The sequence below is a fragment of the Nothobranchius furzeri genome, chromosome 2 (genome assembly GCF_043380555.1).
Source record: "Nothobranchius furzeri strain GRZ-AD chromosome 2, NfurGRZ-RIMD1, whole genome shotgun sequence".
NCBI classification, from domain to species: Eukaryota; Metazoa; Chordata; class Actinopteri; order Cyprinodontiformes; family Nothobranchiidae; genus Nothobranchius; species Nothobranchius furzeri.
The window spans coordinates 90,662,058-90,734,146 of NC_091742.1; the positions used below are offsets into that span (position 1 = coordinate 90,662,058).

At 44.8% G+C, this 72,089-nt stretch overlaps 2 protein-coding genes across 4 annotated transcripts; both read left to right on the forward strand.

Moving 5' to 3' along the window:
- The first annotated feature begins 1,343 nt into the window (after positions 1-1,343).
- Positions 1,344-37,734, forward strand: LOC107373341 (zinc finger protein 235). Its single transcript, XM_054737075.2, has 3 exons — positions 1,344-1,543; positions 1,675-1,777; positions 34,857-37,734. The coding sequence occupies exons 2-3, from the start codon at positions 1,768-1,770 to the stop codon at positions 36,629-36,631; spliced, it is 1,785 nt and encodes a 594-aa protein (XP_054593050.2). The 5' UTR covers positions 1,344-1,543; positions 1,675-1,767; the 3' UTR covers positions 36,632-37,734.
- Positions 37,735-53,995: 16,261 nt separating this feature from the next.
- LOC139066149 (uncharacterized) lies at positions 53,996-64,454 on the forward strand. Of its 3 annotated transcripts, XM_070548198.1 has the most exons (3): positions 53,996-54,102; positions 54,234-54,336; positions 60,225-64,454. In XM_070548198.1, exon 3 carries the CDS (start codon positions 62,232-62,234, stop codon positions 64,452-64,454), a length of 2,223 nt encoding a protein of 740 aa, XP_070404299.1. In that variant the 5' UTR covers positions 53,996-54,102; positions 54,234-54,336; positions 60,225-62,231. The 3 variants fall into 3 exon arrangements, with proteins under 3 accessions (XP_070404299.1, XP_070404300.1, XP_070404298.1); XM_070548199.1 differs by lacking the exon at positions 53,996-54,102 and having other exon boundaries at positions 54,113-54,336; XM_070548197.1 differs by lacking the exons at positions 53,996-54,102; positions 54,234-54,336 and having other exon boundaries at positions 58,803-61,770; positions 61,831-64,454.
- Positions 64,455-72,089: the final 7,635 nt, after the last annotated feature.

A 72,089-nucleotide genomic window follows, 5' to 3' on the forward strand; every position in this document is an offset into this window, starting at 1 on the left:
GAGCACTTCATGCTTCCTGCTGCTGACCAACTTTATGGGGATGCAGACTTCACCTTTCAACAGGACTTGGCACCTGCACACAGTGCCAAAACCACCAGCACCTGGTTCAAGGACCATGGTATCCCTGTCCTTGATTGGCCAGCAAACTCGCCTGACCTTAACCCCATAGAAAATCTATGGGGTATTGTGAAGCGGAGGATGCAATACGCTAGACCCAACAATGCAGAGGAGCTGAAGACGACTATCAGAGCAACCTGGGCTCTCATAACACCTGAGCAGTGCCGCAGACTGATCGAGTCCATGCCACGCCGCATTACTGCAGTTATTGAGGCAAAAGGAGCCCCGACTAAGTATTGAGTGCTATACATGCACATTCTTTTCATGTTCATTCTTTTCAGTTGGCCAACATTAGAGAAACAAACATTTTTTCATTGGCCTTTAGAATATTCTAATTTTCTGAGATACCAGATTTGATGTTTTCATTGGTTGTCACCTATAAATATCAAAATTAAACGTAATAAACATCGGAAATACATTGGTCTGTGTGCATTGCATGAATATAATGTACAAGTTTCACGTTTTGAATGGAATTACTGAAATATTTTCAACCTTTTGATGATATTCTAATTTACTGGCCAGCACCTGTATATGCACGAAAAGCCCCACTTTAATCTTTTCAGCACTTTTGGAATTTTAATGATATCTTGAACGGTTCAGGAATTGTGGTAATGAGAAGTGCACATGTCCAATCCCGTCTGCGGCCACAGGTTGGTAATAATGTTGTGGCGTTAACAGAGGTGTGCCGGTGGTCAGGCGGCCGCCTACCTATGCCTAATGGTAAAACCGCCTCTGGGCGGAAGGTTAATATTCTGATGTGTGTTAATTGTTTAATAAGGTTAAGTTATACATACGTCATATTTGTCATTCTGCAGAAAAACCACAACCATGAGCTATTATGTCTATCAGCTGCTATCCTGATTTACTTGTCCTAACCTATGGGCTATAATAAAGATGCCAGGTGCAAAACTACAATTACAACTCGTTTTCTTTATATTCCGAGGGGCTTTAAGTGATGCTCTGGCCAGCATTCCCAGTGTAAAGCGAGTTTCAATCTTGGTCCAATGCTTTTACAGTCCGTTTACAGTGTGCCTTAATACAGTCACCTTTATCTCTGACCAGGATTTCTCTCCACATGATAATCATGCTGATCATGCACCTGATCCTCTCCAATCTTAAGGATATTCCTGATTACCGTAATGACTCTAAAAATAATCTCAGAAGTCTGTTGGGCTGTCGCCTTCAGAAGTCTCATCAGCCAATCATCAGTCTCCATTAGGTCACGTCTTCTGCATCCTCCACCATGCATTATTCGTTTTTTTTTCTATCAGAGCTCAAAGAGTCCAGCAGGTGGCGGTAGTGCACCTTTACGCTGGTCACCGACCACCAGAAGAAGCAGAAACCGGAAAATGCTAGCGGAGCTAGCTTGTTGTTCTGGTGTGTGAGGAGAATATTTGAGGCGGTTAGCTCTACTCTGTGAACTCAGGTGACCAAATGTCCTCTTTTCCAGACTGGATCTGTCCTCAGCTGATCAGAACCAAAGCGTTGGATCTTTAATCTCCTGCGTTGTTCTGAAGCAGCATCTTAATCAGCTCTCCTGCTTTGTTTCTATTGCAGCTGTTAGCTAAACACGGCTAAAGAAAACCTGCTACCACTTCAGGATCTGGGACTGATTCATCGTGTGTTCTTCACCACCTGGACCTGGACAGCATGGACACAGGTACTGGTGGATGAATGAATATATTATGACTGCATGGTGGGACATTACAGTGCCTCTCCCATGAGGTGTTATCATTAAAAAATGTCCGTGTTGTGTTTTAGTCTGCTGCAGCAGCTCGGTCCGAACCTCTGGTTCTTTCTTCACAGAGGAGAGAAGCTCCAGAGCTTTTGAACTATTGAACTAACTTTAATTTTAACACAGCAGGACTTCAAGACGAGGAGGCAGTGATTGAATTTTATTTTTGTTTACTAAAATGATCAAACAAATGGTAAAAGACAACTCAGTTGAAACTAAATAGAATTAAAAACCTGAAATCGAAATAAAATAAAAAAATAATGAAAAATGCTAAACACTTAAAACACTTTGGTTAGTACAGGGGTCGGCAACCTTTTCCCATCAAAGAGCCATTAGTACCTGTTTCCCACAGTAAAGGAAACACTGGGAGCCACAGCAGAGAGCTGCTTTAACCAATGACAACAGGTGACAGCAGCCAATACCGGTCGCTCGTGTACGTCAAAGTCATCTTTCAACAGAAGATAATCAGTAAAATGATTTGTATAAAATGGATCCAGAAGTTGTAGTCAGTCTCTGCCTGCAATATTTTGATATTTTTCACCCTGTTGGTGGTTTTACTGAGCAGGTGCCACTTTGGTCACACGTTTTAAACTGTTCAGAATACAAATCCAGGCTCTGTCGCGTTTGATTGTTGTAATTAAACTTTGTAGATGGGGAAGGTAAGAAAAGGATCCGATCAATTTGTTTTTCCCTCATTTACAGTGACGGACATATGGCTCTGGTGGTAATCAAGTTTAATTTGATCTCTTTGCAACAATTTTCACAAGAAAACAAAAGCAGGGCTTGTGTTGAGTTTGAGTTAGTATTTATTTCCGTCATAACAAATACATATAAAACACTTGAAAAGGAAAATAATTATCTAATAAAGAACATAATAATTATCACAGGTACAAATTCCTCTTGTAAATTAAACAGTTTATTTAGATATAATTTATGAGCGAAAAGGTATAAGCTGAAGTTAGTTATTTAAGCCTACCCATTAATTCATTACAAAAAATCAACATTGTCATAAATATCAAAAGTAAATAAACATATAAACAATACAGTTATTACATGCATCATCCTAATTTCAACAAAATCAATCAAGAGGTATAAACATGAATAAAACAAAATCAATTGAAATCAATCAAGAGGTATAAACATGTGACAAAACTAATTTTGGTGCACTTGGTAATTACGTAAGGCGTTATTTTTGAATATTTTCAACGAGCATGAATTTTTTAATCTATCCTCAAGGCTATTCCATAAACTCACTCCTCTTACTGAGATACATCTTTGCTTTTTTATTGGTTTAATATTCTTTTATTTTTTAAATCCCAGTTCCTCTTAGACTATATCCTCCTTCCCTTAGTTCAAACATCCTTTGGAGATATGGTGGAAGTTGAGCCTGATATACTACAGCCAGTGTATGCAGGTCAACAATATCGTAAAATTTTAGAATTTTTAAATGGATAAAGATAGGATTTGTTGGAGCAAAATAGTTAGCATGGGAAATTATTCGAACTACCTTTTTTTGAAGTAAATATATAGGATAAATATTTGCTCTGTAATTATTTCCCCATATTTCAACACCATAGCTCAGATATGGTAAAATAAATGAGTTATAGAGTATCTGAAGGGATTTAATATTTAAAACAAATCTCATTCTACTCATAAGTCCTATATTTTTAACTTTATATCATCTATATGAGGCTTCCAACTGGATAGTTCCCTTATTTGACCGTTTATTTTGACGGAGAAAGAATGCAGACGAACTGACGTTTTATTCGTTACGCACATCACAGATGTAGCTAAATCACTCAGCAAAAGTTTCCCATCTGAACATCTGAGCTGGACACTGCTCAGCGCAGCTCGCTGTCAGCGCGTACGTAGGGTGCACAGCGAGCTGAAGATGTGGAGAGGCTTGGAGAGCGTCACAGAACCAGAGCGCATGCGGGAAGGTTCCTCCCACTGAAGCGAGTGTTTTCCAAACCCTATCTCTCAAAAAGACCTGTCGACTTAGAAAATGTTCCCTGATTATGAAACTTTGGCTGAATAGCGCTTGTTCCTGTCTCCAATGTGGCGACGCATCAAGGAGCCTATCTGAGGAGAATCCCAGAATCTCACATCCTCTTCAGCTCAGAAAGCGCCTATATGATTACGTACAAGCGTGACGCGTCAACCTTGGACCTGTTCAGGTTTATGCAGACAATCTTTACATTTAGAATTGGCATGCACATATAAAATTAAGGCACTAAAATGTAAAGCATTTTATTTAAAAATCCATTCATTATTTTACAAGCACAGGGAACCTCATCAGATGGATGGAAGAGCCGCATGCAGGGTCCGAAATTAAATGTTTTACTCACCGGCCAAGTTGGCCGGTAGATGATGAAAATCTACCGGCCAAGCATATTTTTTACCGGCCAAAATGGTAAATGATTTAGATCTACCTAAAGCATGTTATTCTATATTATGTTGATTCCAAACAGAGTGACAAAATAATTAAAACATCAATTAATAAGAAAAACAACTCTTTTGTAATTTTTACTATTTATTTATTTATTTTTAGAGATGTTTTTATGAACTCTTTCATTGAAATCTAGTCAGACTCCTTGTTTTCTCTGTCCATGGTCCTTGATCTCTGGAGAACACAGCTGCACCAGGAGGATCTGAAAGTGTGTCAGGGCTAGGGTTGTCACGGTAACCGGTGTAGCGGTAAACCCCGGTAAAAAGTAGACAATAATAATAACAGTCTTGTTTAAAAAAAAAAATTATCTCGGTGGATTACCGTGGCTGCAGTGTAGGTGCGGTGACCCTTGCCAGCCACCGTATCATCTGCTGAAGTTGCCGGCGGCACATGCGCACTTTGTTGTGTACGACCAAAACTTTCTTTAAGCTAAAGCTGAAATAATGGCCAAAGGAGGAGACGGCAGCACTCGGGACATTTATTATCCCTCAAAGAAGACAAAGTCAGAAGTATGGGCATTTATTGGATATTTGAAGAATGCCGAGGGACAGTTGTCTGTGAAAGGCAGCAACGCTACGTGGCCATCATAATGTAGCCATTGTCTCACGACTCCGCCGTCTCCAGTTCGCCACTTTTCACAAAATCTTCTGGTTGCCACTGGTCCTGGTGGTTTTTCTTCCAGTTCGACGAGTTTTCTTTTGGAAGGCTGGCTGACTCCACAGGGGTGGACCGTTAAAGCGCCCGAGCGCCAATGGCGCTAAATTTTCTCGCCGGGCGGTAAATACGTGACGACTTACCGCCCGGGTGGCGCCCAAGCTTTGTCATTTACACACCGGCTTTCACCTACATCATGGCCCCGCCCTGTAGGAAGCTGCCGTTTTCGTTCCGCGCACGTGAACCTGCGCGCCTCTAGCCACGTACTGCACTTGTACGATTCGTGCACGTACTGAAGGCGGGAGGCGCGGAGAATGGCTGTATTTGAGTTGAGTAGCGGCTCGCCTGGAAAACAGACGGAAGCAGTGGCTGAAAGCCGGCGTTTAACGCCGGGGACACACCGGCCGCGGAAGCGCCCGAAGCGAATCGCTCACGAAGTCCGGCCGCTGATCGCCGCTCCTCAGTTCAGATCAGGCGCGCCCCATTCGAGGCGCGCCTCGGCTCAGCTGTAGTTTTTCTTTTAATTACTTGGTGTCCTCCATTTCCTCAGCTCTTTTCCTCTACGTGTGTGTGTGTGTGTGTGTGTGTGTGTGTGTGTGTGAGAGAGAGAGAGAGAGAATGGTGTGAACCAGTTGTTTCTGCCAGTTGAATCTCTTGGATTTCCCTACATGTGTAGCTCGGGGGTGATGATGGATGAAGATATCGCGTTAGCATTCACACTTGTTCAATTTTCAATTTTAATTCTGGATCCTGTTAGCAGCTGAAACACATCCTCACGTGCTTGTGGATATCATATATTGTATATGAAGAATTGACTATAATAATGAGTAAAGGTTATCAGCTGTAGCTTCAGTGTGCTCATAGGAAACGTGACAAAAGAACACAAAACACATTTCTCTTTATGGCCTATATAGTTGTCATCATCAACGTTACATGATTTACAGAATACATGTGAACAACTAACATTTCATGTTTTACCACCGGATGTTTGGATCAAAATATGAACCAATCAGATCTTAGATCAGGTGAGAGCCAGGCGTTTCCCGTCATCCTCTAGGTTTTGCAGCCGAGGGAGAGCAACTGCAGCGCCTTACTCCAAAATCTGCGGCCGCCTTGATCTCACGAGGTTATCGTTGCCTACGTATGCATGACGTCAGAGCAAGTCGGCGTCAATTGGGACACAAATCTAACCGGCATGCACTGCTCGCCGATCACCGATGATCTAATCTGCGCAGAACTGGCTCATCTCGAACACGGCCAATGGCTCGAATACAGCAAAGCGGCGTTGGTGATGTACTGCATTGTGTGCCGGAAGTATGCGACGACAAAATCGTGTTTTGTTGAGGGAACAAAAAAATTCAAACTTGAATACGTTATTATGTTTGTGAATGTGTACAAAATAAAGGTTTATTACATTTAAAACGGTTCAGTTGTTATTTTGACTCGTTTTGGCAGCTGACCAGTGGGGCCGGTAGATTCTTGGTGGGGCCGGTAAATATTCAGAGTTACCGGCCCGGCGGGCCGGTTGGTTTTGAAGTTAATGTCCACCCCTGCTCCAGTTAAAAAGCGCCACATTTCACCGCTAGTTTTAACACAAAGCTAACTGCTAACTTGATAAACTGATTGAATGGGATAGGTGGAAATGACGTTGGATGTGGCGTTCACGTTTCGCGTAAGTTGCATGCAGGCGGGAGGAGTATCAGAAATCCATGGAAGATGACTGAAAAACATAACTACTTTGGTGCAAACATTTACTCGCCATGTGGCAGATAGAGCTAAAAAATTTACTCGCCAAATGGAGCAATTTGCTCGCATTTGGCGAGTGGCAAGTGTTAATTTCGGACCCTGGCGGCTCCAGGGCCGCATGCAGCTCCAGAGCCGCGGGTTGCCGACCCCTGGGTTAGTATGTCATTAAGTTTTCTCTAGGAAAGAGGGATCTAGTTTGTGAGTGGTTGAAATCACCCTGGTTGATAGTTTGACGTCCACAATGAGATGAACTGGGTTTCAGGGGCCTCATTTATCAAGCTTGCTTACGCACAAAACGGGGTCGGAAAACTGCGTAAGCAACTTTCCACACAAACTTTGGGATTAATGAAAGAAAACGTAGCAGAAAAATGTGCACAACTTTAAGCTGACTAAGGCCCTGGCTTACACACATGTTGGACATGGAGAGCACCTGCAGTGCTGCTGCTGAGAAGGATACAATTATGAAATCCTGCAGCATTATCACTTGTACTGCTTTGTTTTCACACAGAACAAGACCCCCCCCCCCCCCCCCCCACACACACACACACACACACACACATAGGCTGAAGCGCAGAATACGAAATGCTGAAAATCAGCAGGGGGGCAGATGGAGACAGAATGTCATGCGTCTGTGCCAGTGTGAGCGCCCTGTCACTGTGACCCGGTTAATGATGCACCCTGGCTACTTGGCCAAGGGAGATCTCCCTTGGGCTGACTGGTTAGTGTGTGTGACTTTCACTCGGGAGTAGGGCTGCACGATATTAGGAAAACCTGCGATATTTGATAACAGTGCTTAATATTGCGATATCGATATTACTCACGATAAATGAACAAATACTAAAGTATGCAGTGTTGATGTCGTCTGGCGTGTGACGTCTGCTCTGGGTTCAAAGCAAACAAAAACTAATGCATGAATTCCATTACAACATAACATTTTTATTGCAAAAATATGCAGCTGCACCTGCTACTGTATTAGCAGCTGCACCTGCTACTGTGTTAGCAGCAAAACAACAAACTGCATGCATGCAGTTTCTCAGTGACTTTAAAACATCACCACCACCATAAAACTTTTTCTGATGCTCCAAATACAGAAAAACATCCCTTACCAGGGTTTTTTCAATAAATAAAAAAATCAGAAAATTACTTTAAATGTTAAATAATAGTTAACATCACTTAAATTGCAACAGCAAATTCTTTCATTGCTACCAGTGTTGCCAACTCAGCGACTTTGTCACTGTTCCTAACGACTTTTTGACCCCCCTCAACGACTTTTTTTCCCAAAAAGCGCCTAGCGACAAACCTAGCGACATTTCTCAGGACCCGTTGCTACTTTCTGTAGAACTTTCTTGTACATATTCCCCACAGATTAGCAACAAAGAAACCATTTGCACTCTGAACCGTTCTTCCGGGAGTAAGGAAAGAGAATGATAATCTGCACATGTGCATGAGAACTGACCAATCATAAATCGTTTTCGGCCGGTCTGATTCGCCGACACGGTACAGTTGCAGAGGCTGAGTCTGCCGATTTACGTCTACTGCTGCTGCAGGCTAACGCTTCTACTAGAGATGGCGCAGGCGTCAACTTGCGATCTCTGGTTCTGCAGCCATCAGACACTTTGTTTTTTCCTGCATTTGGCAAATAAAGTCAACGGGAGTCTCAACTACCGTCCCGTTTACACATGCAGCTCTGTGGCTGATTTGAATTTCCTTCAGTGACACAGGGATGGTTATACCATGAGACACCCGCTCCCTTTTGCTCGGTGCGCCGTTATTATCACGATGGAGAGAATACACAACAGAGGTGTAAAAAAACTGCTTTTTAGGAAAATGTGAGAATGAGGAGAGTAGGAGGTCTGAGTTATATCCTACAACAGAACTGTTTGGATCACCACACCATATCTGTCTTAATGCCACTTTATTGATACTTTTGGAATTTATTGTACATATCAAAGCAATTTGGGCCATTTTAATCATACTAATTAATAACTTTAACACATACCGTAAATCCTCTAATACAGGCCGGTATTCAATTAAAGGCCGGGTCTCCAATTTTGGCCGGTGTCAGAGTCAGCTGAGGTAAATAATGGCCGGTCTCTTATTGTGGCCGGATGGAATGTGGTAACAAGCAAGTACAAGCGTCCCAGCGGCAGGGTTATAGTCCCTAAATCAACCAGCAGGGGGCAGTAGGGGTTCACGCAGACATTTATTAGGCTTTTTCTTCAAGCTTTATAACGCTTCAGACACGATCCTCTATCACGCTCCTACCACACAGAGTCACGGTGTCAGTTAACCATGCTAATTCAACCCGCTCCACAGAACACACATCACCTTCCCTGTTTCTTACATAACACTCACACAACACGCAAATCAGCACATAGGAACTAGCAGAACGATAGGAAACACATATAACACAATACCCAGAATGCACCTGGCTTACAACCCCAGCCAGGTCATTACACTATCAAGTTCAAAGAGAACGTGCTGATTATGCTGCAGAACACTCTGGGGAGCAGCAGTAGGGGGTGTATGAACTACAGTAATCCCTCGTTTATCGCGGTAGATGCGTTCCAGACCTGGCCGCGATAGGTGAAAATCCGCGAAGTAGGGACTCCCAGCATGCCCCTCGCGGGGATTCCCTCCACGTCGCATCTACGTCACAAACCGCGGCTATAAACGGAAGTCGCCTTTACAGCTCAGTCATCGTTTCTTCAGATTCATGATCAGAGTTTCCAACCTACCGATCAATCCAACGAACTATCAGCTCATAGTAAGTTATCTTACTTACTTCTGGAAAGCCCGGCATTTCTGTGTCACTTCGTTGACGCTCGAACGCTCGGGGGTTTCCTAGAGCAGCCGGCGTTTCACCGACGCTCTCACTTCCGCGTCTGTGAAACCACGCTCCCTATTGAATTATCGTATGATCACATTCTCTGTGATCAGCAATGCGCTGTGCCAGACCGTAGGTACTGACACGCGATCGTTCATGTCGGTTCAATTCCTTTAATGTTTTCTGTCTTTTATTTGCGCCTGATGCATTTCGCTGCATGCTGTGGAGCGGGGCGGTGCGCGCATCAACTTGTCCTCCAACGCACTGATCACTGATACGGCCGCCAAACAGCGAGCGCTCCGCTGTTTCTGCGGTCGGTAGATATTTTAGAACTGCAGTTCAAAGGTAACTCATGAGGTGAATATATATGAACCCAGGCAGCAGTTTTTCTTTAGGATTGAGAGGAGATGCAGGAAGATAATAAACAGACAGGACAGAAAAATAGTCAAATAAAAACAAGTTAGTTTTTGTACCTGCTGTTGCAACAAACAGACACCACTGAAGGTCATCAGAAGTGAGGAACAGAAAATGAAATAATTATTTTAATGTTTAGAGCAGCAGGAACTCCGAGAGGCTGCAGGCACATCAGTGAGTTTGCGGCTGCTGCGCGGGGGGGAGGGGGGAGAGGGCTGAAGCAGAAACTACCGTTGTTAAAAGAAATGTGTTTAACTTTGAAAATGTGGGCACAATTTTAATTGTCAAAAACTCCAGCAAACCATTAGTTCATTTTGCTCAAATAGAAATAGAGGCCTGCCTCTAATACTGGCCCTCCTTCCAATAAAGGCCTGGAGCTTGATGAGCTTGAGTCAAATACAGGCCCGGGCCTGTATTAGAGGATTTACGGTAGTTATTTTTTTCCTTCCTTTTAGTCCTATCTCTCTCTCTCTCTCTCTCTCTCTCTCTCTCTCTCTCTCTTTATCTAATCTCTCTCTCTCTATATATATATATTTTAGATGCTATGGTGAAAATGAACGCCAAAGTGGCGTGATGACATCATCAATATGTAAATTAGCATGTGACGTCTTCTGGCGACATCTAGCGACTTTTGGGGGGAACTTCAGCTCCTTTCAGTCAAAAACAGTTGGCAACACTGATTGCTACTGAGCATTTTCTCCACTTATGTGGTTATGATAGAAGGCTGTTGCTGTAACTGGGAAGTGAACTGTGCTGGGCCAAACTAGGAGAATATTAAGATTTTCTGAGGGAAAGAGAAAAACAATTGTCTACCTTTCAGAAGAGGAACTGGCAAAAAACTACATGGAAAATATGTGAAGATGTTTGTTTTTAACCCCAAATTCAACAAGTTTTCCTAGATCTTAAAAAGCAGCTCAGATCTATCTGAAGAACTCAGCATTGACGGCTTCAGCAACGCTGTGCCACTCCGTGCATTTTCTCTTATTTGTTTTGCAAAAGCTCTTCCTTTCATTTCTCCACCTCACCCACAAGTACCTCAACTTCTGCTTGTGAAATAACGCTTCCTTGATCTGCGGTCGTGATCGAAATGCTGCAACAAGCCGGCTTATGTATATGCATGAGGTCCGCAAGGCACTTTGCATTGACTATTTATGGCAGTAAGTGGGCGTAGCGAGGGCGGGATGTGACTAAAAAGCAGCTGAGATCCTTTCTCGTTAGTCTCTGATTTATGAAGCGGAGATTGCGTGCAGCTGTGCGTTCTCCATGTTTGATAGATCACAAACCTACTTCGCGTAAGTACATGTTTTTGCTGAGCTTAAGTACGGTTTTAGTAAGGATTCTACTCAATGTTCGATAAATGAGACCCCAGGTCCTTATACTGAATGGGTTGTCTCCACCAGACTCGGTGGCTGACATGTCAGCAGGTTTCTCCTCACAACGTGATGAAAAGAGAGCTGAGTCGGAAGGCGAAGTTCTTGATTGGTTGATCTATGTTCCCACCCTCATCTATGGTCACGAGCTTGGGTAGTGTCTGATAGAACCAGATCGTGGAAACAATGTCCAGAACTACTTTTCTCCACAGGGTGTCTGGGCTCTCTCTTAGAGATAGGGTTAGAAACACCATCATCTAGGAGGGGCTTGTAGTAGATCTGCTGCTTCTCCACATCGAGAGGAGCCGTTGAGGTGGCTCAGGCATTTGATTAGGATGTCTCCTGGTGAGGTTTTCCGGGCACGTTCACCCAGGAGGATACCTAATGGAAGAGTTGCTGGAGGGACTATGTCTCTCTGCTGGCCAAGGAAGCCCCCCCCCCCCCCCCCCCCCCCCCCCCGAGCTGGCCCAAGTAGGTGGGGAGGGAGACGTCTGAGCCTCCCTGCTTAGGCTGCTGCCCCCGCGGCCGACCCCGGATAAGCGGCCGAAAATGGATAGATTGATTGATATTCCACATTTTAATGAGGGACCCTGGGCTCAGGAACACAAGCCTGAACAGGTTGATCCGCAAAGTAAACCACTGAGTGTTTATAACAGTCAATTAAAGGAACAAATACAAATGAAAGTGCTAAAATCACAGCATGAATGTGTTGTGCAGAGTGATGGGTACCAGAAAGTCTTATTTAGTTTTTGTTTAATTTTTATGGGTTAAATTTCATATCTACACTTTGTGGTGGTGCTACGCTGAGAATTCCTTTTAATCTTCAAACTGTATTTTTTATTTTTGTATATATTTGTAACTAGGGTTGGGCATCGTTTGATTTTGAACGATTCCAATTCCTCGTTTCGATTCCTATCGATTCCGATTCTTTCAAGACATGACATGTTTTACATGAGCCAGCTAATCACAGGTCCTACTTGATGAAATAATCACCCAAGCAAGTGAAAGCGAAGAACTCTCTATTAGCATATTTGTTGATTTAAAGAAGGCTTTTGACACCATTGACCACAGGAGATTATTGAAAAAGATGGAAAATTATGGCCTACTAGGTATAGCGAGGTCCTGGATAGAGAGTTACCTAAAAGACAGACAACAGTATGTAAAAATTAAAGATATAAAATCTGGATTTCGAGAAATAAGTTGTGGAGTTCAATTCAAGTTTATTTATATAGCGCCAAATCACGACAAGAGTCGTCTCAAGGCACTTCACATAATAAACATTCCAATTCACAGTTCATTAAGCCAATCAGAAATAATGTTTCCTATATAAGGAACCCAGCAAATTGCATCAAGTCACTGACTAGTGTCAGTGACTATACAGCAATCCTCATACTAAGCAAGCATGCAGCGACAGAGGAGAGGAAAACTCCCTTTTAACAGGAAGAAACCTCCAGAGAATCCTGGCTCAGTAAAAGCAGCCATCCTCCATGACTCACTGGGGATCGAGAAGACAGAGCAGGCAGGCAGGCACGCACGCACGCACGCACGCACGCACACACACACACACACACACAAACACACACACACACACAAAGACAAGTAATGTGTCTATAGTTATATTGTGATGTCTTAGTAAATATTGTATTTGGTGAAAGATAAACTTTATTTTACTTATTCTAGTGGATCTATAATTAAACGGATAAACTATTATTAGCACATCAAAAGTCAATGAAAACAAAAAGTTATTATCAGGAGAGAGAGAATGTATTAGTGGTTAGCAGCAGTGTGCTAGTCGATGGCCCCCTCCATGAGGCCACCACAGCTCAGCAGAACGTCATTGTAGCTTCTTCTGGGGAGAAAAACACTTACAGAGAAAATAAAGTTAACAGCTGAAATTGCACAAAATAGTACAGTTAAAGAGCAGACTGTAGAATAAAGCAGTAGAGTGTGAAAAGTGGTCAGTGTGTCCTCCAGCAGTCTAAGCCTATAGCAGCATAACTACAGAGATAACTCTGGATAATCTATCCTATTTAGATGTAGGCATGTTGGAGGCAGGGCAAGGGAGAGCCGTCTTTACCGACTGTACACTCCACCTCCCTGTACTCCCCCACTTGTCCAGATTTAGGCTAACATCAGATTTTAACTATAGGCCCTATCAAATAAAAATGTTTTAAGCCTAGTCTTAAAAGTAGACAAAGTGTCTGCCTCACGGACTAAAGCTGGGAGCTGGTTCCACAGGAGAGGAGCCTGATAACTAAAAGATCTGCCTCCCATCCTAAGTTTAGATATTCTGGGAACCACCAGTAGACCTGCAGTCTGAGAGCAAAGTGCTTGGTTAGGAACATATGGAACAATCAGATTACTGATGTATGACGGACCGTGATTATTAAGAGCTTTATATGTGAGAAGAAGGATCTTAAAATCTATTCTGAATTTAACAGGTAGCCAATGTAGGGAAGCTAAGACAGGAGAGATATGATCTCTCTTTTAATTCTCATCAGAACTCTAGCTGCAGCATTTTGGACAAGCTGAAGACTTTTAACTACATTCTGTGGGCTTCCTGAGAGTAATGAATTACAGTAATCCAGTCTTGATGTAATAAATGCATGAACTAGTTTTTCACCATCACTCCTGGAAAGTATGCTTCTAATCTTAGCAATATTCCGAAGGTGGAAAAAGGAAATCCGACAAACTTGTGAAACCTGGGATTTGAATGACATGTCCTGGTCAAAGATAACACCAAGGTTCCTTGCTTTGTTCTCGGAGATTAATGTAATGCCATTCAGGTCAGGCGATTGGCTAAGCCATTTCCTTTTCTGGATTTCTGGTCCAAAGATGAGAACTTCCGTCTTGTCTTGATTTAAAAGCAAGAAGTTTAGAGTCATCCAATTTTTTATGTCCTCAAGACAAGCCTGTAATCTACCCAACCGATTGGGTTCATCAGGGTTAATGGATAAATATTAGGGCTGTAGCGAAGCCTCGATTACGTCAACGGCTCGATTCTAAAAATTTGTCGACGTCAGATCCGGTAGTCGACGCACCGCGCCCACTTGTTGCATTCCCAGGAGTTTGTAAATAGAGGTGGAATCTGCCCGTTTTTCCTCTAGTTTGCTCTCTTCTCCACCTTCACTAACATCTCCGCCAAATACCGAAGACCCGGAACAATGTCCGTCCGCTACTAGATCCCTTTCCTGTTTTGCCCGCCTTCGTCTCCCGGCAACGGACAACAACTTCCGGGGTCAAATGCGCTGCTCCGTCTCTCGCAGATGCAGAAAATCACCGGGAGCGTTTCTCCCTTCATAAAGGAGCTTCTTTCAGACATTAGGAGAGCTGTTTTGGTGGTAGCAGTCTCTCCTCCATGCTGGTCTGTTTGCTGCTGGGTGTTTTTTTTATTTAAACTTGGTAACTTGAACTTAACGTTGGTAAAGCTACTGTTAGCATTTTCGCTAACAGCTTCTTGCGTTACGTTTTGGTTTAGAGTTCATCTTTTTTGTGGTGTAGATCTCCCTTTTATTACATTTAGAGTGTTGTGGGTTTTTGGTTTCGTTTAAGATATCACCTTGAGTTTGGTTTAACTGCCCAGTTTAGAGTTGGACCTTTGGAGATTCTTATATTTGGTCCAGAACCCTGTAATCTTTGCTCAGTGGGACATCCCTACTTATTTGTACTTTTGTTTTAATTCCCCACAAGCAGAATTAGTTTATTATTCCCAATCTGTGGATGGAAAGGTTTATGTTTTTTTGTAGTTGTAAATAAACCTGATCATCATTTTAACTTTTAAATCCCGTTATTGTCCCTTCCTTTTTGCACATGAGCCAAACTCCCCAGGAAGGGTCGTAACACCACTCGCCTCACGCACATAAGTGACCAAAACAAAGCAGTATGGAGACACTGTCTCCAACCACCTCTCAGGCAGCAGCCTGCACTCCCAAGTTCTACACGTCACCAGAACATAACCAACCGCAACACAATAAAAGCAGTGTTCTACAAAATGGAAGGCCTGTATGTTTATTCTCTTACAGTAAGAATTTATCAACATTTTTTGAGGAATTTATTAGAGATTTTTTGGTTTTTATTAACTGTGCAATAGAAAAATAATCATTAGATTAATTGTCTAAATAGTCATTAGAATAGTCGACTATTCGATAAAATAATCGTCAGAATAATCGTTTTAAAAATAATCGTTTACCCCCAGCCCTAATAAATATAACTGAGTATCGTCAGCGTAACAGTGGAAGTTTATCCCATGTAATGATTTTACCAATTGGGAGCATATATATAGTAAAAAGAATTGGTCCAAGCACTGAACCCTGTGGTACTCCGCAAGTAACCCTGGAGTATGAAGAAGATTTGTCATGTACATTTACAAAATGAAATCTGTCAGACAGGTAGGATTTAAACCAGCCTAACGCTGTTCCTTTGATCCCTACAACATGTTCAAGTCTTTCTAAAAGAACATTGTGATCAACTATGTCAAAGGCAGCACTGAGATCTAATGACTAGAACAGACACAAGATTCTTATCTGAGGCCATGAGAATATCATTTGTAACTCTCACTAATGCAGTTTCAGTGCTGTGATGCTCTCTAAAACCAGACTGAAATTCCTCAAACAGAGCATTAGTGTTTAAATGCTGACATACTTGGATGGCCACTATTTTCTCCAGGACTTTGGATAAAAATGGAAGGTTAGATATTGGTCTATAATTCATTGGGTCATCTGGATCCAGAGAAGGCTTCTTAAGTGAAGGTTTGATTACAGCAACCTTAAAATCTTGTGGTACATACCCATTTACTAAGGATAGATTGATTATATCTAGAATGGGGGCAGTAACCAAAGGAAATGCTTCTTTAAATAATTTGGTTGGGATTGGATCCAAAATGCAAGTTGAAGGTTTAGATGAAGCTAATATTTTTGATAACTCTGAAAGCTCAACTGGATCAAAACGGTTCAAGCACAGATGAGGTTCTACAGTCACCTCTGAAGCTGCCTCACTTACTGAGGAAGAAGAAATCGCATTAGGGAGGATGTTAAAGATTTTGTTTCTAATAGAATTAATTTTACTTGTAAAAAATCCCATGAAGTCATTACTGCTGAGGGCTAAGGGAATAGATGGCTCAGAGCTATGATTCTGTGTAAATTTAGCAACTGTACTGAAAAGAAATTTAGGATTATGCTTATTCTCCTCAATTAATGCTGAAAAATAAGCAGTTCTAGTTTGTTGAAGCTTATTTTTATAAAGCACAAGACTATTTTTCCAGGATAGGTAGGCCTCCTCATGGTGCGTATAGCGCCATGTTCTCTCCAATTTCCTAGAGTTTTGTTTTAAGGCTCGTAGATGAGAGTTAAACCAGGGAGCCAACTTCCTGTCCCTAATTACCTTCTTTTTTAAAGGGGCAACATCATCTAATGCCACACGTAAAGAGGAATTAACATGATGAACTAAGGCATCAATTTGTGAGGGGCTAGAACTGAAAATATTGCCCTCTGCTACATGCCTCTGAGATGCTGAGGACAGTAAAGATGGAACAGTTGATTTAAAAGACGCAACTGCGTTGTCAGATAGAGACCGACTATAATGAAATTTACTTTCATGTCTCGAAAACTCAGTTATAAAAAACTCAAAGGTTATCATAAAGTGGTCCGAGAGGACTGGATTATGTGGAAAGATTGTTATTTCTTCACACTCAATGCCATAAGTCAGAACAAGGTCCAATGTATGATGGCAGGAGTGGGTGGAGCTATGTATTCTTTGAGTAGAACCAATTGAGTCTAAGATATTACTAAAGGCTACATTGAGGCAATCATTTTCGATGTCCACATGAATGTTGAAATCCCCCACTACAATGACCTTATCAGTATTTAGCACCAAATCAGATAAAAAATCAGAGATCTGATCCAAAAACTCAGAGTAAGGGCCTGGTGGATGATATAAAACTACAAACAAGAGTGGTTTTACAGTTTTGCTATCTGGATTAGGAAAACTAAGAATAAGATGTTCAAACGAACTGTAACTATTAATCTGTAAGGGACTGATTAATAAGTCCGAATGAAAAATGGTTGCTACTCCTCCTCCTCGCCCTGTACTTCGAGCAATATGATGATTTAAATAATTTGAAGGAGTCGACTCGTTTAAGCTAACATAGTCTTCTTGCTGCAGCCAGGATTCTGTGAGAGAGAGCAAAGAGATCTGATTATCACAAATCAAGTCATTAACTAACAAAGTCTTAGAAAAAATTGATCTAATGTTCAACAATCCACATTTATTTTTTCTAGTTCCACAAGGGTCAGTAATAGGTCCTATATTATTTACTTTATATATAAATAACATATGTAACGTGACAGATTTTTTCAAATTTATAATGTTTGCAGATGATACAAATTTTGTTTGTTCAGTTAAAGATGTAAAAGAACTTTTTAAGAAGGCCAAAAAAGAGTTAAATATCCTCAAATCTTGGTTTGATGTAAATAAACTATCACTGAATATAAAAAAGACTAAATTTATAATTTTTGGAAATAAGAAGGTAAAAATGGGGACTTTAAATTAACAATTTCAGATACTGAAATTGAAAGAGCGTCTGAAATAAAATTTCTTGGTGTTGTGATTGACTCTAACTTATCCTGTGTTGAGGGTCTGCCCTCATGAGGAAATTACAATGCAGTAATTTCTCCAAAAGACTGTGCCAAAAACGCCCTGGAGCGTGAATAAAGAGGCATATAAAAATATCAGCGCCAGCAACAACTTCATTTCCCATGAGCCTTTGCATCCGGAAGCAGCGTGATGGCGTCACCAAAGCGGAGCCGAGCATGGGTTCTGCGCATGTGCTGAGCCATGCAGAGTCCAGCCCGCCAGACAGCAGAGTCTATAACAAGCCAGCGAAACGAAACTTAACTCGTCTTTTGTTCCAGTTCAACTGGCATGGAGATGCACTCGTTTGCTATGGCTCCGGAGCATGTGCGAGGCCTAGCTGCAGAAGTGGACGGAACGCCGAGCCGCGGAAAACCGTCAAATCAACGGAGAATGCCGATTGAACACTGAGGGATGCCTCGCTGTTTCGTTCATTCAAAGTTTTTCTCTCTCTCACTTTCTGTTCCGTTTCTCTCTAATAAGTTCCGAATAAGCGATCAAACCGCGCGATCTGCTTCAAAATAGAACAACGGCTTTCCTATCTTCCGTACCAAAAACGCCATCGGACAACTGAAGTAAGCTCCGTTTCTTTTATTTGTTGATATCTAGGTTTGTTCATGGTGTGGCCACAGCATAAACAGATTATTAGAGATTTTAATTTGCCTTTGAGTGATCTTTTGTTTGTTTATTGGTCTTTGTGAAGCGGTTTTGAAGTTTGTCAAGTTTTGCTGTGCATGAAAGTTTGCTCACATCACTGTGAAAGCTCCCACACACACTGATTTCAGTGTGGTGGGGAGAGGAAAAAAGTCACACACACACACAGCTCACACACACACACATTCTGGTTTTCCGTGTTTGGGGGACACACACATACTTGTTTTTCGTGTTGGTAGGGGATAAGACTAAAACACACACTTATTGGGTCAGATTGTTTTACAGTATCATTTCATTGTTTCATTGTTTGTGTTTGTTTGATCAAATAAGTTGGTTAATATTGATTGGCTAAACGCTTTAGAAGGAGCTGAAGTGATTATATTAGTTAATAAATGTATTGCCAATTAGGGCTGCAACAACGAATCGATAAATTAGATTAAAATCGATTATTAAAAGCGTTGGCAACGAATGGCGTCATCGATTCGTTGTGTCGCACAACTCTTCCCAAGCGCGCCCATCCCCCCCCCCCCCCCCCCCCCCCCCCCCGGCCCGCCCGCCGTTGCAGACCGGACCGGAGCAAGCCAGATCAGCGCCAGGGAGAGCCGGCAGGTGTTTGGAAAGGAAAATGGCAGAAGCAGCGAGACCCAAAAAAGTTAAAACTTCTAAAGTTTGGGAGCATTTTCTGTTAAATCAGGCGAAGACATGCGTTACCTGCAACGTTTGTAAATCAGACTTGGCATGGCACGGCAGTACTACGGTAATGATGCAGCATCTGAAACGGAAGCATGTGGGAATCATCTGCGAGGAGGGAGAGAGCTCTATGTCCGGGTAAGTTAAAAACTTTTCAAAAGTGATTCACCCAAGCCCCGGATTATTACACAGGCTAGACAAGCCCTAAGCTCGTAAAAAAAAGTCTATAAAATCGTAAGCGCGACGCTTATTAAAAAAATGGGGTGGAGGGGAATCTTCCCGTAGACTCGCGCTGCTGCGAACCGGTTCCGCCGTCACATTCCCGCAGAAACCGGTTGATTTGATCACACTGGGGCCAGACTACTAGCATGTGGTTTTACAACCACAATCCTCAGAAGCGAAAACGCTTTTAAAAGGGAGGGAGGAGTCCTAACTGTTGCTGCAGGCGTGTTGTGTGAGAGCGCAGTTATATACTGGTTAATGTATTTGTGGCTATGAGACCCAGGCGCGTAGAGACTGGTGTTGAATGGTGACTGTTATGTGGCAGCGTGAGAAGTTCTCTTCCCGTATGGTTTTAGTGTTTTTAGTTCTTAGAATGGGTTGGCGTCTATCGTTAGATGATGACTGAGTGCCGGCTCAGCTGTGAGAGGTTCTTAAAAAGGTTCAGCGGGATGACGTCACCGTGTTGCGTCGGTGACGGGGATGCTGGGAGATGGAGTGCAGCACCCTCCAGGCCCACGGAGGAGGTCAGGAGGAGGAGTTCATGACAATGTGAGTCTATTTGGGATCATTGGAATGATCAGCAGCATTTCTTGATGTGACTTTATGGCAGTTGCCCAGGGCATCATCACAAGGAGGATGGCATTCATTTACTTTTGTTTATTTGGTATTTTTTCAGTCATTTTTGGAAATAATGATTAATTTTGATTAATTCACAACCTGTTTGATTACATTTAAAAATTAGTCGTTTGACATCCCCAATTATAATAAATGTCTACAGATGAGATCAAACAAGACAGATGAGAATTGCCCTTAAGCTGTTTAACTTGGACCAAGCATTTTAGGTCACAGATAGGTGTAGCTTAGGGTCTCTGTCTATACACCTCATCCTCCCTTGCTCATCCCCTTCCAAAGTATTCTGCAGGCTTCATTTCTGGTTTTTCATTTTTTGAAAAATGAGGCAGAAAGAGGTGTTGTCTGGCGAACCGCATGGTACACATGGAAGGGGCTGGGTGGAGTCAACACTTTCTCACTTGCTGTGCTAAAAGTTCATGTTGTGTCATAATAGGCTGACTTTATTCTTTATGATCTCCAGGGCAAAACAACAAACACTGAGCAGCTTGTTATTGTCAAGCAAATCATGCACACCTCAACATGCAGCTGTCATCACAAATAGCATCTTGAATATGCTGGTGACTGACATGAGGCCTCTCTCAATGGTGGAGGATGATGGTTTTATCGCCATGGTCCATACCTTGAATCCTGATTATACCCTCCCATCCAGGACCCATTTCACCAAACTCATGGAGAGAAAATATGTGGACACATTGCAAAAGATTATGACTGTAATTAAATCAACAAGCAGCAAGCTTGCTCTTACAGCTGATGTCTGGACCAGCATTGCCACTGAAGCGTACCTTGGAATTACATGTCACTACATCACAGAAGACTGGGAAATGCAGTCAATCTGCCTCACCACCAAACCACTGCAGGACATACACACTGCATCCAACATTGCAGAGTGGTTAGAGGAGGCAGTAACCCGATTTGACATTCCTCTCAACAAAATCATTGCTCTAGTGCATGATAATGGTGCCAATGTTGTGGCTGCAGCAAACATCCTGGAGGAGAAACATGGGTGGTCCTCTGTCAGTTGTACTGGCCATACATTACAACTTGTGATAAACTCTGCTTTGAAGAATCAAGCTATCGATAAAGCTGTTAGGGCGGCAAGATGTCTGGTTGAACACTTTAAGAGAAGTGAGCTTGCCACCACAAAGCTTAAAGAAAAACAGAAACAAATGGCCACACCTGAGCACAACCTAGTCCAAGATGTAAGCACACGGTGGAACAGCACATTTTATATGATCACCAGACTGCTTGAACAAAGGTGGCCCGTGACAGCAACACTGTCTGACAGCTCGGTCACACACAAGGACAAAAAGTATCTGGACCTGAAACCAGACCAGTGGAGCTTGCTTGAGGAGCTTTCGGAGGCTCTTAAGCCTTTTGAATGTGCCACTGTCTTTATGAGCGGGCAGACATACACCACTATATCTGCTATACCTCCACTGGTGAAGGGGCTGTTGAGGTCCACTCTGAGTGCAGATTTTCAGTCAGCTGCACTGCAGGCTTTCAAGCTTACGACTGTGGAGCAGCTGCAAGAGCGATGGAAGTTTGAAACATCTTTTTCAGACACTGCACCAAACACAGTAGTTCTTGCAGCAGCCCTTGACCCAAGGTTCAGGAGACTGAAGTTTCTGTCACCACAGGAAATCTTTGATGTCCAGGGCAAAATCCAAGCAATGGCATTTAAAGAGAGAAGGGAGGTGGATATGCAGCAGCGAAGCAGTAGCAGGACCACATCTACCAGTGATGCAGCTTCTAAATCAACACCAGGAACTCTTCTTGACTCACTCCTTGACTCTGATGGTGATGAAGACAGTCCAGGGCAAGTGGAAACTAGTGATGATGAGAATGTTCGAGTGAGGAATGAGGTCAACAGTTACTTTGGAGAAAAGAACCTTGCAAAAGAAGAAAGTCCATTGAAGTGGTGGAAAGAGAACCAAGACATATATCCCATGTTGGCCAGGCTAGCAAGGTCCTACTTGTCCATCCCAGGGACCTCAACTCCATCTGAGCGTCTGTTTTCTGCTGCTGGCAATATAGCCTCAAAGAAGCGAGCCAGTCTGAGTCAGGAGCATGTTGATATGCTAACATTTTTGCATTGCAATGCAACTTATTTGAAGCTGTAAGACAATTTAGGTGATAGCATGTTGTTTTTCTGTTATTGAACTGTTTTCTAATAATGTTATGTGTTTAATAAAGTGAAGGAAGGAGAGAAATAACGTTTCCCTAGCAGTTTTTTAAAATTTCCGCATGTAATCCGATTAATCGATTAATCGTGTCGAGACCCCATCCGATTAATCGATTATCCAAATAATCGTTTGTTGCAGCCCTATTGCCAATTAAGATTTTGTCTCAGGTGATTTGTTTGTGTTGATATAAAAATTAACTGCAGCTCGTAAACGAATCTAACTAACTTTAAGACAGACTGATAAGAGGTTTGGATTCATTTTCCCTTGTTAAAAAGGGTGGTGCCCCGATGCATATCTCCGGATATCCTAATTATGTAATAAAATCTGTAAATTTTTCCATATTTACGAATTTTATTGAAGAATCCAAAAAGTAAGTAAAAGCTTACAAATTATTCGTTTGCCCAACAATCACAACACCTGGAAGCATCATTTAAATTATATAAAAGGAAAAATTGCCAAATCTTTGGGTCTATTATATAAGCTGAAGGACATACTAAGCCATAAGGCCTTACGTCTAATATACTGTTCACTAATGCAATCATACATGGCATATTGTATCTATTTGTATGACATGTTATTGTACACATTATCTTAAGATGACTGACTGAATAAATTGATCATTCATTCATTCGTTCATATTGTCCCAATATAATTCAGTAATCTACAGATGAGTAAAATAACATGTTGCCAGCTTTACTGCTGTGTGTATTTATAGATATAACATCGGAAAATATTTAACCGATTGCCAATGCTAACTTGCTAGCTCGGATCATTGTTTTCTATCCAGGATGACAAACGGTGTTGTGCCGAAAAAGCGACTGGCTGCCAAAAAAAAGATTAGCCACTGTGGGATTGCGCACGGTTAGGGTAATTGCATTTCTTGTCGAAATTCCCCAGGATTTTGCCTTAAAACTTGGAATATCTAGCAATATGGACATTCAGAAAGCAGAAATAACCTCGTCCGGTACTTAAACAGATGTTTATTGCGGATATTAGTTTTTTCCAGTTCGGAAGTTGTTTTAAATGTTGCTATTTGTCTTAAACGTTCACAATGAGGATATATTGATCCTTTTTGCAATATTTGCGATTGAAAGATGGTTTGTGGTAAGAACTGACCTTCTTTATGTTACAGCCTTGATACAAAAAACTAAATAAACAGTGTAAAATGGCGCACTGTATTGAATGTAAACGTTGTATAAATGGAAATAAACAATTCTCCAGCGATTTGATTTTTTTCCCTTCTTTTCTTTAGTCCACTTGACATGGAGCCAGAGCCACAGTTAACTAGTTTGGGGCACATTTTTACTTGAAAAATAGTATTTAAACTGATCAAACTTTGGCTTTACAATGAAACTGTGTAGGTTACTATACATTACTTTGCTCTAGTTAAAATTAACAAGATAAAAGCACTTCAACACATAAAATTTAGATAGTCAATTGCCAAATAGTGACTATACCCTCCTGTTTACCTAAAAGAAATGCCTCACAATATCTTTAAATTCTTTATTGATGATTTTAATTGTAGACAACAAAAATGGCATTTTACTTGCCAAAAAGTGATTGAATCGCTCAGTTTTTCATGGAGGCTAAAATTGACCAAATAAGGGTTTTATGTATTATCTGTTGATGTTATTATACTCATACTGTCTACTGTATCATCATAAACACCCCAAAAATGGCAAAAAATGATCATTTCTCTTGCCAAAAATTGATTACAGTGTCCTGGTCATCTGTAATGGGTTAAATTGAAATGTAGCGTGGGCAGATCTACATACTAGGATTTAACACTGTTTGCTATCAGTTTGGTTAGATCCTGAGAAAAGGGTATGAACTTATATTATGCATAAATATCTAGGATATATTAATACAATTGATAGAAGTTCATACACTAACTGTCTTGGTCTATATTTTAATCGAAAGATTGATTTTTAATTTAAGATAATTAAATTTAATAGCAAAAGTTATTTATTAAACAGAAGACTTAATGGATTCTTTGCTTATTCAATAACCAAATGTACACCTGTTTTTCATTTCAAAGAAGAGTCAGGTTTAAAAAGTTAAGAATTTATTACTAACAATTTTAACGATGACAATTTGAAATTACAATTTAAAAAATAACAATTTGTAACTGACAATTTGTAACAGCTTTGATATTAAACTTGTTATTAAAAGCAAACCTGTGTCTGGATGGAAAACTAAAATGAAATGCGAGGTTGGATGCGTGGATGATCTCAGAAGATTTCTTTCAGAGAGAGAAACGCGTTCTGGGTGAAAACTTGTTTTTGCAGCTAAATTAATTGTTTCTTAGAGAAAACAGCATCAGACGCCATCTGTCGGACAGTGTCTACCTCACCCAGTTCAGGAGACCCTCTGTGGATCCGAGATGTCAGGTGGAAAGGGTTTCCTCCGAGCACGAGGTGGGTAGAAGGACCTTAGTGCGACTCAAATCGGTCCTGAGATGTCTCCGGGTCACAACGACTGATGAAACTATTTCTCGTCTCGTCTTCCTCCGCTTATCCGGGTCCGGGTCGCGGGGGCAGCATCCCAACTAGGGAGCTCCAGGCCGTCCTCTCCCCGGCCTTGTCCACCAGCTCCTCCGGCAGGACCCCAAGGCGTTCCCGGACCAGATTGGAGATGTAACTTCTCCAACGTGTCCTGGGTCGACCCGGGGGCCTTCTGCCGGCAGGACATGCCCGAAACACCTCCCCAGGGAGGCGTCCAGGAGGCATCCTGACCAGATGCCCAAACCACCTCAACTGGCTCCTTTCGATCCGGAGGAGCAGCGGTTCTACTCCGAGTCCCTCCCGAATGTCCGAGCTCCTCACCCTATCTCTAAGGCTGAGCCCGGCCACCCTACGGAGGAAACTCATTTCGGCCGCTTGTATCCGCGATCTCGTTCTTTCGGTCATTACCCAAAGCTCATGACCATAGGTGAGGATTGGGACGTAGATCGACCGGTAAATCGAGAGCCTGGCTTTCTGGCTCAGCTCCCTCTTCCCCACGACAGATCGGCTCAGCGTCCGCATCACTGCAGACGCCGAACCAATCCGCCTGTCGATCTCCCGATCCCTCCTACCCTCACTCGTGAACAAGACCCCGAGATACTTAAACTCCTCCACTTGAGGTAGGATCTCTCCCCCGACCCGGAGGTGGCAAGCCACCCTTTTCCGGTCGAGAACCATGGTCTCAGATTTGGAGGTGCTGATCCTCATCCCAGCCGCTTCACATTCGGCCGCGAACCTACCCAGCAAGAGCTGAAGGTCAGAGCTGGATGAAGCTAGGAGGACCACATCATCCGCAAAAAGCAGAGACGAGATTCTCCTGCCACCAAACTCGACACACTCCACACCACGGCTGCGTCTAGAAATTCTGTCCATAAATGTGATGAACAGAACCGGTGACAAAGGGCAGCCCTGGCGGAGTCCAACCCTCACTGGGAACAGGTCCGACTTACTACCGGCTATGCGGACCAAACTCACGCTCCTCTGGTAAAGGGACTGAATGGCCCTTAACAGAAAGCCACCCACCCCATACTCCTGGAGCGTCCCCCACAGGGTGCCCCTGGGGACACGGTCATAAGCCTTCTCCAAATCCACAAAGCACATGTGGATTGGTTGGGCAAACTCCCATGCCCCCTCCATCACCCTTGCAAGGGTATAGAGCTGGTCCACAGTTCCACGGCCAGGACGAAAACCACATTGCTCCTCCTCTATCTGAGATTCAACTATCGATCGGACCCTCCTCTCCAGTACCTTGGAGTAGACCTTTCCAGGGAGGCTGAGGAGTGTGATCCCCCTATAGTTGGAACACACCCTCAGGTCACCCTTCTTAAAGATGGGGACCACCACCCCGGTCTGCCACTCCCTAGGAACTGCCCCCGATGACCACGCAATGTTGTAGAGACGTGTCAACCATGACAGCCCTACAACATCCATAGCCTTGAGATACCCAGGACGAACCTCATCCGCCCCCGGGGCTCCGCCGCTGTGTAGTTGTTTGACTACCTCAGCAACTTCTGCCCCCGAGATCGGACAGTCCATCCCCAGGCCTCCCAGCTCTGGTTCCTCCTCGGAATGCGCATTGGTGGGATTGAGGAGCTCCTCAAAGTATTCCTTCCACCGTCCGACTATAGCCTCAGTTGACGTCAGCAGCTCCCCATCCCCACTGTAAACAGTGTGAGCGAGTTGCTGCCTTCCTCTCCTGAGGCGCCGGACAGTTTGCCAGAACCTCTTTGGAGCCGATCGATAGTCTTTCTCCATGGCCTCACCAAACTCCTCCCACGCCCGAGATTTTGCCTCGGCAACTGCCACTGCTGCACCCCGCTTGGCTATCCGGTACCTGTCTGCTGCCTCCGGAGACCCACAGACCAGCCACGCCCTGTAGGCCTCCTTCTTCAGCCTGACGGCTCCCCGAACCTCTGGTGTCCACCAGCGGGTACGGGGGTTGCCACCACGACTGGCACCGGCCACCTTACGACCACAGCTAGCAACAGCCGCCTCGACAATCGCAGAGTGGAACAAGGCCCACTCGGACTCAATGTCCCCCACTGCTCTCGGGACGTGGTCAAAGCTCTGCCGGAGGTGGGAGTTGAAGACCGTCTTGACAGGTTCTTCTGCCAGGCGTTCCCAGCAGACCCTCACTATGCGTTTGGGTCTGCCAGGTCTACGCGGCATGTTCCCTTGCCATCTGATCCAACTCACCACCAGGTGGTGATCAGTTGACAGCTCCGCCCCTCTCTTCACTCGGGTGTCCAAAACATACGGTCGCAGGTCAGATGATACGACTACAAAATCTATCATCGACCTGTGACCTAGGCTGCCCTGGTACCAAGTGTACCGGTGGGCATCCTTATGTTCGAACATGGTGTTCGTTATGGCCAAACTGCGGCTTGCACAGAAGTCCAATAACAAAACACCGCTCGAGTTCTGATCAGGTGGGCCGTTCCTCCCAATCACACCCCTCCAGGTCAAGCTGTCATTGCCCACGTGAGCATTGAAGTCCCCCAGCAGGACAATGGAGTCCCCTGATGGAGCACTATCTAGCACTCGTCCCAGGGACTCCAAAAAGGGTGGGTACTCTGAACTGATATTTGGCCCATACGCACAAACAACAGTCAGGACCCGTTCCCCGACCCGAAGGCGCAAGGAAGCTACCCTCTTGTCCCCCGGGGTAAACCCCAACACACAGGCAGAGAGTCTCGGGGCTAACAAAAAGCCAACCCCAGCCCTCCGCCTCTCACCCGGAGCAACTCCAGCAAAGTAGAGTGTCCAACCCCTCTCCAGGTCTCGGGTTCCAGAGCCAATGCAATGTGTCGAGGTGAGTCCGACTATATCTAGCCGGTACCGCTCAACCTCTGCCACAAGCTCCGGCTCCTTCCCCGCCAGCGAGGTGACGTTCCATGTCCCAAAAACTAGTTTCCTTGTCCGGGGATTGGACCGCCAAGGCTCCCGCCTTGGTCTGCCACCCGATTCACATTGCACCGGACCCTTCATGTTCCTCCTGTGGGTGGTGGGTCCACAGTTGGACGAGCCCATGTATCCGGTTCGGGCTGGGCCCGGCCGGGCCCCATGGGCGAAAGCCCGGCCACCAGGCGCTCGCTCACGGGCCCCAACCCCAGGCCTGGCTCCAGGGTGGGACCCCGGTAACCCTCCGGGCCGGGTACTCCGACTCTTCGTTTTCACCGCCATGAAAGATCCTTCGAACCGTTCTTTGTCTCACCCTTCACCTAAGACCAATTTGTCATGGGAGACCCTACCAGGGGCACTAAGTGCCCCAGGCAACATAGCTCCTAGGATCATTAGGGCACTCAAACTCCTCCACCACGATAAGGTGACGGTTCAAGGAGGAAACTATTTGCGTCTCAAAATCAATAACTCTGAAGGAGTTTTGCGTCAACTGGTTACAGGTGCATTTATTCGGAGCGATTCTTTCGGCGTGACAGAACGCTTAGTGAGGATTCAGGTGGCCGTCCCTCGTCCTCTGGTTGGTTCAAGAACTGGACTTGAGCTGCTGAGATTTTAGTTTTAACAAAACCTCAGAACATGCCCTCTCAGTGTCAGAAAGCTTTTTGTTATGGAGCAAAGACGTGTGAGAGCAAGTTAACTTTTACCCTGGATTCAGTCCTGCATGAGGTGTACACGTGCCAATGACCTTCTGGTTACTGATCACACATTACTGATTATCATAAATAATAATTATTATTAACGCAAAGAATAATACATCTTTTCAGTAATTAAATACATTAATACTGAACCATGATGATTATTTATGATGATTATTATATGATTGTAATAAACAGTAAAAACAGTTTATTAAAATTATTATTCTAAAATCTTTAAGTGTCCTTCATCTTGGGACGGAACAGCAGACAGATAAAATATGATGTTTATCAGACTTCACGGCTCCTTCACAGATGGATAATCTGTGGAACAAAAGTTACAGCTTGACCCAGCTGGGGAAGTGTGACCTTTGGGTCACAAATATGAGGCCATTCTTGTCGCTACAAGATGTAGGTTATTATTTTAGATCAAACCTATGTTAGTTAATAATACTTGTAACTCAGGGCAGCGCAAATGGGAGGAGCAAATAATCTGCTTGTTTTGTTTTTTATAATCGTTCAAAACTCAGATCGTAATCGTGATTAAAATTCGATTAATTGAGCATCCCTAGGTCAGATTGTTTCCACACCATGCCACAAAGCTCTCCACCAGCTCTCTGTACTCAGCTTCCTGTCCATCTCTAATACACCCGACAACTGCAGAGTCATCTGAGTATTTCTGTAGATGACAGGTCTCTGATTTGTACTGGAAGTCTGAGGTGTACAGGGTGAAAAGAAATGGTGAGAGTACAGTCCCCTGTGGTGCTCCAATGTTACTGATCGCCTGGTTTGATGTGCAGTTCTTCAGCTTCACAAACTGTGGTCTGTTTGTCAGGTAGTCTTTAATCCCGGTGATAGTTGAGGCCCCCACCTATGTCTTCTGGAGTTTCTGGCAAAGTACATCAGGCTGGATTGTGTTAAATGCACTGGAGAAATCAAAGAACATGACCCTGACAGTGCTGCCTGCTTTGTCCAGATGACAGTGGATTGGTTGAAGCAGCTGGATGATGGCATCTTAAACTCCAACTCCATGGCGACAAGCAAACTGCAGCGGGTCCTGATACGTTCTAGTTTGCTTATTCAGGTGGACCAACAGGAGTCTCTCCAGGACCTTCATGATGTGGAATGTCAGGGCAACCGGTCTGTAGTCGTCATTGACAAATGGGAGAGTTTTCTTTAAAACTGGAACAAGGCAGGATGTCTTCCACAGGACTGGAACCTTCTCCTGGGCCAGGCTGAGGTTGAAGAGGTGCTTTAGAATCCCACAGAGCTGCTCTGCACAGGCCTTCAGTACCCTGGGGCTGACACCATCTGGACCTGCAGCCTTGTTCCTGTTCAGTCTCTCCAGCCACCTCTTCACCTGACTTCTAGAGACAGATAGGTGGGAGGGGGAGGTAAATGGGGCAGCAGCATATCCTGACTTGGTTGAAGACAGATTTATAGAACCAGAAGAGTCCATGACTGCATTAGAGGACAAAAGAGCTGGAGTGTGACAGGAAAATGTTGGATCAAAGGAGGATGGGATATCTGATTGGCTGGGGACAGGCCTGAACTGAACCTATTGAAGAACTTGTTCAGTTCATTGGCTGTGTCCAGGCTGCCATCTGTCCAATCCTTCCTCTGCTTGAAGCCTGTGATCTTTTTCATCCCTGACCAGACATCTCTGATATTGTTCCTCTGTAGTTTGTTCTCCAGCTTCTTCCTGTATGCCTCCTTGCTGTCTCTGATCTTGATCTTCAGTTGCTTCTGTATACTCCTCAATAATTCCCTGTCTCCCTCCGTGAAGGCTCTTTTTTTTCTCATTTAGCAGATTCTTCAGTTTACTGGTGATCCAGGGTTTGTTATTAATTCAATTCAATTCAATTTTATTTATATAGCGCCAAATCACGACAAGAGAGCACTTCACATAATAAATATTCCAATTCAGGTCAGTTCATTAAGCCAATCAGAAATAATGTTTCCTATATAAGGAACCCAGCAAATTGCATCAAGTCACTCACTAGTGTCAGTGACTTTACAGCAATCATCATACTAAGCAAGCATAAAGCGACAGTGGAGAGGAAAACTCCCTTTTAACCGGAAGAAACCTGAGAATCCTGGCTCAGTATAAGCAGCCATCCTCCACTACTCACTGGGGATCGAGAAGACAGAGCAGCACACACACACACACACACACACACACACACACACACACACACACACACACACACACACACACTTATTAGCGAAGCATCTCACCGTTCTGGTTGGTATGATGTTGTCCACACAGAAGTTTATATAGTCAGTGACACATCCAGTCATGGCATTGATGTCCTCTTCATATCCTTGGCAGAGAGCCATCCAATCAGTGGTCTCAAAACAACTCTGCAGGGCTTCTTCAGCATCCTGTGACCATTTTCTCACAGTTCTTCTTGTCACAGGTTGCCTCTGAACAAGTGGTTTGTATTCTGAGCAGAGAAAATCAAGATTGTGATCTGATTGTCCCAGAGAAGGTCTTGTTTTGGACATGTGTGCATTGTTTACATGTGTGCATTGTTTACATTTGCATAACACAAATCCAATGTGTTGTTTTCTCTGGTGGAGCAGCTGACAAACTGTTGAAATGTTGGAAGTATAGCAGAGAGCGAGGCATGATTAAAATCTCCAGATACAGCCACAAATGCATTGGGGTGCTGGGTTTGTACCTTAGCGACAACGGAACTGATGGCGTCATTACATGCATTTTCAGCCATGGCTGAAGGTGTAATATAAACGGTTGCCAAGACAACACTGGTGAACTCTTAGCAAATAATATGGGCGACAACTTACTGCCAAGAGTTCAACATCTGGGCTGCAGAGACAACATTTCACTGAAACATGACATGGGTGGCACCATCTGTTGTTGACAAGCACTGCCACTCCACCTCCTTTTCTTTTCCCGCTCCTCTTCAGATCTCTGTCTGCTCGTACAGTCAGGAATCCTGGCAGAGAGATGCTGGAATCACTGATATGGTCCTGCAGCCACGTCTCAGTGAAACACATAACACTACACTGCCGATACTCTGGCTGAGTCCTTGAAAGGGCTTGGAGTTCATCCATCTTGTTGGCCAGTGATCTCACATTGCCCGTTATGATCGATGGAAGAGATGGTTTGAATTTCCTCTTTCTCTGTCTCAGTTTTTCTCCCGCTCTGCACCCACGCTTCTTGCGTTTTAGCTCATTTGGGATTTGTGGCTTCAGTTGAGGTATTATTTCAGCCTTCCCAATGTTAATCAGCTACTCCCGATTGTAAACCAGCTTGTTGCCATGGTTACTGTAGCAGAGCTGCGTAGGGAATACTGGCTGTTGAGAGAAAGAGAAGCTGTCAAGAAGCACCAGCACAATTGTGTGGATTGCAGGAAGTGGAGAGGAAACCCGCAAGTCCCCAGAATGGCAGATTTGCCCCCTTCCAGTTTGCGGTTGTTCTTTCCTGCCTTCTATTCAACAGGAGTTGACTGCTTCGGCCCTATGTTTGTAAAGGTGGGACGACGTACTGAAAAGAGGTGGGGGATCCTATAGAAGTGCCTTACTACACGTGCTATCCATCTAGACCTCCTACCAAACATGGACACGGATTCCTTCTTAATGTCCCTCCGACTGTCATAGCTCGAAGAGGAAAGCCTTACGAGATCCTGTCAGACCAAGGCACTAATTTCAGAGGAGGGAGTAAGGAGCTTCACGAAGCTTTCCGTGCCATGGAACCAGTTAAGGACCAACTCGCTGCTCAACAGATCCGCTTCTCCATCTGCGTCAGTGCGGAGACACGCAACGTCCTTGCGGAGCTGCTGGAGAGCTCCGCAAGGGTGGACGGAGTCGAGCTCTCTTTTCTAAACATCCGTCAGTGGAGACGAACAACGCAAGCTTGTGATTGGTCAGGACACAGCTGTTGTCTACAGTGCCGCCATTGCACCCTCAAAAACATAAAGAGAGCCGAGGATACAAGCGGCAGACACGGAGAAGCTTGAAGAATGCCTTGCGAAAAAACTCTAAAATATGTACGTTTAATTCCCCGTGACTGGAGGAGTGAAAAGATGCGCAGCAAGCGTTTTATTTATGGACGGAAATGACAGGAAACGTGGGTTTAGAGTTGGCGAGCGCATGAAGAGGTGGAGGAGAAGGAGAGACAAATTTGTCTGTGTTAAAAAGTCTCTTATATACAAAAAACACAATATAAACACACTATCTTGGACCGATACATGACAGGATACCACAGAACAGCGCTACGCCCTCTGTTGTCTTGCCGGGCAATTGCTTTGCAACACTCCCCAGTTGACGGAGAAGTATGAGAGCAAAACGCTTCCGTCAATCCGTGCGTGTCTGTCCCTTGCGGAGCTGACGGAGAAGCATGAACCAGGCCTTGGACCTCCTGCTCTGGATTCTGAGAAGTGTAGCGTTATGAATATGCCATTTCTGCCCTTAACAGCTGCCCTTTGACACAGTGACAGTGTGCATAAATTGCCAAGGTCTTGCGCTTGCTTTTGATGTTTACATTCCAGCAAAGAAGAAGACAGAAGAAGGACGAAGAACTTTTTTCATTAGTTAATAAAAGATCTTTATTTCTAATAAAGCTAATCAAAACAACTGTTGGTCAATAATAATCAGGTGACTGATCTGTGAAATCACAATGTTATGATTTATGTGTTTAATGAATAACAGGACTTTGGACTAACTGAGCTAGACACCCTGACACATTGTTCACTCATCCAATCAGAACTTCCTTTCTGATGCGTGGCAGAGCTCTGTGGTGTTTAGTTAATTTGTCCACTCCGATTGGCTAAGATTCATAAACAACTGAGCTTAATAAAACAGAACAACGCCATTTTAGATCGGTTCCACCGCAAGTTTCAACGTAGTTCCAACGTGAGTTCAACCAGCTCTCAAATCCATCTGATGTCCAACATCGCTAAGTGAAGTACAGGCTGGCCAGCTGTATTTTCTTCTTTTAAGCTGAGAACTGTCAAGCTGGAAAACTGTCGTTATATCAACAAGACGACGGTTCCTTCAGAATAAAAGCTGAACTCTATGACCCAATAAAGGGGGGTCTCTACGTGACGCTGAAATCTGCCCTTGTACCGGGAGGATATCCATAGACTGGTTTGTCGTGCTGCCGACGCTCTTTCACCAATTTCGGCACCAAGGAGGGTCAGGGACCTGGCATCCGGATCTAACACGGAGGTCTCCGCGTTCGGTACGTAGATCGGCATAGATTGCGTCTCATGTCTTCCTCCTGAAATCCATTGTTGGTCAGTTAGGGCAACAACACCTCGCACTCAGACTCGCCTCCACCAGATGGAGATTCTGAACTGACACACACACCAACACGTCAGCTCACATTCATCTGCATCCATCATTAGAGAGTTAGTCCTGGTGATTGTTTCGAATGATTATAAAATAAATAATCTTAAACGTCCCATCTCTCTTTTCTTGTCTCTAACTCAATACAAGGTGTTTGAATAAAATTCCCTGTGGTAAAAACAACCTCTTCTGATTCTAAGTGCCCGGTCCAAAGATTAAACTCTGGACCTTAAAGTGTAAGAATATAACAACTATATTCCGCTACAGAAGTCAGCATTCACACCTCTGGCATCTTGGTTCCGTTGGACCCAGTCAGCTTGTTCCACAGAACTGAGTGCGGAGCAGGGGGGGCATTGGAGGCAGGGCAGATGCCCACACACACACCCAGAGTCAGGGGCGGAATTGCAGAGAGTGGGGACCAGTGTGGGCTGCGGGTCGAAGGTTTACACACACACTAAGAGGAGCTGAGCTCAGGCCTGTGTGCAGGAGTGGAATGGCAGGTGGTCAAGTGTTTACACAGAGGGAGACTATCTCAGGCTTGATTTATTTTATCAACAAGCCTGAGACTAGTCTCGCTTCAACAGAAAGCCTGTTAATTGTGTTAATAAGCGAAGGGCATTTAATTTGCTTTAACGACATATTTACGCAGATAGGACTTTACAGTCGCCCAGAACATTTTATTGAGGATGTTTTTCCGAAACCAGGTCTGTATGACCGACGTCACCTCGTCTTTAGAGGCACCTGCAGCTGCAGCCGCTGATATCAGAAACGGGGATCCGCGCTGCAACCTGAGCAATTAATCCATTCCACATATTTCCAGTAGAGAACATTTGCTGAAAGATTTGTGCAATAATCAGATTTTATTTTACTTCCACAAAATGCTAATTTTACATGAGATATTACGAGAACCGGGGAAGGCTTGCCATCAAATTAGAAATCCGTCCCTTGTTAATTACAAGTCAGGCTGGGCAGCTCACTGGCTGCTTCCAGGCCAGCGACATTCAAGAGCTACCGGTAGCTCACGACCAACATGCTGGAGACCCCTGCAATAACACAACTCTCATATGTGTGAATTTAAAGTTACAGCAGTCGGTATTTCACGTTATGCGTTTCTGTTTCCTACAGATGTTCAACAGATGGTGCAGGTTAAAGAAGATCCTGAAGAACAGAGTGCTGGTGTGGAACAGCAGGACCCAGAACATCTCCACATAAAGGAGGAAAAGGAGGAACTCTGGACCAGTCTTAAGGGAGAGCATCTCTGTTTGAAGGAGGAGACTGATTCTGCCTGGTTTCATTTCACTGCTGTTTCTATAAAGAGTGAGGATGATGAAGAGAAACGTCTGTTTTCACAGCTTCATCAGCAGCAAATAGAAGACAAAGATGTCCCAACCAGCAGCTCATCTGACCAGATGACAGCAGAAACTGGTGGAGGAGCAGGAACTAGCAGGAACCCAGATCTGAACCCTCATGAACAAACATCTGATTCTTCAGAGACTGAAGTTAGTGGAGATGATATGAATCTAGACTCTGGGATGTCAGACTCTGGGTCTGAAACTGGAGACGAAGGCCATGACTGGAATGAGAAAAGGTCTTCTGAGTCAGGTGTTAAGACTGTCAACATATCCCTTAGCTGCCTTGAGTGCTGTGAACGATTTCATGACAAGCAGTCTCTCCAGAAACACGTGAGAGTAACCAGTCATTCAGCAATCAGGTCTTCCAGCTCTTTGGGTAATAAGAAATCGGTTGGACTTAAGCAACCTGTAGACCCATATAGGGATGTCCAGAAAGAACTAAAATCATTTAGTTGTGGTGACTGTGGAAAAATATTTAGTACAAAATCAAGTTATAACAGACACCAGAGAATCCACACAGGACATAAACCATTTGCTTGTGAGTTCTGTGGAGAAAGGTATGGACAAAAGAAAAATTTATTCAATCACATGAAAGTCCACACAGGACATAAACCTTTTGTCTGTGAGCTCTGTGGACAAACATTTAAACATAAGTCGAATTTAAACGATCACACGAGAGTCCACACAGGACATAAGCCATTTGTCTGTGAGCTCTGTGGAAAAAGATTTACCCATAAGTCGAATTTAAACGATCACATGAGAGTCCATACAGGACAGAAACCATTTGTCTGTGAGCTCTGTGGAAAAAGATTTACCCAAAAGGCTAATTTAAACACTCACATAAGAGTCCACACAGGACATAAACCATTTGTCTGTGAGCTCTGTGGAAAAAGATTTACCCAAAAGTCAAATTTAAATGATCACATGAGAGTCCACACAGGTCAGAAGCCTTTTTTCTGTGAGCTCTGTGGAAAAAGATTTACCCATAAATCAAATTTAAACAGTCACTTGAGAGTCCACACAGGACATAAACCATTTGTGTGTGAGCTCTGTGGAAAAAGATTTAAACATAAGTCAACTTTCATCTGTCACATGAGAGTCCACACAGGACAGAAGCCTTTTGCCTGTGAGTTCTGTGGAGAGAGATTTGAACACAAGTTGGATTTAAACACTCACATGAGAGTCCACACAGTACAGAAGCCTTTAATCTGTGAGTGCTGTGGAAGAAGATTTAAACATAAGTCAGCTTTAGACCGTCACATGAGAGTCCACACAGGACAGAAGCCTTTTGCCTGTGAGCTCTGTGGACAAAGATTTACCCAAAAGTCGAATTTAAACACTCACATGAGAGTCCACACAGGGCATGAACCATTTGTCTGTGAGCGCTGTGGACAAAGATTTAAACATAAGTCAGCTTTCAACCGTCACATGAGAGTCCACACAGGACAGAAGCCTTTTGGCTGTGAGCTCTGTGGAAAAAGATTTACCCAAAAGTCGAATTTAAACACTCACATGAGAGTCCACACAGGACATAAACCATTTGCTTGAGTTCTGTGGAGAAAGATTTGGACAAAAGAGAAATTTATTCAAGCACATGAGTGTCCACACAGGATAGAAACCTTCTGTTTGTGAGCTCTGTGGAAAAATTTAAAGTGACTGTGTGTATTTTCCCTGGCAATGGGGGGCAGTGCATACATAAATGATTGCAAGCAAGTTGTTTTTTTGTGTTTGAGTAAGACTTTACCAATGTATGGCTATTAGGGTCAAAAACCTCTGCACTATTCAAACATGTCTTGTCAGTTTACAGCAACAGATTCCAAATGCAAAAAGCACGCTTGAAATGAACTCTAGACCAGGGGTGTCAAACATGCGGCCCGCGGGCCGGATCCGGCCCGCAAGCGGGTTAAATCCAGCCCGCGAGATGGTTGTGTAAACTTTATTTTCATACTTTACAATGTAGAGTGAAAATAAACTTATCTTAGTGAGCAAGTTTTCTCTGTAATGAGTATAAATAAAACCAAGCTGCGCGCAAGGCCCACACAAGAACTTGAATCACATCCTGAAGTTGGCCGCCACTCAGGATGTGACTTCTGATATTGATGTGCTGGTGAAAGCTAAAAGATGTTAGGTAAAATTAGTCAAATATACTTTAAGTGCTACATGAAAGTGATCTAGCCATGTGATCTGTAAGCTCTTTGAATCACTAAGGAATGCTTTTTTTATTGATTGATTTTTTATTTTATTTATTTCAAATTTTCAAGTACACTTCAGGTGTTGTACTTGTACTATTTTGGATACACTGTCCTCAGGCTCCAGCCTTGTTTTATATTGATTGTATTAAAACAAAGAAAACAATCTGAAGTTGTTTTTAATTTACCGGTCTGGCCCACTTGGGACTAGATTTCTCGCAATGTGGCCCCTGGGCTAAAATGAGTTTGACACCCCTGCTCTAGACCTTTTATCTGCTCATTGTAATAGAGATGAGGGAATAACACACACCTGGCCATGGAACAGCTGAGATGCCAAATGTCCCATTTCTTTTGGTCCCTTAACAAGTGGGAGGCACATATGCTAACTGTTGTAATTCCTACACCGTTCACCTGATTTGGATGTAAATAACCTCAAATAAAAGCTGACAGTCTGCAGTTAATGCACATCTTGTTCGTTTCATTTGATATCCATTGATCCATTGTGGTGGTGTATAGAGCCAAAAATGTTACCATTGTGTTGATGTCCCAATATTTATGGACCTGACTGTATCTTATGTAGAAAATAAGTTCAACTTAAAATGCCAGGAGATTAGTGATGTGAACTCCGGCTCTTTTAATAGAACCGATTCTCACAGCTCGGCTCGTCATCGTCGTCTTCCTCCGCTTATCCGGGTCCGGGTCACGGGGGCAGCATCCCAACTAGGGAGCTCCAGACCGTCCTCTCCCCGGCCACTTCCACCAGCTCCTCCAGCAGGACCCCAAGGCTTTCCCGGACCAGATTGGAGATGTAACCTCTTCAACTTGTCCTGGGTCGACCCGGGGGCCTTCTGCCAGCAGGACATGCCTGAAACTCCTCCCCAGGGAGGCGTGCAGGAGGCATCCTAACCAGATGCCCAAACCACCTCAACTGACTCCTTACGATCTGGAGGAGCAGCGGTTCTGCTCTGAGTCCCTCCCTAACGTCCGAGCTCCTCACCCTATCTTTAAAGCCTAGCTCAGCCACCCTACGGAGGAAACTCATTTCGGCCGCTTGTATCCGCGATCTTGTTCTTTCGGTCATTACCCAAAGCTCATGACCATAGGTGAGGTTTGGGACGTAGATCGACCGGTAAATCAAGAGCCTGGCTTTCTGGCTCAGTTCCCTCTTCACCACGACAGATCGGCTCAGCGTCCGCATCACTGCAGACGCCGAACCAATCCGCCTGTCAATCTCCCGATCCGTCCTACCCTCACTCTTGAACAAGACCCCGAGATACTTAAACTCCTCCACTTGAGGTAGGGCCTCTCTCCCGACCCGGAGATGGCAAGCCACCCTTTTCCGGTCGAGAACCATGGTCTCAGATTTGGAGGTGCTGATCCTTGTCCCAGCCGCTTCACACTCGGCCACGAACCTACCCAGCAAGAGCTGAAGGTCAGAGCTGGATGACGCTAGGAGGACCACATCATCCGCAAAAGCAGAGACGAGATTCTCCTGCCACCAAACTCGACACACTCCACACCACGGCCGTGCCTAGAAATTCTGTCCATCCAATCCAATCCAATCCAGTTTATTTATAAAGCACTTTACAAGACCCAGCACAGGAACAAAGTGCTGTACAGAAAGTACATTAAAACAATTGACTAGAAAGAAAACAGCAAAGATAAATAAAACACATGATACATAAAATTAAACTAGCCCTATATTAAAAATAAAAACTTGATAAAACTTGATAAAACCGCATTTGAATCACCTAAAACAGCTAAAATAAAATAAAAAATAGAAACCAACATCTCACAAGGTATTAAAAGCCAGGGTAAAGAGGTGTGTTTTCAGGAGTGCCTTAAAAGCAGATAAGGAACTGGCCTGTCTTATCTCTAAAGGAAGTTCGTTCCACAGTTTTGGGGCTGCAACAGCAAAAGCACGATCTCCTCTAAATTTACGCTCAGTCCTGGGTACAATCAGGAGCAGCTGATCAGCAGACCTGAGAGAGCGGGAGGGAGTGTAAGGCTGTATCAGATCAGAGAGATAAGAGGGGGCAAGGCCATGAAGACCTTTAAAAGCAAATAAAAGAATTTTAAAATGAATCCTAAAAGAAATGGGCAGCCAGTGAAGTGAAGCTAAAACAGGGGAAATGTGCTCAAACTTTCGAGTGCCAGTTAAAAGACGAGCTGCGGCATTTTGCACTCTCTGTAGCTGACTAATACATGATGCACTGACCCCAATGTAGAGTGCGTTACAGTAATCCAGCCGAGTGGTTACAAAGGCGTGGATCACTGTCTCAAAGTGCTGCCGTGAAAGAATTGGCTTTATTTTTGCCAGCTGCCTGAGGTGAAAGAAGCCAGATTTTACCACCGCCTTAATCTGATGTTCAAACTTCAGATCACAGTCCACTTTGACCCCCAAGTTGGTGACAGTTGGTTTAACAAACTGGGCCAAGGAATCTACAAACACATTGGGTGTCTCAGTAGGACTACCAAAAATCATCACCTCAGTCTTTTTATCATTGAATTTTAAAAAATTCACAGACATCCAAGCCTTTATGTCGTCAAGACACTGTAGTAATGGCTGTATGAGGTTTCTGCCTTTTTTCTTTAGAGGGACATAGATCTGACAGTCGTCAGCATACAAGTGGAAGGCAATGCCATGCTTTCTCAATATAGAACCGAGAGGAAGAAGATACAAAGAGAAGAGGAGGGGGCCTAGAACTGAGCCCTGCGGGACACCACACAAGAGCGGAGCGGAGGACGACACATAGTCACCGAGACTGACACAAAAAGTTCGCCCCGCCAAATAGGACCTGAACCACTCCAGAGCTGTGCCGCTAATGCCCACCCAGTGCTCTAAACGAGAGAATAAAACAGCATGATCCACAGTATCAAAAGCAGCTGTCAAATCTAAAAGCACAAGAACAACACAGTCCCCAGCATCAGTAGCTAAGTATATGTCATTAAAAACTTTTAAAAGGGCTGATTCAGTGCTGTGAAAGGGTTTAAAACCAGATTGGAAAACCTCTAATACATTTTGCTTTTCCAGGAAGGCCAATATTTGGCTATGAACTACCTTTTCAAGAATTTTAGAAAGAAACGGTAGTTTGGAGATAGGCCTGTAATTCGCAAGATCCTGCGGATCAAGAGCAGGTTTTTTAATCAGGGGTTTGACTACTGCATGTTTAAAATCTTTAGGGACAACGCCTGACCTCAGACTATGGTTTACCAGCTCAAGAACCAGAGGACCAACTGTAGGTATCACCTCTTTTAAAAGTCGAGGAGGAACAGCATCATTTGGAGACCCTGCAGGCTTAAGATGACCAACAGTCTCCTGTAGAGATGACAGAGTCACAGGCTCAAACCTGTCAAAGACAGCAGAGCAGGAAACAACGACTGAGGGGTCATGAGCACAAGGACAGATTTGAGCCCTTGTGGAGGAGACCTTCTCAATAAAGAAGAGTAACAAATTTTCACATGCTTCTAATGAGGGCTCAATAGAGTCAACATATGGTGCACTAAGAACAGAGTTAATAGTTTTGAATAACACACGCGGGTTGTGGCAGTTAGACAAAATAATGTCCGAAAAGGGTTTAGAGCTGGTCCACAGTTCCACGGCCAGGACGAAAACCACATTGCTCCTCCTCAATCTGAGATTCAACTATCGATCAGACCCTCTTCTCCAGTACCTTGGAGTAGACCTTTCCAGGGAGGCTGAGGAGTGTGATCCCCCTATATTTGGAACACACCCTCAGGTCACCCTTCTTAAAGATGGGGACCACCACCCAGGTCTGCCACTCCGCAGGAACTGCCCCCGATGACCACCCAATGTTGCAAAGATGTGTCAACCACGACAGCCCTACAACATCCATAGCCTTCAGATACCCAGGACGAATCTCATCTGCCCCCGGTGCTCCGTCGCTGTGTAGTTTTTTGACTACCTCAGCTACTTCTGCCCCTGAGATTGGACAGTCCATCCCCAGGTCTCCTGGCTCTGGTTCCTCCTCGGACTGCGCGAAGGTGGGATTGAGGAGCTCCTCAAAGTATTCCTTCCACCATACGACTATAGCCCCAATTGACGTCAGCAGCTCCCATCCCCACTGTAAACAGTGTGAGCGAGTTGCTGCCTCCCTCTCCTGAGGCACCGGACAGTTTGCCAGAACCTCTTTGGAGCCGATCGATAGTCTTTCTCCATGGCCTCACCAAACCGAGATTTTGCCTCGGCAACTGCCACTGCTGCACGCCGCTTGGCTATCCGGTACATGTCTGCTGCCTCCGGAGACCCACAGACCAGCCACGCCCTGTAGGCCTCCTTCTTCAGCCTGACAGCTCCCCGAACCTGTGGTGTCCACCAGCTGGTACGGGGGTTGCTACAACGACTGGCACCGGCCACCTTGCGACCACAGCTAGCAACAGCCGCCTCAACAATTGCAGAGTGGAGCAAAGCCCACTCTGAGTCAATGTCACCCACTGCTTTCGGGACGCAGTCAAAGCTCTGTCGGAGGTGGGAGTTGAAGACCGTCTTGACAGGTTCTTCTACCAGGTGTTCCCAGCAGACCCTCACTATGCATTTGGGTCTGCCAGGTCTACGCGGCATCTCCCCCTGCCATCTGATCCAACTCACCACCAGGTGGTGATCAGTTAACAGCTCCGCTTCTCTCTTCATTCGGGTGTCCAAAACATACGGCCGCAGGTCAGATGATACGACTACAAAAAACCAAGAGTACCGATGCACATCCTTATGTTCAAACATGGTGTTCGTTATGACCAAACTGCGGCTTGCACAGAAGTCCAATAACGAAACACCACTCGAGTTCAGATCAGTTCCTCCCAATCACACCCCTCCAGGTCAAGCTGTCATTGCTCACGCGAGCATGAAAGTCCCCCAGCAGGACAATGGAGTCCCCTGATGGAGCACTATCTAGCACTCGTCCCAGGGACACCAAAAAGGGTGGGTACTCTGAACTGATATTTGGCCCATAAGCACAAACAACAGTCAGGACCCGTTCCCCGACCCAAAGGCGCAGGGAAGCTACCCTCTCGTCCCCCGGGGTAAACCCCAACACACAGGCAGAGAGTCTTGGAGCTAACAAAAAGCCATCCCCAGCCCTTCGCCTCTCACCCGGAGCAATTCCAGCAAAGGATAGTGTCCAACCCTTCTCAAGGACTTGGGTTCCAGAGCCAATGCTATGTGTCGAGGTGAGTACGACTATATCTAGCCGGTACCGCTCAACCTCTTCCACAAGCTCCTGCTCCTTCCCCTCCAGCGAGGTGACGTTCCATGTCCCAAAAACCAGTTTCCTCGTCTGGGGATTGGACCGCCAAGGCTCCCCCCTCGGTCTGCCACACGATACACACTGCACCGGACCCTTCATGTTCCTCCCGCGGGTGGGGGGTCCACAGTTGGATGAGCCCATGTATCCGGTTTGGGCTAGGCCCGGCCGGGCCCCATGGGCGAAAGCCCATTCACCAGGCGCTCGCTCACAGGCCCCAACCCCAGGCCTGGCTTCAGGGTGCAACCCCGGTAACCCTCCAGGCCGGGTACTCCGACTCTTTGAATTTACATTCATGAAAGATCCTCTGAACCGTTCTTATTCTCACCCTTCACCTAAGACCAATTTGTCATGGGAGACCCTACCAGGGGCACAAATTGCCCCAGACAACATAGCTCCTAGGATCATTAGTGCACTCAAACTCCTCCACCACGATAAGGTGGCGGTTCAAGGAAGAGCCAACTCGGCTTCCAAATGGTAAAATTTATATTAAAAAAATCAATAAACTTTTATTGTTTGTTGAAAATAAAGATATATGATTGGAAGTCCAAATATCCAAGTCAAAATAAAGTAAATATATAAATCTGAGGAAAAGTTGTCTGCTGTGGAACGATCACATCATTACAAGTTCAATTTTTTCTGACAAGCATAATTCAGGTTTTTATAATAAATAAGGACAACAATGAGTGACCAGCTTAAACAAACTCCATGTAGACCTCCAACAGAGTCATTGCACATTTTTATTATTACCTCAGCTCAGAATTAAATAACAGTTAATACAGTAAACCGCTGCACACAAATAAGGGATTAACGAGATAAACTTCCAAATATGTACCTTTTTTATTAATATTGTAACAATGAAAAGTCTTTCCCACTTTGAGGGTTGCTGGTGTAATCCCACCTTCCTTCATCATGTGTTTCATTAAATATAGATGATTTGTTGTCTCAATATGACCTTTCTAGCATTAAAAGTTTAATGGTTGAAGATAAAAATCACCAGAATGATGTCAAATCATCAGAAATTACACTTAAAGGATTAAAAGTGGCCTCAAAGAGTGAAAAAGTACAAAGCCAATAAAAATACCTGAAATAATCTAGAAAGACATTTTAAAGACTGAGATTAAATTATGTGAAGAATCTCAGTCGGTGACATTCTGAAACAAAGATGTTTCCTGCTTACTCACCGTGCTGCTTTCAGATGGTTTTCCGCTGCTGGTGGTGGAAGTGTTTAATGTGCAAATAAAATTTGGGGGCAGGCTGCCACAGGAATGCGGAAATGGGGTCTATACCTGCACCCCCTGACCCCCTTTCCCCCCAAAAGTCCTATGTGCATGTTTGTGTGATGATGTGAGGGAGCAGGAGGAGAAAAATGTGTGGGGATGGGGAGGAATGGCTGGTTGGCCTAAGCCCTCCAGGGAGCCAGCTTCCCCACTGGCCCTAATAGGCACCTCCGTTGCCAAAATGCCACCCAGGGCATGGAGACCCCATCCCATCTCACGGAACAGTTTTAAGGCGAGGCCAAGGCTCAGGCTGAGGCCTTTCCACGGAACTAGATCTGTGGTCACTTGGGTCGGATGCTCATTAATTATTCAGAATTTTAGGCTTTTACTACACTTAAAAAGAAGAGTAAGAAAAAATCCCCCCCCCCCCCTCCCCTCAGAGTTGTCATGAGTGTAAACTAGATAATTTAAACCTTAAACGTGTTTTGGAACCAGGCTGTCAACATGTTTATTTCTGCTGTGAAATTGGTATTTTTATAATGGGAGTCAATGAGGATTAGCTCACTTCTGACAGCTGCCCCTAGTGGATGAGGGTGGAACTGTTTTCACTTCTGTGTTGGCTTCAATTTCATACCTGAATTATGGGGGCTTGTTTGTAACCTGCTACTCTGTTTCAGACAAACAGGAAATGAACATTTTTACACATTTCAGCCAAACTGCTGTTAGAATAAAAAGTAGTTTTGCACATTTTCTAATTTTAGGAAATTTAAATGTGACAAAATAGTTTAAAGCAGCTAAAAAGAAATAAACAAACTACAACCTTGTATTAAAGCCTGGAACTTCAAGTCGTTATTGGTTGTTTAGGTCAAAACTAACCAACCAGAGGAAGTCAGGGTGTTTATTTCTGAAGGCTTGTCACAAGTTAATGAAGATGAAGTAAAACCGTAAACTGACTTCCTGTCAGTAGCAGACAGGAACTAGTCAATCTGCTGTTCTCCAGGTTCTGCTGCCAGATGTTGATGTAACATTTTTTCATCTGGTCCTTAAAAGTAAAACTTCACTAACAGCAGAGGAGAGAGAGAGAGAGAGACACAGAGAGGGAAAGGAGGTCTCAGCCTAATCACAGATCATACAGCTGTAGGATGGAAGGAGCATCTGGATCATTACTCATCTGTAGGTAAACGTCTTCACTGCTGATCTTCAGAAAGCTCCGACTAACCTGAGTGTCATTTCTCTTCTCCCACAACGGAGCTCTAAAATTGAGTCAAACCCGGAAGTACCAAAATTTGCAGTTCCACCCTCATCCGCTGGGGGCTGGTGTCAGAAGCCATGTTAAAAATACCAATTTCACAGCAGAAATAAACATGTTTACAGCCTGGTACCAGAACATGTTTTTTGTTTAAATGATCTAGTTTACACTCATGACAACTCTGAGGGGGGTGATTTTTTTCTCACTCTTCTGTTTAAGTGTTTTAAAAGCCTAAAATTCTGTATTATTAATGAGCTTCCGACACACGTGACCGCCGCCTCAGACCCATGTGACCACAGAGCTAGCTCCGTTGACCCTAACCCTTAAAACCTCCAGCAGGCTACGCTGCACTATTGATGCGTTAGCGCAAACTTAGCGACGTGATATGTCTCGGAGAAAGCGTAAAAACACGTTGGACGCTTCTTCTGAAGCGGGAAAATAACACCTCTTCTTAAGCAGAGCACGACGTCGCCTCGGCTCGTTCATGGCCGAGCCGGACTGAGCTCGATAACATTGACCCAGCACAGCCACTGGGTCGTTGGAGCTGCCACCCGGCCTGCCTGAAGGAACACCAGCAGGTTTCATCAGACTCGTAAAGTTTCTTGTTTTTGCCGGGGACCCCCTGTATTTTACCGCTCCCTCCTGCAGTCTTCCCCTATTAAAATTTAAAATGATTCTGTAAATTCCGTGTATCAATAGAAAAAATCTCTGCCTCTGCCAGCTGCAGTAAATGTAGTCTCCAAATAATAAATTAGGTCCATTCATCTGTGTATCTCCTTTGATCCGCATTAGTGATATTCTCAGCACCAGAACAGTGAAGCAACAGATTCCTAAGTTTGTTAGTAAATGTATGTATTAGGTGCATCTAACCTGTTATTTTTCTCTGTTCTTTTTTTTTTTTTTTGGTTAGGCTTATATTGAGGTACGCTCGAGTACGTAAATTACGGTAAGTATTTTAAACCCATATGCTTAATTAGTTCTTTGTATGAAGTTTTCCTCTAGTTGATCCAGAGAGGCTTGACCTTTGGGTAAGCAACCAAAGAAGAGAGTGCTGGACTCCCAATTCACACTCCCGCTTGTGCAGTGAACACTTTAAGAGTCATCACTTCACCACGGACTCCAGGGTACAAACACATTACTTCATATTTTGGTTAAGATTTAAAAAAAATTGAAGCATTAGCTGTATAATATACAGATGTTACATTGCTGTGTAACTAGAAGAAAATCTTCCCCACCCTTGAATTGTCTGTGACTTGGGCTGTTTAGATGGGAAACAATCATGTTATTAATTTCCATCTAATTCTGTGGTTAATTACTCTGAGAAACAAATATTCATGTTAAACTAAAACGTTAGGCATTTAAGGAGAAAAAACTAAATAATAAACATTCTACTGGTGTCAAACAAATCAAACTGTAATTAAACTATATATTTTCAAAGTCTCGATCCTGCATAAAATCCAACAACATATGCTTTATAAATAAACACTCCATATGGCTTTTACACACACACACACACATGCATGCACGCAAGCACATGCACACACACACACACACACACACACACACACAGTGCTCTGGTGTACCAGTGTGTTCTTGAGATACAGAAGTTGACCTTGTCTGATGTGTGTATATGTTAGGGCTGCACGATATTAGGAAAACCTGCGATATTCGATAACAGTGCTTAAGATTGCGATATCGATATTACTCACGATAAATGAACAAATACTAAAGTATGCAGTGTTGATGTCGTCTGGCGTGTGACGTCTGCTCTGGGTTCAAAGCAAACAAAAACTAATGCATGAATTCCATTACAACATAACATTTTTATTGCAAAAATATGCAGCTGCACCTGCCACTGTATTAGCAGCAAAACAACAAACTGCATGCATGCAGTTTCTCAGTGACTTTAAAACATCACCTCCACCATAAAACTTTTTCTGATGCTCCAAATACAGAAAAACATCCCTTACCAGGGTTTTTTGAATATATACAAAAATCAGAAAATTACTTTAAATGTTAAATAATAGTTAACATCATTTAAACGCAACAGCAAATTCTCTCATTGCTACTGAACATTTTCTCCACTTATGTGGTTATGATATAAGGCTGTTGCTGTAATTGGGAAGTGAACTGTGCTGGGCCAAACTAGGAGAAAATTAAGATTTTCAGAGGGAAAGAGAAAAACAATTGTCTACCTTTCAGAAGAGGAACTGGCAAAAAAAACTCAAATTGAACAAGTTTACCTAGATCTTAAAAAGCAGCTCAGATGATGAAACTGCAACTATGATTCTGATAACAAGCTAACAAATTGAACTAGCTCCTCTTAAGATAACTGGCTAGCAGAGCTTCTGACTGACAGTTTATGTGCAGCAGCAAATCAACTATCCTGATAAACAAGGTTATAGAAGCTCATAAATGAAAAATCACTTTGATGTGTGGGGGAACTTTTCCAGGCCCTCTTTAGCAGCTCAGGGTGGGATTGGGATGAGAGTGCTGTAGCCTTTTAGCTGGAAGCTAACCGGAGACTGAAACCTCAGCACAAAGTGCGTTCGTTAATCTGAGCCAGCATGACGAACAAGGGAAACGAGCGGCAGCGGAGATAGTGGAATTTTGGGGATACAGTCTGTGCTGGAGCGGGTGAACCAGGCGGCGACACGGCGGCCCAAAGTCAGCACAGCCCGGGAAGCTCCGCTCAGCAGCACCGTCTCCGACGCTCCGGTGTCGGTGCGCGGAGGAGGTGTTGGTGCCGAAAACAAGAGCGGTGGCTGGCAAACATCTCAACCTTCGGATGGAGACAGCCGAGCAGCGCGGGGCAGCACTTCCATAAGGGTCTACGTAGGGGCGGGCATATTACGTGAACGGACCCATCTGATTGGCCGCATATCAGAAGGGCTACATTTGATTGGTCAAATAATACTTCCGCGTAAAAAACAGAGCTGGTTTACAAAAAGTTGATGTATGACACGGATGGAAATGTTTGAACCAAACATTTATCGCCGTTTTTGACGTGCTTTGCGATGGGCCTATCGCACATCCTATTATCGCGATGACGATAATTTTTCGATATATTGTGCAGCCCTAGTATATGTGAATCTCTTTTTTTTTTAATTAAGTAATTTTTTTATTATTATTATTTTAGGGGAGAGTTTGCCTGAAGGACACAGCTGTACCTAGAATCTTCTCGCCCTTTAAGGTCAAAAAACCTCTTCCAAGAAGGAAAGTGTCATGGTCACTTTAAAAGAAACAGAGTCTCTCCTCAGAGGGCTCAAAATCATAGGGAAAGACAACAGAGTGGTACATGTGCATTCCACACAGAAAAGGACACCCATCTATGGTTTCATTGCCTGCTTTAAAAGTGTGATCGGCATCTACGAAGACCTTGTAGAGTATCCAGCTGCTCTTTGTCGATATCTTCTGACTTACAAACTCAGTCAGGACCACTTGGAGCTGTTCTTCTCTGCAATCAGAGCACGTGGTGGTCACAACAATAACCCCAATGTGAGGAAGTTCAGAGGGGCATACAAGCGTCTTCTTGTAAGGCACCAGGTTAAAAAGGGCACAGGTAACTGTCTTCTTCGTGACAACACAGCCATCCTTGACTCTACACCAGCAACTGTGAACATTGCACGCAGGTTGGATGTGGTGCCTGTAGAGTCACTTGTACTTGACGATGACTCCATCAGTGATCTTCCAGATGTCAACTACCTGTCTGAGTACAAGGAAGCAGTGATTTCTTACATCACTGGTTTCATTGTCAAAAAGCTGAAGCAGAAGATTACATGTATGCCTTGCTCACAGGCATTGACATCGGATGAATCAGTGCATCCACTCTTGGCTTTGAAGGACAGAGGTGGATTACAGAAACCATCACAAGGCATCACTGCAGTTTGCTGTGCAACAGAAAGATGCTTCCAGCGGATTCTTAAATCCAATGAAGGAAAGTGGAAGAGGAACTACAGCAGCCATTGTTGCCCAGGTTGTCACTGCCTGCTCAGAGAAAAATCTCTCTGAGGGAGGGTCATCTCCTTCTTCCCCTCCCTCTCCTGGAGAGAGGGAGGGAAGAGCTCGACTGAATTCATAATTTTACATCTTGACATTAGCTGTACAAAGTCTGAGTTTGATAACGTGAAGAACAACAATTTGCAGAGGTTTATAACAGGCGCGGCGCCAGGTTTTCATTTTTGGGTGGGCCACGGTAATTTTGGACGGACCTTAATAAGCAGTGACTTAAGTGAAGCAGGCAGGTCGCGCTAGAAAATTTAGTTTAAAAATACGTCATAAATGTGTTCCCCCGTCATTTTTATTTCTAAAATATGAAGTAAAAACTCCCAATTTAATTTCCATTCATTTTTCATTTATAGGCACCAGAATGCATTACCTCCACTTCTAATATTTACCTCTCAACGTAGGACTCTTTCATAAGGGTACATGCACACCGGTAGTTTTTACGGTTATTCATGGGGCAAAATCTCCCACATTTTTGAAAAAAAAAAATCCATCTTCCAGTAAAAGCAAAGCATCCAGCCCACCTCTCCAAATGCGTAAAATGTGCATCACAGCCGCTAGTTAGGCGCGCCGCGCGCACCGTCAGCTACATCAGCCCAGACAAGAGCAGAGCAAATAGAGAAAGAATAGAGGATAACTGTGTCTGGATGTGGATGGAGATTACATTTTACAGCAGCCTGATCATCATTTAAATACGTAAACCATCACCTGTCTTCTAGTCCACGCTATCAGCATTATTTTAATTGGTGTGTGTGTGTGTGTGTGTGTGTGTGTGTGTGTGTGTGTGTGTGTGTGTGTGTGTGTGTGTGTGTGTGTGTGTGTGTTTTCCAGTTCAAACACTGGTCTAACCAGCCAGACCAGCGTGTCCAGTAACACATTAATGTTACAATTAAACAGTTTCACTTCATGTAGGCTAGGAACATTTCACCTGCCGTGGCCCGACCGCTTCTGCTCCACATAAACTTTGTGCGTGATCAAATGTCTCTACAGGTGCTTTCTGAGCTGAAGAGGCTATTCTGCCTCAGACTGGATGCGTCATGCGTCTCCAAATTAGAGACGGGAACAAGCGCTGTTCAGCCAAAGTTTCATAATCAGAGAACATTTTTCCAAGTGACACATCCCTCAGAGAGACCGGCTTTCCAGACCGCTTCAGTGGGAGGAAATCTTACCGCATGTGTCGTGGTTCTGCACTGCGCTGCCAACCCCTCTACGGATCTTCAGCTCACTGTCCACCGTGTTCGCTCTGAGCCGCGCTGAACAGTGTCCAGTATAAAGCTCTGATGTTCTGATGGGAATCATTTCTTGATTGATTTAGTTACCTCCGCGATGTGCGTTAACGATTAAAATGTCAGCTCATCTGTGTGTGCATCAGTGTGCGTCGGGGTAATTCTTTCAAAACAACCAACATCCTTGAGTTTATCCGTCAAAATAAACAGTCAAATGGAAATATCTGTAACCTGCCATTTAACTGTTTTGCCTTCTTGTGAAGATTTTTGCAAACAGAAACAATTAAACGTGATTAAGCCCAGAGCCATGCGCACTGCGCTGTACTTCTGACTGTAAATGAGGGGGAAACGATTTAATCAGATCCTTTTCTTTTTAACATGGTTTAATGTAGTTTCATTCAGCACAAACGTTAGTCGCACCAATCTAACGAGACAGAGCCTGGATTTGTATTCTGAACAGTTTAAACATGTTTAAAACAGAGACATGAGCGACGCGTCTAAAATTCGCACCTGCTCCGCTATTATGGAAATTAAACTAACAAGATGAATAACATGAACTTATTTTAGGCACAGACAACGTCCCCCACACTTTTGAAAAGCTTGCAACGCGCCTGGTCTAAAGACGTCGTCATGGTTTCCCTTCAGATCAGGTGGAATTTCAGTCTAATGCTCTAACCTCACCTTTTCGTTTTGGTGTTTCTGTTATTTTGTCTCTGGTCTCTCTGCCAGTCCACTCTGGTACTAATGCCTGATGCAGCCTGTTCATGGTCACAAACTACACAACAGGAGGAGTATCTAAGAGGAGATCCATCCTACCTGACTAAACAGGACAGGTAAAGGTGTGAGGGTGACTGTAGAAAAGCCCTCAAAGTCTTGCGTTATGGGCAAGGGTGTCAGTTTGTTTTCAGAATTGCTGGGGACAATAACCATACACTTGAGTGGGGTTTAAAATTGCTGGGGACAATAAAGTAGGCTAGCACAGGGGTCGGCAACCTGCGGCTCTGGAGCCGCATGCGGCTCTTCCATCCATCTGATGCGGCTCTCTGTGCTTGTAAAATAATGAATGGATATTTAAATAAAATGCTTTATATTTTACTGCATTAATTTTACACCTGTATGCCAATTCTGAATGTAAAGATTGTCTGCGTAAACCTGAACAGTTCCAATCCGGTCTTACTGTGAGACCGGGTTGACGCGTCACGCTTGTGCGCAATCATATAGGCACTTTATGAGCTGAAGACAATGTGAGATTCTGGGATTCTCCTCAGACGGCTCCTGGATGTGTCGCCACATTGGAGACAGGAACAAGCGCTATTCAGCCAAAGTTTCATCATCAGGGAGCATTTTCTAAGTGACAAGTCTCTCTGAGCGACAGGGTTTGGAAAACACTCGCTACAGTCGGAGGAATCTTCCCGCATGCGCTCTGGTTCTCTGGGTGGCTCTGGGGTTAATCAAGTTTAATTGTTTCTCTTTGCAACAATCTTCACAGGAAGGCAAAACAGTTAAACGGCAGGTTACATATATTTCCATTTGACTGTTTATTTTGACAGATGAACTCAAGGATGTTGCTTGGTTTGAAAGAATTACCCCGACGCACACTGATGCGCATGGATGAGCTGACATTTTAATCGTTAACGCACATCACGGAGGTAAAATATTCCCATCAGAACATCAGAGCTTTATACTGGACACTGTGTTCAGCGCGGCTCGGAGCGCCCACGGTGGACAGTGAGCTGAAGATCTGGGGTTCGCAGCGCAGTGCAGAACCACGACGCATGCGATAAGATTTCCTCCCACTGAAACAGTCTGGAATTCCGGTCTCTCTGAGGAATGTGTCACTTGGAAAAATGTTCTTTTTATGAAATTATGAAACTTTGGCTGAACAGCGCTTGTTCCCGTCTCTAATATGGAGACGCATGACTCGTGGAGACATTTGATCACGCACAAAGTTTATGTGGAGCAGAAGCAGTCGGGCCACTCTCCAAATGCGTAAAATGTGCATCAGCCGCTAGTTAGGCGCGCCGCGCGCACCATCAGCTGATCAGCCCAGACAAGAGCAGAGCAAATAGAGAAAGAATAGAGGATAATTGTGTCTGTGTGTGGATGGAGATTACATTTTACAGCAGCCTGATCATCATTTAAATAAACCATCACCTGTCTTCTAGTCCATGCTATCAGCATTATTTTAATTGGTGTGTGTGTGTGTGTGTGTGTGTTTTCCACTTCAAACACTGGTCTAACCAACCAGACCAGTGTGTCCAGTAACATATTAATGTTACAATTAAACAGTTTCACTTCATGTAGGCTAGGAACATTTCACATGCCTTCTTCACTTAAGTCACTGCTTATTAAGGTCCGTCCAAAATTACCGTGGGAAATGGGTAATAATGGCTCTTTGATGGGAATAGGTTGCCGACCCCTGGTATAAGATCTGAGCTGGTAAAACAAAAATCCTCATCAGCAGGCGTTTTTGAAAGTGGGGGGGACACAGCTGCCAATCACAAATTTTGCCGGGGACATGTCCCCGGCGTCCCCGGTTAAAATGACGCCTATGGTTATGGGAACAAATTCCCTTTGTTACCTTTATTTTGTAGTTGGCCGGAAGTTTGCTCCGGAAGTCTGGCTAGAGATAGAGATAAATTGGCTTTAGGTTCATATCTCTCGAGGTTTACGTAGCTCTAGGTTGTGTCCCGGGTTCCTCTCTGCGGTATGTTGCTGCCTGGGGGATAGCACCGGGACATGGTCGAGTGTGTACGTGGATGAACAGTAAGTGCAATGTTGGATTGATTATGGCTATCAGGTTAATTATTATGCATTTCCTGTCCCTGTGAAAACACTGTTGATATACCTTACCTCGGGACCAATCGGGGCCGGTCTGCTGGCGTCTTGGTCGTACGAGGAGGCATGAATGTGTTTTGTATGAGTATACGGAAATGCAGAGAAGTATGGCGGTGTTGTTACGGTGCGGGAATGGGAGTTGGTTCAGAGTATCTGAGCTAAGCTAGCCCGCCACCGGAAGTACCCATGTCAGTAGGGAGAATAAAAGCACCCTTTTGTTTACAGACCGGAAGTTGACTGACGATAGGGTAACTTGACAAAGCTTAATATAGTGGCTTTATGTAAGCAGATGATGATGATTTAGTGACCTCTGACTGTTTAGTATGGTTATTAACTGATGATGTGGTGGCGGAAGGTTAATATTCTGATGTGTGTTAATTGTTTTATTAAGGGTAAGTTATAAATACGTCATATTTGTCATTCTGCAGGAAAACCACACCCATGAGCTATCATGTCTATCAGCTTCTATCCTGATTTACTTGTCTTAACCTATGGGCTATAATAAAGATGCCAGATGCAAAACTACAATTACAGCTCGTCTTCTTTATATTCCGAGGGGCTTTAAGTGATGCTCTGGCCAGCATCCCCAGTGTAAAGCGAGTTTCAACCTTGGTCCAACGCTTTTACAGTCCGTTTACAGTGTGCCTTAATACAGTCACCTTTATCTCTGACCAGGATTTCTCTCCACATGATAATCATGCTGATCATGCACCTGATCCTCTCCAATCTTAATGATATTCCTGATTACCGTAATGACTCTAAAAATAATCTCAGAAGTCTTTTGGGCTGTCACCTTCAGAAGTCTCATCAGCCAATCACCAGTCTCCATTAGGTCACGTCTTCTGCATCCTCCACCATGCATTATTCGTTTTTTTCTGTAGTTTATCAGAGCTCAAAGCGTCCAGCAGGTGGCGGTAGTGCACCTTTACGCTGGTCACCGACCACCAGAAGAAGCAGAAACCGGAAAATGCTAGCCGAGCTAGCTTGTTCTGGTGTGTGAGGAGAATATTTGAGGCGGTTAGCTGTGAACTCAGGTGAGCAAAGGTCCTCTTTTCCAGACTGGATCTGTCCTCAGCTGATCAGAACCAAAGCGTTGGATCTTTAATCTCCTGCGTTGTTCTGAAGCAGCATCTTAATCAGCTCTCCTGCTTTGTTTCTATTGCAGCTGTTAGCTAAACACGGCTAAAGAAAACCTGCTACCACTTCAGGATCTGGGACTGATTCATCGTGTGTTCTTCACCACCTGGACCTGGACAGCATGGACACAGGTACTGGTGGATGAATGAATATATCATCACTGCATGGTGGGACATTACAGTGCCTCTCCCATGAGGCGTTATCATTAAAAAATGTCCGTGTTGTGTTTTAGTCTGCTGCAGCAGCTCGATCCGAACCTCTCTGGTTCTTTCTTCACAGAGGAGAGAAGCTCCAGAGCTTTTGAACTATTGAACTAACTTTAATTTTAACACAGCAGGACGTCAAGACGAGGAGGCAGTGATTGAATTTTATCTTTGTTTACTAAAATGATCAAACAAATGGTAAAAATCAAACTAAACAAAATATTTTGTTTATTAACTAATCAGATACTTTCAGATAATGAATAACAAATCTACTTTCTGTGAATGATTAACCTGTTAACAATAAATGCTTTGCTGCATTTATTGTTGACAACATTAAAGCAGGGTTGGAGGTTTAACCTTTTTCTCTGCCTCTGGATCAGCGGGTCTGACGGATGAGCAACACAGAGAGAGAGAGAGAGAGAGATGGGACAATCAGCTGAAACTGTTGAGGGAAATTTGTTGAAACTAAATGACCAGAGATGTCCAGACTTTGGAAGTGTCGTGAGTCAGTTCACCAGGATAGCTCTAGATGTTAAATCTCAAGTCCCTGACTCACGGTATTAGATGGTGGGCTTGACCTCTGCCCCCTCCGGTGGACACCCTTACTCTGTAGAGAGAGGATCTGTTACCTGTATGCAACCTAGGCTTTTAATTCTGGTTAAATCACCTTTGTTTTGCTGTAGGAAGACTCATGCTGTGTCAGAACACACACACACACACACACACACACACACACACACACACACACACACACACACACACACACACACACACACACACACACACACACACACACACACACACACATACTGCAAGAGCTGATCACGCTCTTCACAGAGCCCCGTCAGCTTCTCCGTTGTTCAGGCGACAGCTGATTATTACAACCTGGGATGGAGTGAAGCAACCAGCACTCACCTTTGCTGCGCCAGAGAAGAAAGGAGGCCCCCACGTGTTAATTTTAATTCGTTCCCCAAGGAAGGAAAAGTTTATTCCACTGACAAAAAGGAAAAAAGTTACTCCAAACAAGGAACAATAGCGTAGGCTAAATAGGAAAAGTTCTTATCAAAAAACCCGTGTCTAGCAGATCCGAGGAGAAGCCAACTCTCTCTGTGTAGCACACACTTCAACTGTCCCAATCACCAACTCTCCAACAACTCTTCCCCAAACCAGAACACCCCCCTGCAACACACACACACACATCATGCATTATAATTTTTTTTTTCATTCTTCCGGGCTGTTTCATGTTTTATTACTGTCTCGAATTAAAGGTCAACTTTTTTAAAGATATTGACCAGAGGCAAAAGTCCTTTGAATGGCGTGTGTAAAGAAGTATTAAAACCTCAGATGAAAAAGGTTTTGGATTTTCACGGCTGGAATTTAAAGAAAATCTGATGTTTTTTAATGGCGCGGGAAAAACATAAATGGACTTACGCTCTAAGCCCTGGGCAGCTGGTGAGGTTTCACAAGGAGATCTGCTGAAACAACTATAGTAAACAACGCCTGACTCCGGTGTTTCTGCGTTATAGCAGAGAACGTGTCACCAGTCAGATGTAGCTTCTGAAGCCTCTACTAGTTGGTCAGATGTTTTTCTTCTCTGGGTTACGGCAACAAGAACGGATATTGGATTACCGGAGAAGATAAACCGAACTCCGTGCCCTGCAGCTGGATATCAGAACCGGAGGTGCAGACATGCTTTGGACCGTTTCACTCAGAAAACCTGCGGCCCGATTAGGACACCGGGGAGGATTCTGTTCGTCTTCTGAACCAAAATCGGTACAGTTTGTTAAAGTTTGTTAAATATTTCATGTCTGTGCTCCACCGGTAGCTTTCAGTTAAGTTCTCAGCTGATTAGCTCCATCATATTGTCCCAGTATGATTCAGTAATCTACAGATGAGTAAAATAACATGTTGCCAGCTTTACCGCTGTGTGTATTTATTGATATAACATCAGAAAATATTTAACCGATTGCCAATGCTAACTTGCTAGCTCGGATCGTTGTTTTCTATCCAGGATGACAACCGGTGTTATGCCGAAAAAGCGACTGGCTGCCAAAAAATGATTAGCCACTGTGGGATCGCGCACGGTTAGGGTAATTGCAGAGATAACCTTGTCCGGTACTTAAACAGATGTTTATTGCGGATATTAGTTTTTTCCAGTTCGGAAGTTGTTTTAAGTGTTGCTATTTGTCTTAAACGTTCACAATGAGGATATATTGATCCTTTTTGCAATATTTGCGATTGAAAGATGGTTTGTGGTAAGAACTGACTTTCTTTATGTTACAGCCTTGATACTAAAAACTAAATAGTGTAAAATGGTGCACTGTATTGAATGTAAACGTTGTATAAATGGAAATAAACAATTCTCCAGCGATTTGATTTCTTTCCCTTCCTTTCTTTAGTCCACTTGACATGGAGCCAGAGCCACAGTTAACTAGTCTGGGGCACATTTTTACTTGAAAAATAGTATTTAAACTGATCAAGCTTTGGCTTTACAATGAAACTGTGTAGGTTACTATACATTACTTTGCTCTAGTTAAAAGTAACAAGATAAAAGCACATCAGCAAATAAAATTTAGATTGTCACTTGCCAAATAGTGTCTATACCCTCCTGTTTACCTAAAAGAAATGCCTCACAATATCTTTAAATTCCTTATTGACAGTGTTGGGCAAGTTACTTCAAAACTGTAATGCATTATTTATTACTTGTTACCCTCATTTTAAAGTAATTAATTGCATTACAATATTACTGATTTTAAAATGTAAGGCATTACACTACTTTTGCATTACTTGAAGTAACTTTCACTAAAACAACTTCAATATGAATCTGGTAACCTGACGCTCAGTGAGCTCATGACATATACAGGTGCTGGCCAGTAAATTAGAATATCATCAAAAGGTTGAAAATATTTCAGTAATTCCATTCAAAACGTGAAACTTGTACATTATATTCATGCAATGCACACAGACCAATGTATTTCCGATGTTTATTACGTTTAATTTTGATATTTATAGGTGACAACCAATGAAAACATCAAATCTGGTATCTCAGAAAATTAGAATATTCTAAAGGCCAATGAAAAAATGTTTGTTTCTCTAATGTTGGCCAACTGAAAAGAATGAACATGAAAAGAATGTGCATGTATAGCACTCAATACTTAGTCGGGGCTCCTTTTGCCTCAATAACTGCAGTAATGCGGCGTGGCATGGACTCGATCAGTCTGTGGCACTGCTCAGGTGTTATGAGAGCCCAGGTTGCTCTGATAGTCGTCTTCAGCTCCTCTGCATTGTTGGGTCTAGCGTATTGCATCCTCCGCTTCACAATACCCCATAGATTTTCTATGGGGTTAAGGTCAGGCGAGTTTGCTGGCCAATCAAGGACAGGGATACCATGGTCCTTGAACCAGGTGCTGGTGGTTTTGGCACTGTGTGCAGGTGCCAAGTCCTGTTGAAAGGTGAAGTCTGCATCCCCATAAAGTTGGTCAGCAGCAGGAAGCATGAAGTGCTCTAAAACTTCCTGGTAGACGGCTGCATTGACCCTGGACCTCAGGAAACAGAGTGGGCCAACACCGGCAGATGACATGGCACCCCACACCATCACTGACGGTGGAAACTTTACACTGGACCTCATGCAACGTGGATTCTGTGCTTCTCCGCTCTTCCTCCAGACTCTGGGTCCTTGATTTCCAAAGGAAATGCAGAACTTGCTTTCATCAGAAAACATAACTTTGGACCACTCAGCATCAGTCCAGTCCTTTTTGTCCTTGGCCCAGGCGAGACGCTTCTTGCGCTGTTTCTTGTTCAAGAGTGGCTTGACACACGGAATGCGACACCTGAATCCCATGTCTTTCATGAGTCTCCTCGTGGTGGTTCTTGAAGCGCTGACTCCAGCTGCAGTCCACTCTTTGTGGATCTCCCCCACATTTTTGAATGGGTTTGTCGTCACAATTCTCTGCAGGGTGCGGTTATCCCTAGAGCTTGTACACTTTTTTCTACCACATTTTTTCCGTCCCTTCGCCTGTCTGTTAATGTGCTTGGACACAGAGCTCTGCGAACAGCCAGCTTCTTTAGCAATCACCTTTTGTGTCTTGCCCTCCTTGTGCAAGGTGTCAATGATTGTCTTTTGGACAGCTGTTAAGTCAGAAGTCTTCCCCATGATTGTGGTGCCTTCAAAACAAGACTGAGGGACCTTTTAAAGGCCTTTGCAGGTGTTTTGAGTAAATCAGCTGATTAGAGTGGCAGCAGGTGTCTTCTATATTCAGCCTTTTCAGAATATTCTAATTTTTTGAGATACCAAATTTGGAGTTTTCATTAGTTGTCACTTATGAATATCTAATTTAAATGTAATGAACATTGGAAATACATTGGTCTGTGTGCATTGCATGAATATAATGTACAAGTTTCACGTTTTGAATGGAATTACTGAAATATTTTCAACCTTTTGATGATATTCTAATTTACTGGCCAGCACCTGTATGTGGAAGGTGATGTGGTGTCTGAGCTAGGATTGCTGTTAAAAACAGTCAGATATAATAACAGTGCTTTAAAATGATTGTTTATTAAATAAAAGCAACAACAATCTGTACTCTCAGCACGCTGCCATCTTATATTAACTGAGCAGGGAGTGAGGAGGTGGGGGCTCCAAGCCTATATTTGCCTTGGTCCCCAAATGCCTTGATACGGCCCTGGATGTGGGACTGACTTCTGGGGTGATCTGATTCTATCACATGAATAAATATTAAATGCTTATATATTATTGCTTTTCACTGGTAGAAATGAGTATTGGGGATAAATCTGCCTACTTTTGTTTTTTCAAGCACTTTGTTTTGTTTTCTTGATTTTATCTGAATAAATTCCGGCCCTTTCTCTCTCTAACCCTCCTGCATGCTGCACGTTTTCTCCGTCTTCCAGAAAAACTGTTTCCTAGATTTCTTACTTTCTAACTAATCAGCCAAAGGGATCTACCGAACGCAAAAAATAAATAAATAAATAAAAAAGCTTCGCGCTGCGCTCCAGCAGCAATGAGTTGAAATCACCGGCACACAGATTATGAACTCAGCTGAAAATTACATGAAGTACCAGAGAATATGGGCTGATATAAACGATTGCAAACGAATGACTTTGTTTTGGTGGAGCGGTTTTGTGAATATAACAGCGGCCGCGCGCAGGACGCAGCTGGAGTATTTCAGCCATTACCGCTGCGTCCTCTCTGCTGATAGAATGCCCGCAAAGCTGAGTCCATAAATGACTTAATATATGTGGATACTGGATCTTTTTTCAGGTTTCCTGCAATTTGAATTTTTAGGAAACCCGCATCTTGATTCTGGGTTTAAAAATGCATTGTAATTACCGCGTTACTGACAATTGTACCGAGTAAATATTACCATTTTCTTTCCCTGTAATGCCTTACATTACCACATTACAGCAAAAAGCAATGCATTACAGTAGTTAATTACTTTTGTACCGCGTTACTCCCAACACTGTTTATTGATGATTTAATTGTAGACAACAAAAATGGCATTTTACTTGCTAAAAAGTGATTGAATCGCTCTGTTGAGGGTCTGACCTCATGAGGAAATTACTATGCAGTGATTTTCTCCAAAATGACTGTGCTTAAATTGCTCTGAAAAGCAAATAATCACATCAGCGCCAAGAAACTTCATTTCCCATGATGCTTTGCACACGGAAGCATTGGGATGATGTCACCGCCTAGTACCAGAAACACGTTCTGCGCATGTGCGGGAAGCCGTGGAGCTTTTCCCGCGAACTAAGACCATAAATCTTCAGCAGAGACAAAGAATCCTCGTTCTTTTGCCCAGGATACCTGGCGGTAAGGACACGCTTGTCAACGCTCCGACTCCCTTGAGCACGCGGAAGCTCTAAGTGCACAAGTGGAGCCCACGGAACTGCTGGAAACTAAACTGCAAGCCCATCAGATCTGCTCGTTTCTGCTCCCCTCCAGCTGATGTTTGAGGACACAGAACTGCGGAGGAAAGCAACAACTCCATCAAGCACGCTGTAAGTTATAACTCAGCACAGAAAGAAACTTTGCTGTCTCTGTCCAGCCCGTGGAGAAACACTCGTGAACGCCAAACAACGGAGAAAGCATCAAACCGACGGACGACGCCGAAAGCTGCGGAGAAACACGGAGAACCGTCAAATCAAAACAGTGAGGGACGCTTCACTGTTCTGGTGATCAGAAACTCATCTCTTTCTCTCATTCTTTCCTTCTCCCGTTTCCTCTATAGTCTCGAATAAGCAATAAACCGCGTCTATTGCTTAAAAAGTAGCTTCGTGCTTTCCTCTTTCGTCCCAAACACGTCAGTCGGGTCATTTTGAAAGAATAAACTGCTTATTGATCATTGTTTGGTATCTTAAAATGGTTTCTGTCATGGCCAGGCTGAAACTAAAAGATATTAATTTGTGATTAATCTTTTGTGTTGTTTCATGATCTTTTGAAATGTTTTGAGTGATTTAAGGTTAAGTTACTACTGATTCTAAGTGCTTTGGAAGTTAAAGTGCAAGTTGCCACCCACACTTTAGCCAGACAAAGGGGTCAGCCATCTTGTATTCAAGACTCCATTTTGAATCCATACACACGCACACACACACACACACACACACACACACACACACACACACACACACACACACACTCCTTTGTGAGAACAAAGGACCCCATTCATACATCCTCCATCACATGCAAACACATCCATCTTCAATCATATCACACGGTTATTATTCATCTATTCCACTGTTTATTCATTTGACAAATTGTTAATTAAATGTTATAAAATTCAGATTTTTGTGTCCAGTAGCTTTGTTGTGTCGAAGAGAAGTCTCTGCTCCAAGGATTCTACGAACTTCAAGAAAGACTGATAAGAGTTTTGGATTCAATTTTTCCCCGGAAAAAGGGGAATGGTGCCCCGTATATCTAAGAATATCTTAATTAATTAATAAATCAGTAAATATTCCCATATTTACAGAATTTATTGAAGAATCCAAAAGTAAGTTGAAGCTTACTAATTGTTCGCTCCTAATAACCCCAACATTTTATTGGTGCAGCCCGCGTGAGGCTTGGATACACAGAGATTTCTATCCGGCACAAACAAACAAATAAATCCAAAGAGCTTGAATTAGAAATAATCCGTTGTTCAGCCTTGAACCAGCAACAGAGTGGTGCTGATTTCGCTGAGCAGGAAGCTGCATCGAACTCTCACCAGTAACTCAGTGCTTCTTTAAAGGTGCAACGTGTAAATTAATTCTGGTTAACCTTTTAGGTTAAAATTCAGCTTTTCCTTAAAGGTGCAACGTGTAATTAATTCTGGCTAACCTTTTAGGTTAAAATTCAGTTTTTCCTTAAAGGTGCAACGTGTAATTAATTCTGGCTAACCTTTTAGGTTAAAATTCAGTTCCTCATTAAAGGTGCAGCGTGTAAGTAATTCTGACTAACCCTTTTAGGCTAAAATTAACTGCTAATTTAGCGACTTTAACTCACAGTGGCTATTGTAACTAACTGAAACCTTCACTCAAAGACTGATAACACCTTGTTTGCTAATATTCTGAAGGAATAACTAGCATATTTAACACTGCAAGTGTTGTAAGACGTTGCTACGGCAACGCACCAGCTTTTGCTAAAATACTGAAAGGAATAGTATTTTAAGCATCAGTCACGGCATTCCGTGCAATCTTAAAACGCTAAAACCTGTGCGCACAAAGGTTAATTTAGTGTTTTTCTGCTACAAAGCTAGCAGTTGCTGCCCAAAAGGTGCAGCTTGAGCTATCTGCAGAAGCTCTACTAGGCTATTTTTGGTTCGGTTGTTAAAATGGAGGGACAGAGTAGTGAACTGACCAACTCCCAGCAACCAGGTGACGCTGCGGCCCACGACTATGAACCTGGCCTACTTTCTGGACAAATATTGTCCAAACTGGTCGCGGTTGCTCGAGAACCCGACTACCCTTCTAGGGATTTCACTGAAGAACAGCGTAGCGACGAGCTAGAAGCTGTAATTGATCAAATAGAAAACCCGGATGGTACAAAACCAATCCAGGTTCACTTAGCTAAGTTAGCCCTGATCCTCTATCAGAGAGAACTCCAACATGATCGAGAGATCATGAAGCTCCAGAGCATGCTAGCTGAAAGGCAGCAAAATGGAAGGCAGAAGGATGACGAGGAGGAAGCCAGCACCGATTCTGGGGAAGATGGGGAGAAGACCCCGCCCCCTTCTGCTGATGACAACAGACAGTGGGAAGGGGGGGAACACCGTGACTCTGAGGCTGAGCCAGAGTGCTCTCCCACACCGGTACGAAAGCAAGCCGGCAAAGCCAACCAGGGTCCGCCCAGGACGATCGCCAAAGACCAATTGGTTTCCTCCACCCAAGGTAGCGAGGGACCGCCGTCCCGCCGTAAAGGTAGGCTACCTCCTGATACGGCTCCATACGATAATCAACAGTATGTGGTGTGGGACTATCTGGACGGACGCACGCCGCAGGGGAGAGATGAAGCTTATCTGTCCCAACCTTCGGCCCCGTTCCCTACACACACTATAGGGCATTCAGGACCATCTAGGGGCCGAGGGCAGTTCGCCCTCGAACCCCAGGTTGGACCACCACCCTCATCTTCACGGCCTTCTCAATCTGTGAGAAGTCGACCAGCTGAGCGGCACCTCTATTTAGACCGCTCCCCCAGTCCACGAAGGGTGCAAGGTGCCGATTGGGGTTATGCACCCCAAGCTGCACCTCAACCATCCACCCATCCTAGCTACTCCGGTATTCGGCATGCCGATAACCAGCTGCATGACCAAGCATCATACGCCAGTCCGTACCCGGACAGAGCGTATTACGCAGAAGCCCCAGTTGAAAGACGCAGGCTGCACTACGCAGACGTGCCCCGGGAGGAGGACCTCCCAAGACACCCACGTGACGTGCCAGCAGCCCGCCACAACATGCCGAACCCCGATTTGGGCCCCAGGAGTCAACATTGGGAGCCCAGAGCACACCAGCGATATCCAGCGCCTTCTGAGACAGACCGTGGGTCAGAGTCAGAGGATGACGCGCCGTACCGTGAGTCAGGGCTCCGTGTACGTCAAATTGAATCGCTAGCTAAAGACATAGAACGCTTTGATCCTAACACCAATGAATCCAACGTCGACGATTATCTCAGGGAGATAGAACGTTGTCTGCTTGATCTTCCAGCACCCTCTTCAAGGGAAAAGCTCAAGCTAATTTGGAAAACCACATCTAGAACGGTGCACGGTTTCATGGAAACTCTACCACCTGACATTCGTGATCGGTACTCCTCGCTCTGCCGAGCGTTGAGAGATGAATACGCCACGTATGCAGACTCTGCGTCAGCTACAATGGGGGCCTTCTCCATCAAACACGGGAGGAACGAACCCCCCAGAGAGTATTATCGCCGACTCAAAAGTGCTTATTTCCAAGGTCGAAACGGCCCTGGGCTCGAGGAAGACCCTGCCTTCAGATCCCTGTTCATTCACAACCTGCACGAGTGTGTTCGCTCCGAAGTCTCAATGTATTGTCGGATAAAAAAACTGACAACTCAGGAGATTAGGAGATACGCTCAACAGGCTTGGGAAGCCGGCGGAAAGCCCCAAAAGCCTGACGCACATCACCGCGTCATGCACCTAGCTCCCGACGCCGAGCCGCGTTTGGAGCTTGAAGGCACAGAAGCTCCACCCACTAAGCCAAAATCTGCTAAACCTAGACCTGTTAAACCGCGAGAGCAGTCCCAATCTCCTCAACAGGGGAAGGGGGGTGCTGATTGGCCGCCTAGGTCTGGACAATCAGACAGGAAGTGGCCCAACCAAAACCAACGGCAGGCAGGTCGGAACAGTGGAAGGTTTAAGGAGCGCCGCCCACAGGTAGGTCCCGAACACAAGTCCGCAGGTGAGTACTTGACCAAAGCCGACCTCCAGGAGATGTTTCAGCAGTTCCTAGCTAAACAGAAGGAACAGCTGAGATCTGCAGATGAGACCCCTGCACCAAAGTCTGCTTCTAAGAAGCCAGACTCAGAGCCAACGTCCGCATGACTAGGCGTGGCTCAACCCCCCAGCGTGGCCAGGACTTACCTGATCAGTTGGGGAAACACTACTGGTAGACCACAGGAGTCTCCTGAAATCTACCCCCCAGAGAAACCAGATACTAAATTTCTGAAGTTCCTTGGTGACTTAACAAACCATGATCATGCTCGCCGTTTGTACTGTAGCACCAATCTAGGTGGATGCATACAAGTTGATGCTCTGCTGGATACCGGCTCAGAAATCACCCTGATGTGCTCCACATTGTTCCATCGCGTGTCTGACACCATGCGGTCGCTCGGGAAACCAGTCCAGGTTGAACCTTGTGACCTGAAAATCACCAGCTACACCCAGACCCGGGAGTGTATCACTCACCGGGCGTGGCTGGATATCACCTTCCAAGACATGACTCTGGTTCACCCGTTTTATGTCTGCCAGCTAGACACTGAACCACTTCTCATTGGTCAGGACCTGCTTGAACGTCTAGCTCCCCTCATCGACTGCCAGAAGGGTCAACTGTGGGCCCAGGTGGACACACCTAAGCCCTGGAACCCAGATAGCAGCCGACCATCCTCCATTCTTGAGGTCAGCATAAGTGAGCCGCAAAACCCTTGTTCCAAGGTCATGCCCCTCCCTACGGCTCCCACAGACGATGTCCGCCTGCAAAGGCATGAAACCGCTCCTGGAACTCCGTTCCGCACACATTCATCTTTTCTCTGCTCGCTGAAGAACGTCAGCCTGCAGCCATATGCACCACACATAGTTGGTGGTCTTACCATCAACTGCACCCACATCTCAGATGCTCGCCTTGCTCTTTGGTCTGAAAAGTCAGCCATCAGCCAGCAGACGTTTGAACACCTGCGTCAGAAGGACCCCCTTCTGGTCAGTGTGACACGTAGCCATCGGCTCTTGTCACCTACTTGGCCGCAGAGGCTCCTGAAAGCGCCAGAGGTCTGCTCTCTGACTATCCAACTTGGAGCAAGACAGCTCACACATACATTCAGCATCATACCACAGCTTGATCCACCTGCACTCATTGGAGCAGATCTGCTGGTTCGACTCGGTGCCCAGCTGGACACTTGCAATCAAGTCCTTTGGGCCCGGGCCACACCATCCTCTGAGCCTGGCTCAGAAGGCCCTGAACACTTGCTGTCCGGTCAGACCATTCCACAGGCCTGCCGTGCAGTGGTTGAGGCCAGCACGGTTCTGCCCCCACAGGTCAAAGGAGTGCCTGTTCGTCTGACTCTGATGAAGCATCAGAAGCTGCCAGGCACACAGGCCTTCTTCCAGCCATCACCACACTTCTTGGAGCTCAACTTAGCCGTCTGTGGCACGCCACTCTTGGAGCTGAACAATCGTTCTGCCTACTTGTTGGTCGAAAATCCGACCCGGAGTCCTATCCACATGCCGGCAGGAAAGCCCTTGGGCATGCTGATAGATAGCTCATTCCATGACTTCGAACTTTCAGTCCCCGTGATCGGACAACTTCCGTTGTTCTTGAATGACAGACAGGTTGGTGCAGACACATTCAGTACTTTCCCTTCACAAATGATTACCATCAAGCGGCATGAAGCCCTTCCTGAGGAACCCATTTGCAGTGCAACCTTAGATACTGACGGCGGTCAGTGTCTAACGGTTTTTGCAATAAATACTCAACCCTCTGAGTCACCGGTTGAAAGCCCGGAACATCAGAGACCCTCCTCCTCTGAACCTTATGACGGCTTCGAGGCCGAAGTCAGCCAGCAGCTTGACAAAGCGGATGCGCTGGAGTCAGAGGAGCAGAGAGCAGCGCTTAGAAGCCTGTTCTATGAGTTTCAGTCCATCTTATCCAGGGACTCCCTGGACTGTGGACTCACAAACCTGCACACGGTTCGCATTCCGACGAACCCGAATGCCCCTCCTACTTTTGTACGTCAGTACAAGATTCCCCTCGCTGCTTATGAGTCGATCCAGGAGATCCTCGATCAGCTGAAGGAGAAAAACATCATCAGAGAGTGTAACTCCACTTACAACTCTCCCATCTGGCCGGTTCTGAAACCGACTGGGAAATGGCGTCTCACCATAGACTATCGTGCACTGAACAAACAAGTACCTCTCTCCAGGTGGCCTATGATCCATTTAGATCAGGAGCTAGCCAGAGTCAGAGATGCTTGTTTCTTCTCTACGGTTGACGTAGCCAACGGCTTCTGGACCATGAAGGTTGAGCCGGCGGACCAGTATAAACTGGCTTTCTCCTTTGGAAATCGCCAATATACTTGGAACCGCTGCCCCTTTGGCTACTCTAACTCACCTGCCGAGTTCAACATCTTCCTCCACAAAGCCATGTCAGATGCTGCTTCCAGAGGGAACCTCATATATGTCGATGACATCTTGATGAGGAGTCGAACCTTCGAGGAGCACCTGGCCGAACTCCGTCACGTGCTGCAACAGCTCGCTGACGCCGGAGCTAAATTGGCGATTCTCAAGGGACAGTGGTGTCGAACCAAAGTGGAGTATGTTGGACTGCTGGTTGGCCCTAATGGAGTCGAGCCCCAAGCGGGACGCATTAGAGCCATTCAGGACATCAAAGCCCCAGCTAATCTGACTGAACTCAGGAGCTTCCTCGGAGTCTGCAACTACTCCAGACAGTTCATTGAGGAGTACGCTGAAACAGCGAGGCCCCTCACTGAGCTGCTTCGGAACGACACACCTTTCGTGTGGGACAGACCCCAAGAACTCTCCTTCCAGTTCCTAAAACAGAAGTTGGCGTCCGCACCCTGTCTGGCTTACCCAGACAAGGATAAAGAGTTCTACATAGAGGCTACTTTCTCCTCTCACTGCCTGAGCGCTGCTTTGAAGCAGAAACACGATCAGGACATGAGAGTTGTGGCATACGCCAGCAAGCCTCTGAGCAAGGTGGAACTCCAATTCTCAGACTGCGAGAGAGCTCTCCTCTCTACAGTCTGGGCCGTCGAACACTTTCGTAGTTACATCGGTGGACAGAAAGTGATCATTGAAACGTGTCATCAGCCCGTCACCTTCCTAAACAGCCAGCGACTTCGCGAAGGAAGAGTGTCAAACAGCCGCATTGCGACGTGGATGATGGTGCTCCAAGGATACAACATTGAGGTCAAGTATGGTCAGAACACCAAGCTAGCGCTAGGACAAGGGCTAGCAGGCTGCCAGCACTGTGACTCTGACTCCGTCATGGGCCCCCTGGACACACCTGCCGCAGTCTACCCAACCGCATCCAATCATCGCTACTTTGATGAGAATGTTTGCCAAGGGCTTCCGAAAGTTTACACTGATGGATGCTCCTACCTTCACGAAGGCCAGCTCCGTGCTGGGGTTGGAGTCGTTTGGGTGGACTGTGACACTAAGCAACCAAATCACTACCTGTTGGGCCAAAAGTCTAGTCAGTACGCCGAAATTGCTGCAGTGTTGATAACCCTCCAGCAGGCGGCAGCCTTGGACATCACTCAAATCGTCCTTTGCTCTGATTCAAACTACGCTAGACACAGCTTCATTTCTCACTTCCCCATGTGGAAGGAGAACCACATGAAAAACGCCAGGAACAGAGACGTGAAACACTCGGAGTTATTCCTAGCGTGTGATCTGCTCACCACTGAGAAAGGCATAATGGTCTACTGGAAAAAGGTCAAAGGTCACTCCAGGACCCTAGGTCCGGAGAAAGATGGTAATGACGAAGCGGACCGCCTTGCTAAGCTCGGTGCTGACCAGGGAACCTGCTGGGAATTCAAAGACGAGTGGCTTCCACCCAAGGCCGTTCACGAGGTCTGCGCGATTACTCGTCGCCATGCTAGCCAGGCAGACGAACCTCGGACCGTTGAGGTACCCGTGTTTCTAGGCAGAAAACCACAGGACGCGGACCTAGTCACCATGCAGGAACAAGATCCTGACCTGAAGCTCATCCGCGAGCTTCTCCAAAAGGGCCCGATGTCTAAACAACCATCACCACCTATTGGTGCAAGCCAAGATTTGGTAACCCTGCATCGTCAACTCGCGCATCTGAAACTACAAAACCATTTGTTAGTTTACATGCGTGACGATCACAGCCCGCCGCGCTGGGTTGTTCCACTCGACCACAGAGGAGTGATGCTTGCCTACGCCCACGACACTGCGGTTGGAGGTCACCGCGGAGCAAAAGCTACCCTCGCGTCACTGACAGAAGTAGCATATTGGCCGTCGATGTCCAAGGACGTACACAGCTATGTCCAAGGCTGCCTCATCTGTGCCCAGTTTCAACCCTCCCAGCCGCTTGCTAGAGCACCACTGCAACGCAGGGGAATAACCTTCCCTTGGTCCCACCTGCAGATCGACTGGGTTGGACCGGTTCCCAAATCGGCAAGAGGAAACAAATATATGCTAACTGTAACTTGCAGTTTCACAAAGTGGGTTGAGTGCCTTCCAGCGCCAAACGATACAGCCGTCACAACCGCTGTACTGCTGATTAACCACGTTTTCAGTCGATGGGGACTTCCACTCTCCATTGACTCTGACCGAGGAACTCATTTCACATCCAGTGTAATGACGTCCCTGTTTGAACTTCTGGGAGTGGAAGTGAGATTCCACCTTCCCTATCACCCACAGTCATCCGGACAGGTCGAACGGATGAACCGCACGGTCGTCTCTATGCTCAAAAAGTACGTCTGCTCCACTGGGAAGGACTGGGACGTCAAGCTCCCTCTGGTCCTGATGGCCATACGGTCCACTCCACAGCGATCCACTGGGGTTACGCCTTTTGAGATGATGACCGGCAGACTGATGACTCTACCACTGCACCTCCTGTATCACCCAGAGGATGTCAGTGTTGCCACCGCCTATACCGCTCATCAGTATGTGGCAGACTTGAAAACACACCTCAGAGCTACGTTCGCGCACGCTCAGAAGAAACTGGAGACCAACGTAGAAGGCGCTAAGGCCTACTACGACCAAAAGACAACCAGCCGCGAATACGAGGTGGGTGACAAAGTATTCTACTTTCGGTTCGCCCAACCGGCACGCAAAGCTAAGAAGTTCCTGCCCTGCTGGTCAGGACCATTTGAGATCGTGGCAAAACTCTCTCCAGTTGCATACAGGTTACGCATCACCAAAGCGAGACAGGAGCCTGTCTACAAATGGGTGCATGCAAACCAAATCAAACCCTACGTCAAACCATCCCCGCGGGTACAGAGACCAGACTCCCCGCAGGAGGTAGACGTAGTCGCTACATAGTTCTATGCATGGAAATGGAAAAGGGGGGAAAGTGCACGTTTAACCCACTAACATGTACTAACCGACAAAGAACCAAGCCCCCCCCCCGCCGTCATTTTCACTAACCAAGAGAAACTCCTCCTAGAACGCTAACAGGAAGTACTTACTAAAACCTTACAGGGCACTCTTGTAACTGTCAACCTACATTCTGCTCTGATTAATGAATCTCTACGTGCAATCAAGACTTTGTCTGAAACCATACATCAGGATATTGTGTACACATGAGTGGTGAGAGATTTGATGTAGGACCTGCTCAGGGAAGTAAGTTCCACGCTGGACAGCTTGGTTGAAAGTCGTATTTCCCCGTACTTGGTACCACTGGACCTGCTCAAAGTTAGCTTGACAGCTGCTACCCCTCTACTGTGCACCTTTCACAAATCCACCTAGCGTACAGCCTAGGTAGTGCAATTCCCATTCACGTTGATGCAGAACATTAGAACTCGGTTTCCTGTTAAACGTTCCCATAATTGTGACACCTCACATCTATAGGTTTAGGTCGATGCTGAGCATTGGTATTTGAAAGGACGGTAGGCATTTCCACTTTGAACTAGAAACTGGCACTCCATCACCTCAACCTCGAACAGCATGACTCAGAGATTGAGATCATGGAAGCTTTCCAGGGTTATAACTTTGCCTTCGATTTAGAAATTGACCAACAATTACTGATTGAAGGAACCAAATTTGTTAAGTTCACACAAACCCCGCGTGAACTTACTTTGACGATACATTGACACAGATTATACGACTTTAATCTGCACATTGGTCGCCCTGGGGATGGGATGGCTCATCACGGCCGTGATTGCTTATTCCGCCTACAGGCGTGTTAAGAAACTCCAAGATAAGATGCACTTGCTCACCTACGGTGTGCCTCGTGACCGCGTTCGGGGAGAATCCAAGCGTGAATGTACCACACCTGTCTAAAGGGGGTGAGCAACATTTTCTTTATTATTTTGTAACCCTAAGAGTAGTTCTCACTTTAGTCTACCTCACATTTTTATCTGAGTGTTGCATTATGTCACATTCTTTATAAGCTACACACTGAATGTATGACCTAAGAATGTATTTTATGAGACCTCAAGGTTGCTATGAATTTTCTTGGATGTTATATGTTTTTTTTTGGGTTTTCTGTATTTTTTGTTTCGTACTTGGTCACATATTAACTAGTGGTTATGTGCCGGCCCAGCTCAGTCTGTCAATGACTCTGTCTGACGCACCAGCACATTGTAGTACCTCTTAGTTTTATGGTCCTTGTTTTAGCCCAAAGACTGTCCTGATCCGCCCTTTGGACCAAAAAGGGGGGAATCTTGGGACCACATAGGTCAATGCGCGTTTGCGAACTATGGACCTCGTACATCACCGCGTGCTCCATAAACTGAACTGTATGGCCGGCGGTGAGATGCCTTTGTGTCCACTCGTGGAGTTAACCGCCCACCGACCTTCCTCCTTCTACACTACTACCTCTCGCATGGACGACATCATCATTGCGTACCACCTGCGTGAGTGGCTTCTTCTCGTTATGCGCGTTGGGGACTATCCCGTTTCCTATCCTCTTTGTGCCTGACAAAGACAAAGACCAAAGGCGCCAGGATCCAAGACAAAGACCAAAGACAAAGGCGTCCAAGGAGACCAACGTCCTAAGGGACAAACCCACCTGTGCTTCCGACAATCAAGTCGACCTACGTTCATGAGGAACAAACCCATCTGTGCTTCCGACGATCGAGCTTTGGGCGCGATCCCCGAAACCAAAAGGGGGAATGTTGAGGGTCTGACCTCATGAGGAAATTACTATGCAGTGATTTTCTCCAAAATGACTGTGCTTAAATTGCTCTGAAAATCAAATAATCACATCAGCGCCAAGAAACTTCATTTCCCATGATGCTTTGCACACGGAAGCATTGGGATGATGTCACCGCCTAGTACCAGAAACACGTTCTGCGCATGTGCGGGAAGCCGTGGAGCTTTTCCCGCGAACTAAGACCATAAATCTTCAGCAGAGACAAAGAATCCTCGTTCTTTTGCCCAGGATACCTGGCGGTAAGGACACGCTTGTCAACGCTCCGACTCCCTTGAGCACGCGGAAGCTCTAAGTGCACAAGTGGAGCCCACGGAACTGCTGGAAACTAAACTGCAAGCCCATCAGATCTGCTCGTTTCTGCTCCCCTCCAGCTGATGTTTGAGGACACAGAACTGCGGAGGAAAGCAACAACTCCATCAAGCACGCTGTAAGTTATAACTCAGCACAGAAAGAAACTTTGCTGTCTCTGTCCAGCCCGTGGAGAAACACTCGTGAACGCCAAACAACGGAGAAAGCATCAAACCGACGGACGACGCCGAAAGCTGCGGAGAAACACGGAGAACCGTCAAATCAAAACAGTGAGGGACGCTTCACTGTTC

Coding starts and splice junctions, on each gene's coding strand:
- LOC139066149 (XM_070548198.1), top strand. CDS start 62,232: ATGGAGGGACAGAGTAGTGAACTGACCAACTCCCAGCAACCAGGTGAC.